General features: G+C 31.2%; 1 protein-coding gene across 1 annotated transcript; it reads left to right on the top strand.

Moving 5' to 3' along the window:
- Positions 1–13,207: 13,207 nt before the first annotated feature.
- LOC133322764 (Krueppel homolog 1) lies at positions 13,208–69,516 on the top strand. Its single transcript, XM_061531726.1, has 6 exons — positions 13,208–13,235; positions 63,755–64,201; positions 64,253–64,566; positions 64,644–66,070; positions 66,146–66,289; positions 69,235–69,516. The coding sequence occupies exons 2-6, from the start codon at positions 63,772–63,774 to the stop codon at positions 69,509–69,511; spliced, it is 2,592 nt and encodes an 863-aa protein (XP_061387710.1). The 5' UTR covers positions 13,208–13,235; positions 63,755–63,771; the 3' UTR covers positions 69,512–69,516.
- Positions 69,517–72,089: the final 2,573 nt, after the last annotated feature.

Genomic DNA, 72,089 nt, shown 5'->3' with positions numbered 1-72,089 from the left:
CAGAACAGTCAGTGGTGGCAGAAAGAACACAAAACGCATTCATACTCCCGATTCGAAGTGAATTGACCGGAGGAGGAGGAGGGGTTGGAGGGTGGCCATTGTGGCGGCAACAAGCCGGGTTGCAATTTCATTTTCCTTTCTTTGTGCCGGATTGTGTGCACACACAAATGCGGTTGATGGCTGCTGCTGCTTCGGGAGCACATTGCACGATTGTGGTGATGGGTAGGTAGGATGGGTTCTACATGCAACATGAATATGTCAATGTCAATGCTGCTCAGCCAGCCAGTCAGCCATCCATTGATAACACAATGACATTTGTAACAATAGTAAAATGTAACGGAAATAGGGAAAGGGTATGGGATGGGATGGAGGACCAACCCCATTGGATTCGTAGAAACAAATATGAGTATCAGGGGAAAGGATTTAGATTTAAATTTTTTTAAAGATAATTTAAAAAAAATGTTATATTTATAGGTCCTGTGATAGGCGTGGATTTTTATACCCTTCACCACACTGTGGCACAGGGTATTATGTCTTTGTGCATATGTTTGTAACAGGCAAAAATAATCGAGATAGACCCATGGTTCCTTTTGAGAATATGCATAGAATCACTTTCTAAGTCGATTTATGCATGTCCGTCCGCCTGTCCGTCTGTAGATATTAAATTGTAAACAAAGTACAGGTCGCATTTATGATCCAATTAGGATGAAATTTGGCACAAGTCACTTATTTGGCCTAAGGACGCACCCTATTGATATTGGTGAAAATCGGTTCAGATTTAGATATAGCCCCCATATATATTTTCGTCCGATATAGGCACCAAAGTCCCTATATATCTTTCGATTTGCACGAAATTTGGCATAGCGTACTGAATCAGGTGCATAATGATGTGTGCCAAGTTTCGTAAAAATCGGTTCAGATTTAGTTATAGCTCGCATATATAGTTTCGTCCGATTTAAGGTAAATGGTGCACCAAAGTCCCTATATATCTTTTGATTTGTACGAAATTTTGCATAGGGTACTGAATTAGGTCCAGAATGATGGGTGCTAAGTTTCGTGAAAATAGGTTCAGATTTTGATAGAGCTCCAATATATATATATATATATATATATTAGGGTCCCCCCATTTAGGGTCCCCAGAACAAAAAAATATTTTAAATAAATCCACGCCTATTTAGGGTCCCCAGAACAAAAAAATATTTTAAATAAATCCACGCCTATTTAGGGTCCCCAGAACAAAAAAATATTTTAAATAAATCCACGCCTATTTAGGGTCCCCAGAACAAAAAAATATTTTAAATAAATCCACGCCTATTTAGGGTCCCCAAAAAAATATTTTAAATAAATCCACGCCTATTTAGGGTCCCCAGAACAAAAAAATATTTTAAATAAATCCACGCCTATTTAGGGTCCCCAGAACAAAAAAATATTTTAAATAAATCCACGCCTATTTAAAAAAATAAATCCACGCCTATTTTAAATAAATCCACGCCTATTTAGGGTCCCCAAAAAATATTTTAAATAAATCCACGCCTATTTAGGGTCCCCAGAACAAAAAAATATTTTAAATAAATCCACGCCTATTTAGGGTCCCCAAAACAAAAAAAAATATTTTAAATAAATCCACGCCTATTTAGGGTCCCCAAAAAATATTTTAAATAAATCCACGCCTATTTAGGGTCCCCAAAAAAAATATTTTAAATAAATCCACGCCTATTTAGGGTCCCCAAAAAAATATTTTAAATAAATCCACGCCTATTTAGGGTCCCCAAAACATTTATTTAATTTAAACACCCCAACTAATTTTCACGATACCAAAAATATATTTTAAATAAATCCACGCCTATTTAGGGTCCCCAAAAAAAAAATATTTTAAATAAATCCACGCCTATTTAGGGTCCCCAAAAAATATTTTAAATAAATCCACGCCTATTTAGGGTCCCCAAAAAATATTTTAAATAAATCCACGCCTATTTAGGGTCCCCAAAAAAAAAATATTTTAAATATTTTAAATAAATCCACGCCTATTTAGGGTCCCCAAAAAAAAAATATTTTAAATAAATCCACGCCTATTTAGGGTCCCCAAAAAAAAAATATTTTAAATAAATCCACGCCTATTTAGGGTCCACGCCTATTTAGGGTCCCCAAAAAAAAATATTTTAAATAAATCCACGCCTATTTAGGGTCCCCAAAAAATATTTTAAATAAATCCACGCCTATTTAGGGTCCCCAAAAAATATTTTAAATAAATCCACGCCTAAAAAAAATATTTTAAATAAATCCACGCCTATTTAGGGTCCCCAAAAAATATTTTAAATAAATCCACGCCTATTTAGGGTCCCCAAAAAATATTTTAAATAAATCCACGCCTATTTAGGGTCCCCAAAAAATATTTTAAATAAATCCACGCCTATTTAGGGTCCCCAAAAAATATTTTAAATAAATCCACGCCTATTTAGGGTCCCCAAAAAATATTTTAAATAAATCCACGCCTATTTAGGGTCCCCAAAAAAAATTTTAAATAAATCCACGCCTATTTAGGGTCCCCAAAAAATATTTTAAATAAATCCACGCCTATTTAGGGTCCCCAAAAAATATTTTAAATAAATCCACGCCTATTTAGGGTCCCCAAAAAATATTTTAAATAAATCCACGCCTATTTAGGGTCCCCAAAAAATATTTTAAATAAATCCACGCCTATTTAGGGTCCCCAAAAAATATTTTAAATAAATCCACGCCTATTTAGGGTCCCCAGAACAAAAAAATATTTTAAATAAATCCACGCCTATTTAGGGTCCCCAAAAAATATTTTAAATAAATCCACGCCTATTTAGGGTCCCCAAAAAATATTTTAAATAAATCCACGCCTATTTAGGGTCCCCAAAAAATATTTTAAATAAATCCACGCCTATTTAGGGTCCCCAGAATAAAAAAATATTTTAAATAAATCCACGCCTATTTAGGGTCCCCAAAAAATATTTTAAATAAATCCACGCCTATTTAGGGTCCCCAAAAAATATTTTAAATAAATCCACGCCTATTTAGGGTCCCCAAAAAATATTTTAAATAAATCCACGCCTATTTAGGGTCCCCAAAAAATATTTTAAATAAATCCACGCCTATTTAGGGTCCCCAAAAAATATTTTAAATAAATCCACGGGTCCCCAAAAAATATTTTAAATAAATCCACGCCTATTTAGGGTCCCCAAAAAATATTTTAAATAAATCCACGCCTATTTAGGGTCCCCAAAAAATATTTTAAATAAATCCACGCCTATTTAGGGTCCCCAAAAAATATTTTAAATAAATCCACGCCTATTTAGGGTCCCCAAAAAATATTTTAAATAAATCCACGCCTATTTAGGGTCCCCAAAAATATTTTAAATAAATCCACGCCTATTTAGGGTCCCCAAAAAATATTTTAAATAAATCCACGCCTATTTAGGGTCCCCAAAAAATATTTTAAATAAATCCACGCCTATTTAGGGTCCCCAAACAAAAAAATATTTTAAATAAATCCACGCCTATTTAGGGTCCCCAAAAAATATTTTAAATAAATCCACGCCTATTTAGGGTCCCCAAAAAATATTTTAAATAAATCCACGCCTATTTAGGGTCCCCAAAAAAATATTTTAAATAAATCCACGCCTATTTAGGGTCCCCAGAACAAAAAAATATTTTAAATAAATCCACGCCTATTTAGGGTCCCCAGAAAAAAAAATATTTTAAATAAATCCACGCCTATTTAGGGTCCCCAGAATAAAAAAATATTTTAAATAAATCCACGCCTATTTAGGGTCCCCAGAATAAAAAAATATTTTAAATAAATCCACGCCTATTTAGGGTTCCCAGAACAAAAAAATATTTTAAATAAATCCACGCCTATTTAGGGTCCCCAGAAAAAAAAATATTTTAAATAAATCCACGCCTATTTAGGGTCCCCAAAAAATATTTTAAATAAATCCACGCCTATTTAGGGTCCCCAGAACAAAAAAATATTTTAAATAAATCTCTCTCTAGCCCTGCCTTCGTCTCCGTATCCTGTTTTCCCCAATTAAAGAAAATAACGCCTTCGTTTGCAAATTACGCGCACACACACTTTGTAAAATGCGTAAATGTGTCTGAGTTTGTGTTAGTGTATTGTATAAAATAAAAATTCTTATTTTTTCGACACACACACACACACATACATGTATATGTAAATAAATATCTGTATACTGCCGGTTAACCATATGTACCTTCCACAATGGAGATTTCCTCAAAAATAAGCGAAGAAAAAAATTTCATAAAAAAATTTCGGCATGTCTTGTTAAATGTTGTTCTTGTTGTTGTTGTTGCTGTGTCATTTCTTTGTTTTTCTTGTTGTTTTTGTTTACTTACCCAATAAAATTTTTATTATGATATCAACCGAATTTTTTGGTTAGCGTCGCATTTACTGCTACCGATACTTCTGACAGAGTTGTTGGTGTTTTTGTTGTTGTCGTTTTTTTTACCAACGCATTGTCATCTTCAATAGCAGCAGGCAGGCAGCAACAACATTCATTGTTGTTGTTGTTGCCATCCCCATCCGTTGTCAACAACGCATATACCGACAGACAGACCTCCATCCATACCTCCATGCCTTAATAAGCCGCCTGGAAATTTCTGACCTTTGTTATGGAGGTTTATATTTTGGGTGTTATGGTTTGTTGCGGATTGTTTAGCATTTAAAGAAAAAAACAACAACACCAAAAAGGTGTTGTCGTTGTCTGGCTAAAATGAAGATGGTGTTCTGAAGAGTAGAAAAGCAGGTGGCTTAATTTTGGTGGACTGAGGGAAAAATTTATTTAAAAAATCCACGCCTTTGGTAGTCTTGGAAAAAATTTATTTAAAAAATCCACGCCTTTGGTAGTCTTGGAAAAAATTTATTTAAAAACTCCACGCCTTTGGTAGTCTTGGAAAAAAATTATTTAAAAACCCCACGCCTTTGGTAGTCTTGGAAAAAAATTATTTAAAAACTCCACGCCTTTGGTAGTCTGGGAAAAAAATAATTTAAAAAAATCCACGCCTTATTTTTTTAGTGCAAACTTTTGCCCCTTACTATAAAAATGAAACCATTTTCTTCTTTCGAAAATAAAACGTATACGCATACAAATACCTTTGCAATTCGCATTACGCATACTTTTAAATAAATGTGGTTTTTGTTGTTTTCAAAAAAAATTATTCTAACTGCAAAACTTACACTCTCACACACACACACTCTTACATTCATCCATATTCGCAAAAAGGACCCAATGTTAACGGCAACGTCAACATTGACGTTGGCAGCAGCAGCAACAAACAACAGCAGCATCGCCATTGACTGGCAAGAACGTACAGGCAAGCAACAATAAAAAAACAAACTGTGTTGGCTCTCATCACATGAGCGTAAGAACACCGTAAGCACAGACACCAACACACACTCTCTCACACGTACAGAGCTTTATGTGTGACAAAAAATTCATTAGATGAGACATGGGGGAGAATTTGTTTGGGGAGACACCAACAACAAGAATGAAATGAATGATAAGTTGGGTGGGTGGTGAGGAGAGCACTGCACTGCCCCACTAATCTCACTCTCTCAGTTATCAAGAAAATAAAAACAAATTCTAAGTCAATAAGAATAATTTGTTGCTCATTCTCTAAATAAGTTGGAAGAAGAAAAAAAAAACAAATACACGGGCCTCAATAAAAATGATACTAACACTCACATACACACATTCACACGTATACACATAGCGGGTCCAACATACAAATTCATTCACAGAGTTGTTTCGTTCCTTCGCTCACTCGCTGGCTGACTCGTCAACGTTGTGATGACGATAAGAAGCCCTTCTCTTGCCGACAATCATCGATCCAAACACCGACACACACACGTACACACACTCACCAATATTCTATTGGTGTGAGATGTGTGGAGACGACTGTTTAAGAACCCAACCAAAGTAAATGTTGTTGACTGAGTCTGTCCACCAACAAAAACAAAATAAACAGCAAAACGGCCTGCCTCTGCTGGCGGCGAATTTGTTGTTCTCAGCAAAGCTTTCGCTTCTCGTTGTTATTCTGTCCGTTGGACGTTGGCGGTACTACACACTCACACAGAGCACGGATTGCCTGGCTATTCTTTTTCATAACGCTTTGCCGCAGTGTATTTCAAACTGAACTCGCAACGCGTTAACAACACAGAATGAAACAGAAAATAATTTAATAATAATAAATACAAAACCAAATAAATAAATAGCAACAAAACAAGAAAAATTTAATTAACGTAAAATTTTGCGTGTTTTTCAAAAGAAGAGAAAAAAAAATAATTAATATAATCGTTCTAACGCCCGAGACGTTCTAAAGAAAAATTATAAAATAAAAAAAAACATACAATAAATTAAAGGAAATTAAAAGTGAAACACAAAATTAATAAAAATAATTGATCTCATTTCCCCCCAAAAAAAATAAATAAACAACACAAAAAATTTGTTTAAGAAATGCCTTAAAGTTTTTTAGTTTTTATAAAGAGAAATAAAAATAAAATAAAAAATTTAAATTAATTTTTTAATTGAATTAAAAACAGCAAGTGGAATTTATTTGAAAAAAAAAATATTTTTGTTGCAAAAATAAACACAAAATAAAAAAACAAACAAGTGAAAATTAAAGGTGCAATTTTAAATTAAAAAAAAAAATAATAAAGGAAAAAATTATAAAGTCAAAATTATTAATTTAAAAATAAGGAATATAAACTACAATTTATTAAAATATATTGAAAATCGATAAAAACAAAATCCAAGTGTTCCAAAAAAAAAAAAAAATATATTGAATAATTGAAAAAAAAATATTCAAAACACAATTGCAAAAAAATATATTTTTTTATCATTCAAAAAATATGAAAAGATACTGAATAATTTAAAAAGAACAACAAAAAATAAAAAAATATTTCAACAACAATTAAAAAATAAATATTTTTTTAATTAAAAAAATAGTTATAAAATATTATAAATAATTTGAAAAATATAACCCCAAGACCAGAGGTAATAATTTAGTGTTGCAAAAAGAATTGAAAAAAATATAAATAATAAAAAATCAGTGTTCCAAAAAGTAGAAAAAGGAACAATGACAAACAACAAAAAAAAACGAAATAATTAAAATAAAAAAAATATTTCAGTGTTCAAAAAAATTCTTATTCAATAAATATTCCCAAAAGTGCGAACACAAAAATCAAAAGCAAATTAATATGCAAACAATGATTATTAAAAAATAAAATATAAAAAATATATAATTAAAACAAATTATAAATGAAATATATAAAATATTTCAAAAAAAATTATTAATATAAACCAATTTCAATATTTCGTGAAAAACCACTAAATAATTAAAATTTACAATATTGTGAATTGAAAAACAAAACAAGCAACAAATAATAATTCAAAAATAAATTATACATACATTGAAAAACATAAGATTTTCACTGCAATAAAAATTGAAAATTCACAGCAAATAATTATTTAAAAAATTATAAATTTGTGAATATAAAAAAATTAACCAAATCAACATTAAAATATTTTGGAGAAAAAATTCCATAATAAACAAATAAAGTTAAAAATAACCAAGACTGATTATCACTCCTGCATACTTCTCCCTTTCTCTCACTCTATATGGATACGATGATATGTACAGCCGAAAGCCGCCAGTCATCATAAAAGGAATATAGAAAGAAATAATATACACTCAAAATAAAACGTAAGTACAATATGGGAGTAACGGGCAATTTTTTTTTAAATTTCCTTCAAAACAATACAGTTTCAAAAAGCGCAAAAAGAAGAAAATCAAAAAAAAAAATTTGGGGAAAAATAAAAACTGTAGAATTTAGGATGGGTTGGACATGGACTTATATGTAATATCTATTGAGAAACGTAGGAAAAAATATCAAAATTTCGAAAATAATTTTTTCAGACTTCTGATTAAAATTTAGAATTCATTGTTAAAATGTTTTTGAGCCCAATATTAAATTTTATCCAAATTTTTGAAAAATTGTCACACCTCTGAGAATCCAAAATATGAAATTAGAGGTACTTCAGAATTAAAAACATTTTTTCATCCACTATTACTACATAAAATTATTATGTTAGTCAACTTTTTAAGGTAAACCAGATGTATGGGAACCTCCCAATATTCAGTATTTTGAGAGCTTTGAAATTGTTTAATTTCATTGGGTAGAAAATTTCTGTAATAAAAATTATTAATATGATTCTAATTTTTTTGGGGCAGGCACCATTTTTATGTATCTTCAAAAGTTCGGAAATGTTCATCAAAATTGGCTGTAATTTAGTAGTTTGGATTATCAATTGGTAGAAAATGCACAGAAAAGATCAATATTGGTCCACTGTTTATATTTTGGGGACATTTTCAACCGATTTGACTTTCTCAATGGGAGGGTTTAGCCACTTTATAGGGTTTAGCCACTTTATAGGCATTTTATGGGCCTAGAAGCATTTTCCACCAAAAGACACTATATTTCGACATTAAAAAGTGACTGTAATTTGGCAATTTGGTGCCATGGTCGGTAAACAAGTTCTTCAGAGAACATTTTGCAATATAACTCCATTTTTATATTTGTATACACCCCATACATATTTCTCGCCTCATTTTCGATATGGTCAAGCTGATCCTAACCCAATTTCCAAACTGAATGCCTATAGTTTGGTCTTTAATTTTTCTCCTAAAATTTACCATGGCATATTATGAAATTCCATTATTATTTGTATTAAAAAAAAACTGAAAGATTAAAAATATTGCGATTTTTGCTAAAAATGCTTGCAAAATGTTGTTGAAAAATATTTTAAAAAAATGTACCCAATTTTTACAAAACATTGCTAGAATGAGTCCTCCTCAATTTTGAGACTTTCAAGGCGTATACTTAATAATAACATTTACCCCATAGCGGTGCGTATACATGTTGTCAACACGTATTCGACCCCGTTGTAATAGTCGATAACTAATATTTTTTTTAAAAAATTCAATCCATGTAATTGGTAAAATGTAAAAATTAAAATCCCTTCCAGGAAAATATATTAAAAATATTTTTTTAAAAAACTACTTGAATGAATAATTATTTTAAATACCTACACTCTATTTCAAAAATTCTAAAATGAGTTTTCCATTATTCAAGACTTATCAAAAAGAAAACCTTTTCGTCAGCAGATATTCTGAGATCTTTAAGGCGAATGCTTATTATTATTATTTGCCAGTCATATGGGGTGCGTATACATATGGTCAACACAGATACGGCACTACACAGTAATAGTCGTTTTTAAAAAAATATTCACAATTGTAATTTCCAAACAATAATATTTAAAAAATCCAGTATTTTAATAATCGTTAATAAGACTATTAAATCTTTTAGTGAAAATACATTTTGAGATATTTACGACTTATTCTTAACAATATTTGCCAGTTAGAGGGGTGCGTATACATGTTATCAACACGTATACGAAACTTCACTGTAATAGACGAAAATCCTTCTTTGTTATTCGTGGGGAGAAATTTAAATAAAATGGCTACTGGATTGACAGAAGGATTAATTTGCAAATCCTTATAAATTAGAGCCTTAAAATAATTACTTAATAAATCCATGCCTTTTATAGAGCCCTGAAAAAATTATTAAACAAATCCAAGCCTTCTATAGAGCCATAAAAAATTATTTAATAAACCCACGCCTTTAATAGAGTCCTGAAAAACATTTCATAAATCCCCGCTGAAAAAATATTTAATAGAGTCTCTAAAACAATATTTAATAAATCCACGCCTTTTATAGAGCCCTCAAAAAATCTAAAATACGGAATAATATTTGGCAGTCATAGGGGAGCATATGCATGTTTTTCAGCACGTATACGTCTACCCTGTAATAGTGGAAGAAAAATATTTTTACAGAATTCGACTAAACAAAATTCGATAGTTTTTTTAAAAAAATAAACGCTGGAGATTGTCTTGGAAAAAAATTAATTTAAACATTCAAAAAAATTCTGGATGGATATAAGAGATGCGGAAAATTAAGTTTTATGAAATTCAGATTGTAATATTTATTGAAAATAATTTATAAAAAATCACCGTGCAAGCGGTTTGAGATCTTAAAAGCGTATACTTAATAACATTTGCCAGTAATAGGTGGGCGTATACATGTCGTAAACGGGTATGCGTCTACTCTATAATAATAAAGGGCAACTAATTTTTAAATATCCATTTTTTTAAATAGATGAAAAAAGAATTTAAAACAATTCAACGATTATATTGTCATTTAAAAATAACTTTTTAAAACCCCAGAATTTTAAAAGTAGTTGCAAATATATTTTAAAAGTTGTTAAGAAATAAAAAAATAAGACTTGTAATTTATAAAAAAATTCCCGCTTGAAAAATATTATTGAAAAATAATTTATTAATTTTAAGATGAAGATAATTTGGAGACCTTCAAGGCGAAAAATATTAATAAGTGTTAATATTTTTCAATCGTTGGGGAGCGTATACATTTTGTCATCACGTATACGGCATTACACTGTTATAGTAGAGGACAAATATTAATATAAAAAAATAATGAATCCAGTTTTAAACCAGTGAGCGGAGCAGTATAGTCGGACGGGGCCGACCATATGATACCCTACACAACTTCCACGAAAAACTAACTTTCTGTGGATCTATATTCTGAGCTTAGGCAATACATACTTACATTCAAATATAGCGAAATATATTTGAATATAAGTATGTAATGTTCAGTACAGCCCTTCTAATTACTTGTCTAGATTCCCTTCCCTTGTGTTGTGATCTTCTTAGTCCCATTGGAGCCTATAGATCGACTCGAAAAACACAAAAAATTAAGTTTTCGATCCACTTCATCACATCCTTGACCATAACCATCCTTGACCATAACTGGAATTTCATGGAACATTCCAAAGCGATCAGCGCTATATTTTCGCCCTCTAGTGTGGTAAAGGGTTATTAAATAATATCTGAATACATAAGCCCCTGTAAATATTTAAGTGTAACTCCCGCATCCGAGTACATACGACCATATAATTGGTATCAATTTAAAGGTCAACCACTCCTCTTGGATATACTATCAACTTCTCGGGTCTATATTTCAGAGGTAAATATATACGCCATAGAATACAAATTTTGTAATTTTTCACACAAAAGTCCGGATCCATTTGAACCGCTAAATATTGACCGATCTTTATCGAAACAAGCATGCTTATTCTTTGAACGGATCCCCTTGTCCCTGTTTGGACGACAATTTCGGCATCTATAGCGATCAGAAAATCAGACAAAAATAAAGTTTTTGGTCCATTTCATCCCTTAAATATTAACCGATCTTTCCCAAAAACAATAGGGGTCTTCATTGGCCAGAACCCATTCTACATGCAACATTTCGTAAAGATTGGTCCATAACTGTGGCCTGTATCGTGTTTACAAATTATAATGGCCAGACGGACGGACACACATGCCTAGATCGACTCAGCTAGTCGAGATATGACGATCGGTATACTTAAATGTGGGTCTACGACCAATATTTACAAACTCGTGGGGCTGCACAAAGCTATAATACCCTGACAACATAGTTGTGTAGGGTATAAAAATATGGGAGTTTTCTAGAAAGCCTACCTATAAATTTAAATATTCAATGCTGTAAATCCACATATTGTCATCATTAATAGGTTTTTGTAGTTTATTCCCTCTTCTTCCCCCCTCTTTCCCTTTCTTCTCCACTATTTCCTGTTGTGAAATTTAACTTTTTTTATTCCTAAAAATTCCCTAGAAAATAGAACCCCCAGTACACAACCACAACAACAGTCACCGCAAATAATAAAATTGTGTAAATTCATTTTGCAAAAACACAAAAAAAATAATATTAAAATTCTTAGAATTCGTCACAACAATAATAGCAACAACAACAGCAACAATCCGACAACAAAAAGTAATTAATTTTAATTTACAACAACAAAACCTAGGTCAATATTGTTTATAGTGACATAAGTTCTGACGGTGGCGGTGACGATGATGACGAAGACAGAGACGACGACGATGAGGAGGAGAATGCTCCGCCACCACAATACGGAAAAATAAAAATCAAAATGCCAAAAACGAATGAGTTAAACAAAAGAGAAATGCCAATAATAAGAAAGAACAGAAAAAAAAATAACAACAAAATATCAACAACAAATTCAACAAATAAATAAATGAATTGAAAAAAAGAAAAATATTGGAAACGTCACATGAATAAACGAGGAAGAGGAGAAGAAAAAGAATAATAACAATAACAACGTCAATGCGAGAGAGTGTGGGGAACTAATCAAAACGACAGATTGGCCTAGTGTTCGAGAAAAAAAAACAACAACTGACGGCCCCAACCCCACCCACAATTTATACGCCAACAGTACCCAATTAACAAAAAATAAAGCTTTTCGAAAAAATAAATTTAAATATTTTTGCAAAATCAAGAAAAAATCCAAACAAAAATAAACAAATACAAAATTATTCAGATTGAAATCTTCAAATCACGAGAGAGCGGAAACAAAATCACCTACAAAGTATAACATTGTATGGGTTAACCCCAACCTCTATCTACCTTCCCACACACACACACATACACTGACAATCACGTGTAGTATTTTTTTGTGGGCAGTGAGGGCCCCTTCCCCCATCTCGAGGCTCTCTCTTCCCCTCTTTTTATAATGGTGATTAGATATTGACGTCTCTCCCCCATTTCGACCCAACGGCAAGCCAAGAATTCTTCTCGTTTCTCTCCCGAAATCGATTCGATTCTATAAACATTGTATTGTATTTTTTGTAATTTTGTTGTTGTTGCTATTTTGTTTTTTTTTATTTATCATGAAATAGATAATTTGTTATTTTGTTGTTCATTTTTTCTTTTTTTTTGCATTTTCTGAATGTGAGAAAATTGAATTTTTTTCAAAACCCATTTACCAGTGACTATTAACAATTAAATGGCTAGAGACGACGCGATTTATTTTGAATTAAATAATTTATTTTCGAAATAATTAAGAAACGTTAATTTCAAATAAATATTAAAAAAATAATTATTTTAAAATTTTTGCAGACTCTATTAAAGAAAGTGTACGGAGAGACCCACATTGAATCCTGGGTACCAAAACTGAAAGGTGACAGGATTTTTTTGGATTAATTTGCGAATTATTTCAACTATTTCACAATATATGGTAAGTACTAAAATATCGTTAATTCATGTTTTAATATGATAAAATAAATTTACAAAGGCAAGTTTTGAACATTAAAAAATAGTCATTTTTTTAATTCAGAATTCTGGATAATCAATAATATTTTATATTCCTAAGGTAACGTATACGTATTGTCATCACGTATACGGCTCAAAAATCATACCACTAAATATTGAAACCAAGGCAGAATACTTTTCAAAATCCTCAAAAATCAAAGCAAGCTTCAGTTAGTCCTTGAAACTTTTTTTTTTAAATAACCCCTTCTGTAAGGCTTTGTAAATATTTTTTAAAAATGAAAGTTTGTAATAAGACATAGGAAAATATATAAAAAAATCAGTTAATCCTCAAAAAAAATTGTAACTCCACGTTTCGTCCAAAAATGTATTTTTATGCTCTTCAACACACTGAGGTACAGGGTATTATGTCTCTGTACATATGTTTGTAACAGGCAAAATGAAACGAGATTGACACATGGTTCCTTTTGAGAATATGCATAGAATTACTTTCTGAGTCGATTTATGCATGTCCGTCCGTCCGTCCGTCTGTCTGTCGATGTAAAATTGTAAACAAAGTACAGGTCGCATTTATAATCCGAATTGGATGAAATTTAGCATAGGTCACTTACTTGACCCAAGGACGAACCCTATTGAAATTGGGAAAAATCGGTTCAGATTTAGATATAGCTCCCATATATATATTTTCGACCGATTTAATGTAAATGGTGCACCAAAGACCCTAAATATCTTCCAATTTGCACGAAATTTGGCACAGCTTACTAAATTGAGTCTAAAATGATGTTGGCTAAGTTTCGTAAAAATGGGTTCAGATTTAGATATAGCTCCCTAAGAACCTATATATTCTTCGAACCTATAGATTTGGTATAGCGTACTGAATTAACTCCAGAATGATGTGTGCTAAGTTTCGTGAAAATCGATTCAGATGTAGATATAGCTCCCATATATAGTTTCGTGAGTGGGTGAGTGAGAGAGAGGAGAAATAACGCTGGGAATTCAAAGTCCAAGAGTCCAAACGGAAATTGATTGGAAGCATTGTTATGCAAGGTCATCGTATTTTATTTTGGTTTTTCCATTCTTTATTCTTTCTTTTTATGCTCTCAAACATTTGTTTTTGTTTGTTTGTGGTTTTTGGTTTTGGAAAAAAACCCCCGCCAATGGAATGAGTAATGATGGTGTTTCATATATACGAGTATCAACAATTATGTATGTACTCACAAAAAATAAAGAAATATATTTAGAAGTCATTGATGATAACATAGAATAGATGGGAGGGACAGGAGAGCCAAAACGCACACAGAAGGAGAATTTTGGAAACGTAATAATAATTATTGTTGTGTAGTGGCGTATACGTGTTGACAATACGTATACGGCCAAGTATTTTTGATTTTCAACTATATTTTTATGATATGGTAATTATTATTTTAAATTTTACTAAAATAATCATGCTTAAAGTTATAATCGATTTAATCGGTCTATTAAGAAAATTAACAAAGTAAATTAAAGTCTTCCAGAATTTTTAACATAACTTTGCTATGTTGCAAGTTATATTAATATTAGAATTTATATTTTATACCGAGAGTCGCCACTTTCCAAAACATGGTCATTCATGTAAATCCATTGAACGTAGCAAAAGTTATGGCTTCCACAAGAGGCTTACGAAAAAAAGATAAATTTTGATCACCATGAGTTCCTATATATTATGTGCCATATCAGTACTTTTTGATAAGTTAAATTAACACAAGGTATATTGATTTTTAAAATACGATATTCCTCTTGCATAATCTGAAGATTTCACCAAAATATTCCAGTTATTTTCAAAGTTATGATCGTTTTAATAACCTTACTCAGAAAATGGACAACTTTCAAAAAGTGCGACACTTCTACAATTTTACCATAACTCCGGGATATAGTTGGCTAAATTTATATTGTAATTTCAATTTTATCTTGAGAGTCTCCTCTTTCCAAATCATGTTCATTCATGTCAAAATATTGAGCGTAGCCAATGTTATGGCTTCTAGAAGAGACTTACCAAAAAAATCTATAAAATAGTAACAATTTGGGTACCTCTTTATTTTTAGCTATGTAACAAATTTTTTCTTCGGCTATATAATTGTGATGGGATTAAATATTACGATACAATATTCCTCCTAAAAAATCAAGAGATTTTACTAAGATAATTTGATTATTTGCAAAGTTATGGGCGATTTAATGACCTTACTAAAACAATTACCAAAGTACCAAAAATTAAAGTCTTATGTATATTTTAACGTAACTCCGGAATTTAGTTAGCTATATTTTTATTATAATTTATATTTTTTCTTGAGAGTCTCCTCTTTCCAAATCATGTTCATTCATGTCAAAATATTGAGCGTAGCCAATGTTATGGCTTCTAGAAGAGACTTACCAAAAAAATCTATAAAATAGTAACAATTTGGGTACCTCTTTATTTTTAGCTATGTAACAAATTTTTTCTTCGGCTATATAATTGTGATGGGATTAAATATTACGATACAATATTCCTCCTAAAAAATCAAGAGATTTTACTAAGATCATTTGATTATTTTCAAAGTTATGGGCGATTTAACGACCTTACTAAGAAAATTACCAAAGTACCAAAAATTGTAGTCTTCTATATTTTTTACCATAACTCCGGGATATAGTTGGCTAAATTTATATTATAATTTCTATTTAATACTGAGAGCATCCTGTTTCCAACTCACGTTCATTCATGTCAAACTATTGAGCGTAGCTAAAGTTATGGGTACCTCTTTATTGTTGGCTATATAATTATTTTTTTCTTCGGCTATATAATTGTAATGGGATTAAATGTTACGATACGATTTTTCTCTTCAAAAATCAAGAGATTTTACTAAGATCATTTGATTATTTTCAAAGTTATGGGCGATTTAATGACCTTACTAAGAAAATTACCCAAGTACCAAAAATTGTAGTCTTCTATATTTTTTACCATAACTCCGGAATTTAGTTAGCTATATTTTTATTATAATTTATATTTTTTACTGAGAGTCTACTGTTTCCAAATCATGTTCATTCATGTCAAACTAGTGAATCTAGCCGAAGTTATGGCTTCAAGAAGAAACTTACCGAAAAATCGATTAAATTTTAATAATTTGGGTACCTCTTTATTGTTGGCTATATAATTAATTTTTTCTTCGGCTATATAATTGTAATGGGATTAAATATTACCTTACGATATTTCTCTTCAAAAATCAAGAGACTTTACAAAGTTCATTCCATTTTTTTCAAAGTTATGGGTGATTAATATAACTTGATCTGAAAATGACCAAAGGAACAACAATTTTAGTCTTTTGTATTTTTTACCATAACTTCGGAATTTAGTTAGCTATATTTTTATTATAATTTATATTTTTTACTGAGAGTCTCCTCTTTCCAAATCATGCTCATTCATGTCAAACTAGTGAATCTAGCCGAAGTTATGGCTTCAAGAAGAAACTTACATAAAAATCGATAAAATGGTAATAATTTGGGTACCTCTTTATTTTTGGCAATTTTACAAAATTTTTTATTCGTTTATATCAATGTAGGCTATTTAGTTTTTAGCATCCGATATTTCTCTTCAAGAAACTATAAATTTGACCCAGATAGTTCGATTATTTTCAAAGTTATGGTCGATTTAATGATCTTGCTCAAAGCATACCCCAGGGAAAAAAAATTCCTACTCCTTTGCCATTTTTACTGTAACTCCGATATTTAGGCAGCTTAATTTATATAATAATTTATATTTTTTCCTGAGAGTCTTCCCTTTCCATAGCATGTTCATTCTTGTAAATCGATTAATAATTGCCAAAGTTATGCCTCGTGGAAAATGAATGCACAAAAAATATCTTCATATTTCGAAATTGCAATATGTGAATATTTTTTCATGATATCTCTGGTAATTAAAGAAATTTATGAAAATATAAAAATTTTTATTTTTCTGAAGTTCTTCTCTTGATATATATGTGAGTATTATCTTGAATATTTAATGACGTATACGTATTGGCAATACGTATACGCCTAGAAAAACCATTGCTAAAAGCCTTCTCTGTTATTATTTAATGGCGTATACGTATTGCCACTACGTATACGTTCGAATATTTCGGTTTTTAAATCTGAAATCCAAAATTAATAAAACTACGAGGAAAAAAATTAATTTTTCATTATTAAAACCCAAAAAACTAAAACCGAAAATATGCATCTTATCAGTAAACCCCCGAAACAAAAAAATTCCCATAATACTACCTCAACAAAATTTTTCGAAACGTAAGTTGGAAAAAAACTACAACAATGGAAATATTTTTTTGTGATTGACGAACATGAAGCCGCACGACAAAAAAATTCTTCAATGACTTGACGAAATTCTAATCTTCAAACCTCCCCAAAAAAATACTCATTGATATTTTCTGAACGAATTGCGGCGGTATAACTGCTTCAGACCAGTTAGTTAATTTACAATGTTCATATTTAGCCCGTACTATATATTTTTCGATAATAAAAGTACTAAATTTGTGTGGTGCCAAAAATACAAAAAACAATTAACATGTTATAATTTTACAACAACACCAAGTGTGTTCAAATAAAAATAATAATACGAAACGATTTAGAACCCCATAACCATCAACCATATTGGTATGTTATCGTAATCACGTAATATGATAAACAAAAATTTTGTGTAGCGGACGGAGCCATAACTAAAGGTCACAAATACGATCACACACACACACCTGGGTTATACATAACAGTAATGCATAGAAATTATAATTAGAATAGTAATAATAATAAAAAAAATATTTGTTGTTATTGTAGATAACTATTAATTGGCCGTACATTTTTTGGCTTTCAAACATATCGTAGAGCAGAGCCAGTCAGCCAACCAGAGACTCCCAAAAATTGAATATCTATGCTCAAACAATATTGACCTTGGTATGAAAAAAAAAATATAGTTGGTTTTTTACGGGCAGATAATTTATTTTTTCATTGTATGGGTTTTGAAAAAAATTGTACTTGTGGAGGTGGGGGAAAAACTCAGCATGATAAAACATAAAACTTCGTTCTTAAAAAATATTGAAGGGTTAATCTAGAATTAATATTTATTTGTCATAAAAAAATAATGTTAATTTTACTTAAAGAACCCTTCGCCGAATTTCTAAGTTCCATAGCTAAACATTTATTCCAATAAAAAGTACGTAAACCCGTACGTATACGTATTGTCAATATGTATACGCAACCTTGAATATTTTTTTGAATATTCAACTTTCTTTGTGTTTTTGGGCCAAATTTTTGATTTTTTGGTTGGTTATATAAACAAAATCAATACTGATATTTATGCTACGACCATTCTCTTCCCAAATCAAAAAAGGTCACCATGATATTCCAATTATTTTAAAAGTTATGGTCGATTTGATGACCATACTAAGAAAATGACGAAAGTAGAAAAAATCAAAGTCTTCTACAATTTTCACCATAACTCTGGTATTTGGTAAGGTATGTTAATATTATAATTTCTATTTTATTATGAAAGTCTCCTCTTTTCAAAACATGTTCATTCTTGTAAAACTATTTAGTAAAGAAAAACTTATGGCTTCTAGAGTAAACTTACCGAAAAAACGTTCAATTTGGAACAATTTGGGTTACTATATACTTCGTGGCATTTTCAATAATTTTTACTAAATTAATTTGACAAAAATGGGTTTGATTTTCAGAATACATTATTTCTCTTCCGAAATCAGAAGATTTCTCCATGATATTCCAATTATTTTCAAAATTACGCTGAATTTAATGACCTTACTAAGATAATGGCGAAAGTAGAAAAAATTTAAGTCTTCTACAATTTTCACCATAACTCAGGTATTTGATAAGTTATTTTAATATAATAATTTCTATTTTATACTGAGAGGCTCTCCTTTCGAAAACCTCTTTAATCTTGTAAAACTATTTAGCCTAAGCGAAGTTATGGCTTCTAAAAAAAACTTACGGAAAAAAAGATAGATTTGGAAAATTTTGGGCTCCCATATATTTTGTGCAATTTTAGTAATTTTTGGTAAGTTAAATTAACAAAAATTGTTTAGAATTTTAGGACAGGATATTCCTCTTTCCAAATCAGAAAATTTGACCAAGATATTCCTATTATTTTTAAAGTTATGCTAGATTTGATGATGTAACTAAGAAAATGTCGAAAGTAGAAAAAATCAAAGTCTTTTACAATATTCACCATAACTCCGATATTTGATATGATATATTATTTTTATAATTTCTATTTTATCATGAGGATCTCCTCTGTCCAAATCATGTTCATTCCTGTAAAACTATTTAGCCTAGCCGAAGTTATGGCTTATAGAAGAAACTTACCGAAAAAAATGATAGATTTGGAACAATTTTGGGCTCTTATATATTTTGTGCCATTTCAGTAATTTTTAGTAAATTAAATTAACAAAATTGGGTTTGATTTTTAGAATACGATATTTCTCTTCCGAAATCAGAAGATTTCCCAATTATATTCCTATTATTTTCAAAGCTATGGGCGATTTGATGGCATTACTATGAAAATGGCCCTAGTACAAAAATTTAAAGTCTCGTAAAAATTTTAACATAACTCTGGTACTTAGTAAGCTATATTGATATTTTAATTTCTATTTTATAATGTGCGTTTTCTCTTTTCAAATCATGTCCGTTCATGTAAATCTATTGAGCACAGCAAAAGTTATGGCTTCTAGAAGAGGCTTACCAAAAAAATATGAGAAATATGTAACATTTCGAGTTTAACTTGTTTTTGAGGTATATCGTGGGTGATTGTTGAGGTGTTTTTAAATATGTTATTTATATATTTAGCTATGATATTCCTCTTTCAAAATCATGCTCAATCTTGTAAAACAAATTAGTATTGCCAAAGTTATAGCTTCCAGAATGTGATTACCGAAAAATATTGGAAAATTGTAAATTTTTGAGTGTCAGCATATTTTTTACCATATATTGGGTATTTGGTCAGCTATATTAAAAATGTCTATATCAGTTCGAAGCTCGGAGAGTATAATTTATCCGTTCATGTTCATTTTTGCTAATCTGCTGATTCTAACTAATGTTATTGCCTCCAGAATGTGCTTACTCCAAAATATTGGAAATTTTAAAATAACTGGGGTTTGAATATTTTTCACTGTATCTCAGGTATTTTTTTTCGGGCTGTAGTAAAATATTTAGCTTCTATTTTAAGCTGAGATGTTCCTCTTTCAAAATCATGCACATTCTTGTAAAACAATTCAGTATATATAAAGTTATGACATCCATAACGAAATTACCGAAAAATTTGGGAAATCTTAAAATTTTGGGTATTTGTATATTTCTAATAATATCTTCGATATATGTTAGGCTATATTCAAATATATAACTTATATTTTTAGCCAAGACATACCGCTTTCCAAATCAGGTCCATTCATGGAACTCGATTTAGTATGTTCGGAGTTATGACCCGTAGAAAAAAATTTGGTTGTCTGAATAATTTTTACCATATCTCAGACATTTGAAGAGCTATACTCAAATATTGAATTTTAACTTATAGCTAAGATATTTCTCGGTCTATATTAAAATCCTTAATTTCGATTTAAGCTGAAATGTCCGTCTTTCAAAATCAAGTCCAATCTTGCAAAACAATTGAGTGTTATTAAAGTTATAGCTTCCAGAATGTTATAACCGAAAATTTTTTGATAATTTAAAATTGTTGGTATCTGAATACTTTTCACCATATCTCAAATATTTTTTGATTTATATTCAAATATTTACTTTTTATTTTTAGCTAATACATACTGCTTTTCAAATTAGGTCCTTTCTTGGAAATCGATTTAGTATGTTTGGAGTTATGGTCCGTAGAAAATGGTTGCAAAAAAATGAAATAGCATTTAAAATTTTGGGTTCCTAAGTATTTTTCAGTGCATCTCTGTTATTTATCGGGCTATATTCAAATACTTAATTTCTATTTTTAGCTGAGGCATACCGCTTTCCAAATTAGGTCCATTCTTGGAAATCGATTTAGTATGTTCGGAGTTATGGCCCGCAGAATATGATTGCGCAAAAATGGAATCAAATTTAAAATATTGGGTGTCTGAATAATTTTTACCATATCTCAGAAATTTGTAGACCTATATTCAAATATTTAATTTCTATTTTTAGGGAAGACATGCCGCTTTCCAGATCAGGTTCATTCTTGGAAATCGATTTAGTATGTTCGGAGTTATGACCCGTAGAAAATGCATGCGCAAAAATTTCATAAAATTTAAAAATTGAATTTTCTCAATATTTTTGCCATAACTCAAAGATTTATTTGGGTATGTAAACAAAATTGGTTTTGATTTTGAAGGTGAGATATTTTTCTCCGATAAAAAAGTTATTTCACTAAGATATCCCAAATACTTCAAGAGTTATGGCCTCCGGAATATCATTACACAAAAATATTCGAAAATCGTATGAATTTCGGTTTCTTTAGGAATGTTGCCATATCTCGGTTATTTGTTGGGCTATCAGGACAAATTAAATAGCTATTTAAATGTGAGGGTCTCCCCTTTATTCCTTCCTCTAAGTTCCAAATAATATTCCGCATTTTTGAGGCCCTTTTATGCCATTTTACTGGCAATATGGCGTCCAAAAATTAATTTCTTTGCTGTGTATTTCGGCACACGCATTAGAATGTATCTGAATTTTTTTCTATACAGGTGTATTTGTTGTTGTTTGTGTGTGTATGTATGTATTTCTGAGCATTTAATAAAAATCATTTTGCGTTAAAATTTCTGGACTACAGGGGGGAAGAAGATGGCCGGCCAGCACACCAAGTCAGTCAATAGGGAAGGAAGCTGATAAAGTTTGTGTGCGTGTGTGCATATCTGCCTGACTGTTTGCCTCGCTGTGTGTATGTATCTCGCAAGTTTTTCGGCAACTCATACCCAGAACATAAAAATGAGAAACATAAAATGTGTTTACCCAATCTCTACCCCGCCATTACCCGGCTTACTCTTCACCATATCGGGGCAAAACAAAGATTCTTATAAAAAAGAACATTTGTTGAAGGGAAGGGGGATTTTTTGTGAATGTGTGTAGATGTATGTGTCTTGATGTTTATGTGTGTTAGTTTGTGTGTATTTGGAATTTTGGGTACAACCAACAACTGTACACAAAAGCCGGCTTTTGTACGCACTCATACACATAGATATGCACAGACACTTGCATACATATATAGGTGTGTGGGTATATATATCACAGTAAATAAGCGTCAATGAATACTTAGAAATTGGTTTGGATTCTCGCTGCTTCTTTCTCTCGATTCTTCTCTCCCCTCTCTCAAATTCTATGGCTTCTAACCCCTACTCAAACTTTATTTTGATATTTTTGGTTCGGTTCGGGCTTTTTTGGGAATCTCAAAATTTGATGTCTATCACCAAACAACCGAACATAAATCGCCACAGCATATGGGCTCCGGCTTCGGCTGCTGCTGTCTAACATGAAAATTAATGTGGTAGGCTATGTTAGAGCGTATACAAAAAACATCAACAACAACAACAAAGGCAGATGCGATTTGAAACCCACAACAAACCTTTTTTGGGCAAGGTTAAGGGCAGGGTATAGAAAAAAAATTGAAATATAGCGATTTTTTGGAATTCAAAGCAGATGTTTCGTAGATCATAGAACCTCAAATTAAAAAACATAAAATTAAAAAAAATAAAAAATTTTCAAAATTTAAAAAAAAAATATTTTTTTAAATAAAAAACAAAAAAAAAATAATAAAAAAAATCAAATTTTGAAAAATTTATTTTTTTAAATGTTGAAAAAAAATATTTTAAATAAAAATTAAACTTTAAAAAAGTGTTTTGGTAAATTTTTGAAAAAAATATTAAAAAAAATAATTTTAATTTTTTCAATGTTTTTAATTTAAAAAAACAAATTTTGAAAAATTTATTTTTTTTTAAATGTTGAAGAAAAAAACTATTAAAAAAATCAAAATTAAAAAAAAAATAATTTTAATTTTTAAATTTTTTTAATTTTGAAAAAAACTCAAATTTTGAAAAAAAATTTTTTTTAATGTTGAAAAAATTAATTTGTAAAAAAATTATTTTTTTTAATTTTGAAAATAAATCAAATTTTGATTTTTTTTTTTAAATTTAAAAAAAATATTTTTTATTAACTTTGTTTAGTGGCCACAAATTTTTAAAAAAATATTTTTTTAAATAAAAAACAATAATTTTTTCAATTGAAAAATATTTTTTTTATTTAAAAATTAAAAAAAAATAAGAATATATTTTTTTTGGAAAATTTATTTTTTTTGAAAAATTTATTTTTTTATGTTAAAAAAAATATTTTAAGCAAAAATTAAACTTTATAAAATGTATTTTGGTAAATTATAAAAAAAATATTAAAAAAAATAATTTTATTTTTTTAAAATTTTTTAATTTAAAAAAAATCAAATTTTGAAAAATTTATTTTTTTTCTTTTTAATGTTGAAAAAATAATATTTATTAAACAAATCAATATTAAAAAAATATTTTTAATTTTTCAAATTTTTTTAAATTAAAAAAAAATTAAATTTTAAAAAAATTATTTTTTTAAATGTTGAAATAAAATTAAAAATCAATATTTTATTTTTTTCACTTTGAAAATAAATCAAATTTTGAATTTTGAAAAAAAATATTTTATTTTTTTAAAATTAAAAAAAATTTAATTTTGAAAAAATATTTTTTTAATGTTGAAAAAAAATTAAAAATCAAGATTTAAATTTTTTTTTTAATTTTGAAAATAAATCAAATTTTGATTTTTTTTTTTAATTTTGAAAAAAAATATCTTTATTCATTGGCCCACAAATATTCCTACAATTTTAATTTTATTAAAAGTGAATAAGTCCTCATATCCAGTCATAAGAATCAGATCTCAAAATTATTGACAACAGACATCACTCAAAAAAAAATTTTTTAGAACTCTACCAAATACAGTGGACCTCAAAAAATTAAAATAAAATATTTTTTCTAACAAAAAATTCCCTATTCCCAAAAAATGCACTCAGCGCCACCTGTATCTTATCTCCACACTACTGCCTTTCTTTTTCTGAGGCAAAGTGTGAAAGTATTTATTTTACTGCACTCTGCAACTCCTCCACACGCTTATGTTCTTATTATTGAAAAAAAATATTTCAACATATTTATCTTTATAATTTTGCCCCATATTCTTGGAAAGAAACTTTTAAACAAAGATTTGTCTTGCTTCAAGGATTTAAACGCTAAATTAGCTGATTACTCCATTGACCATAGCAATATACACGTGAGCAAGAAATTTTGGATGGACGCAACACAGAAGTTATTTATATTATTATAGTTTGAAATGAAAACCAGGTCTTATAGCACAAATATTGATAAAGCAAAGCGAAGTGAAACCCGATTTTATAAATACCTGAATTTAAATCTTGGTCCACTGTATTGCCATGAAGATGTTAACGAAGAACAAATCTCTCTTATAATGAAAGCAAGAGGTGATTTACTGTGGTTAAATGCTAATAAAAACAGAAATGCAGAGGCACAACGATGCTCCCTGTGTAATCTTGGAGAAGCAGAAACAATTGCTCACTTCATTGGACGATGTCCTATTTTAAGAAATCTGCGTTGCAAATACTTGAACAAAATTTTGTTACATGATGATGATATTATCAGTATTTTAAATGGGGGTGAAGATTTATGCTGGCTTCCATTAATTAAATTTATGAAGGAGGCTTTAAAATATAGAAAAATATTAATAGATGAGTACAATTATTAAAAAAAAATGTAACTCCAATAATATAATCTCAATAAACCAGCAGACGGTTTTAATTAAACCAAGCTGAAAATTCTTTATTAGTCATAAGATTTCAAAGTATGTAAATTTGATACTCATTATAATGTATATGAAAATAAAGAAACTTTGAATTGAATTGAATTGAATAATTTTGTTTTGCAATAGAACCGAACCGTACCGAAACCGAAAACAAACAAAATATTTGATTTTTTTTATTTTTAATTGCAAAACAATTCATCACTTCAATTTATTTTATTGTTTTTTACTGTCGCTAAAAATATCCACACGTGCCGAATATTTTTTTTTTTTTCAAATGTGCATACATACATTTATCATGTGAGTTCATCGATTTCAAATTGTATGAAACCGCAAAAAAAAAATATTGAAACCAAAAACAAACAATTTCTTGTGATAATGGACGTCTATCTATAACTAGACGCATAACCTTGCATTATTTTTCAATATAACAATCAACATAGGCAGAGATGTGGGGTGGGGGAAGAGGGATTGGAAAGGGGAAAGAGGACATTTGGACTTTCCATAAAGACAATTTTTACTGATATGACTCATCAAATACCCGAGATATTCGAACATTTGCAGAAGAATCTGAATTTGCCATTTTTGGAAATTTTTTGAGTAACCATTTTCCGAAGGGCATAACTTGTTTAAATAATGAATTTCATTAAACGCGAGAAATAAAGCTTTTGTAGCTGACCTTTTCAGCTTTCCAGGGATATACATTTTATTAACCTAGCGTACCAAATTGCAGATATATTCGACAATTTGTAGAAGACTCTGAAATAACCATTTTTCCGGAAATATTTGAGTAACCACCTTCTGGAGAGCATAACTTTCAAAATAATCGATTTCTTCCAAAGATACCGACAGAGCTTTTATAACAGAACTTCTCAGCTTTCCACAGATACACATTTCATCTACCTATCTTAACAAATTCCCTTAATATTCGATAATTTACAGAAGACTCTGAAATAGTCATTTTCCGGACATTTTTGAGTAATCATTTTTTGGGAATCATAACTATTAATTTAATTACTTTCCTCCTAAGATACCAACAGAGCTTTTGTAGTGTATCTTCTCAGCTTTCCATGGAGACAAATTTTATTAACCTAGCTTAACAAATACCCGAACTATTCGGAAATTTGCAGAAGACATAATGAATTTCTGAAAATGTAATTTTGTGAAATTTTTGAGTAACCATTTTCCGAAGAGCATAACTTTTTAAGTATGCTATTTTTTCCAAAGATACCAACAGAACTTTTGTAGTAAAGATTCTCAGCTTTTCATAGATACAAATTTTATTAACCTCTCTTAGCAAACTCCCGATATAGTCGATAATTTACAGAAGACTCTGACATTTTTGTTTTTCGGAAAATTATGAGTAACCATATTCCGGGAATCATAACTTTTAATATAGTTACTTTCTTCCAAAGATACCAACAGAGCTTTTGTAGTATAGTTTCTCAGCTTTCCATAGATATACATTTGATCAATCTATCTTAACAATTTCCCAAAATATTCGATAATTTACAGAAGACTCTGAAATTGTCATTTTTCGGAAACTTTTGAGTAACCATATTCCGGGAATCATAACTTTTAATATAGTTACTTTCTTCTAAAGATACCAACAGAGCTTTTGTAGTATAGCTTCTCAGCTTTCCATAGATACTAATTTTATTAACCTCTCTTAACAAATTCCTGAGATATTCGATTATTTACAGAATACTCTGAAATTGCCATGTTTCAGAAATTTTTGAGTAACCATGTTCAAAGGACCATAACTTTTAAAGTAAGTTGTTTCTTCCAAAGACACCTACAAAGCTTTTATTGCAGAACTTCTCAGCTTTCCACAGACATTCATTTTATTAACTTAGCTCACCAAATGCCAGAGATATTCCAAACATTTGCAGTAAAATCGCAATTTGCCAATTTTGGAAAATTCGTGAGTAACCATATTGAAGGAAGCATAACTTTTAAAATAATAGATTTCTAAAGGAAATATCAACAGGGATCTTGTAGAAGGACTTCTTAGCTTTCCATCGATACACATTTTATTAATATAGCTTAACAAAAACCCGAGATATTTGAACATTTACAGAAGACATAATATATTTAGGAAATTGTCACATTTTGATAAATTTTTGAGTAACCATTTTGCGGTGAGCCTAACTTTTAAAGTAAGCAATTTCTACCAAAGATACCTACAAATCGTTTATGGCAGAACTTTTCAGCTTTCCACTGATGCTCAATATTTTGATATAGCTCACCAAATGCCAGCGTTATAACAAAATTTTGCAGTAGACTCTGAAATTGTCATTTTTCAGAAATTGTTGATTAACCACTTTCAAGGGAGCATAACTTGTAAAGTAAGTATTTTCTTTCCAAGGTACCAACGCAGCTTTTATAGTAGAACTTCTCAGCTTTTCAATGGTACACATTATTTTGATAAAGCTCACCAAATACCAAAGATATGACCAAAAATTTCCAAATACAATTATTTCCATTTTATACGACATTTTTGAGTAACCATTTTTCGAAGAGCATCACTTTTAATATAATCTTTTTCTACCAAAGATACCAACAGAGCTTTTGTAGCAGGACTTCTTAGCTTTCCATTGGTATACAATAATTTGGTATAGCTCACCAAGTACAAGAGTTAAGACGAAAATTAGCAGTAGACTCTAAAATTGCAATTTTTCGGAAATTTTTGAGTAACCATTTTAAATGAGTATAACATTTAAATTAAGTACATTCTTCCAAAGGTACCAATACAGCTTTTATAGCAGAACTTCTTAGCTTCTTCCACTGGTACATATTATTTTGATATAGTTTACCAAATACCAAAGATACGACCAAAAATATCCAAGTACCTTTATTGATTAACCATTCTCCGGTGAGCATAACTTTTAATATAATTATTTTTATGAAAAGATACCAACAGAGCTTTTGTAACAGAACTTCTTAGCTTTCCAATGGTATCCATTATTTTCATATAGCTCACCAAATACCAAAGATATGATCAAAAATATCCAAATACCTTTATTTTCATTTTATACGACATTTTTGAGTAACCATTCTCCGGAGAGCATAACTTTTAATATAATTATTTTTATGAAAAGATTTCAACAGTGCTGTTATAGCAGAGCTTCTCAGCTTTCCAGTGGTACCCATTATTTTGATATAGCTCACCAAGATCCTGAGTTATGACGAAAAGTATCCATGTATATCGATTTTTCATTTTCTACGATATTTTTGAGTAACCATATTCAACAGTTCATAACATCTAAAGTAATCAGTTCATAGGGACAATGTACTCGGATTTTTTGTAGAATAAGGTCTCACCTTTACATTGATAAAAAAATATATTGAAATAGCTTCTCAAATACCGGAGATATAACTAAAAATATTTATGTACCAAAAAATTTCCGGTTCATGCTAAATGTTGGAGCAATTTTTCATTTTAATCGAAATTCTTGAGTCATAATTTTCAAACGGTAATTACTTTTAAAATATTCCGAATATTTTAATGAAATACCTGAATTCTAAAAGGATGTTCTGTGGGCTATTAGAAAATGTCTCTATGCTTGGGACTATAGAATAAAAACTGGAAATTTTATCCCCATTTGTATGAAATCCAAATTTTCGATTTTATTCGAAAATGTTGAGTCTTTATTCTCGAAGTGTCATAACTTCGGAAGTATTACGAATATTTTTATGAAATAAACTGGTTCTGAAAGGGCGTTTTGCGGACTATTAGAAAATGTTTTTTAGTTCGGGACTATAGAATAAAAATTGGGAATATTGTCCCCATTAGTACGTATTCTCAATTTTCGACATTATTCCTAATTTTTGGGGTAGTATTTTCGAAGGCTTATAACATTCGAAGTACTAGGAATATTTTTATGATCTAATCGAATTATGGAAGGCTGTTCTATGGGGAATTATAAAATGCCTTTAAATTTGGGACCATAGACGAAAAATTTGTGAATAGGATCCCTATTTTTATGTAGTACCAGTTTTTTAATTTTATTCAAAATTTGCAGGTAGTATTTTCGAAGACCCATAACTTCTGCAGTATTTGGAATATTTGTATAATCTAACCGGATTTTGGAAGGGTGTTCTGTAAGGAATTATAAAATACCTTAAACTTTGGGACCATAGACGAAAAATTTGTGAATATTACCCCTATTTTTATGTAATACCAATTTTTTAATTTTATTCGAAAATATGAAGCATTGTTTTCGAAGGTTCATAACTTCGGAAGTATTACGAATATGTTTATGAAACAACATGATTCTGAAAGGGTGTTGTGTGGACTACTAAAAAACGTCTTTAGATTTGGGACCCCAAGGAAAAAATTCTGAAATACCACGTATATCGTTAATAATCCAAGTTGTCCATCTAATTCAAAATTTTCAAGTAAGATTTTCGAAGGGATGTAACATCAAAAGTATTTGGAATATGTTCATGATATAGCATGATTTTGAAAGGGTGTTATGTGGACTATTAGAAAATGTATTTTAATTTGGAACTATAGAATAAAAATTGGGAATATTATACCCATTTATACATAATACCAACATTTTTATTTTATTCGAAATTTGGCGACATTATTTTTAATAGTTTGTAACTTCGAAAGTATTCGGAATATTTTTATGAAATAGCTTGAATCTGAAAGGGTGTTCTCTCATCTATTGGAAAATATTTTTATCTTTGATACCCTAGAGGAAAAATTGGGAGTATTATCCCCATTATTTAAATAATCTCAATTAAAGTTACCAAATGCTTCGAGGTTAGGGAGTTCAGTTCATGGGCGATTTTAAAGCTAAAGACAAGTGTTTCGAATATAATTTGAATGCAGTAATGTAGACTAGGAAAATGCCCAATTTTTCCGATGATCCGAAAAGTCCTAGTCCTTGCGAAAATTAATTTTTCAGGGATAAAAAATACGAATGTCTGGAAATTTGACTTTTTAAATGCTTCGAGGATAGGGAGTTCAGTTCATGAGCGATTTTAAAGCTAAAGACAAGTGTTTCGAATATAATTTGAATGCAGTAATGTAGACTAAGAAAATACCTAATTTTTCAGGTGGTCTGAAAGGTATCGGTCCTTGGGAAAATTTAATTTTCAGGGTTAAAAAATACGAAAGTCTGGAAATTTGACTTTTAAAATTTTATTTTGTTTTCCAAAAAAAAAAATTTTCAGAATCACAGGGTTCCTAGAGGAAATGTATGGGCTGGGTATAATATCCAATACTTGTTGGCAGATTTTGAAGGCGGAGAAGGGAACCCGTCCTAACTGGAAAAATTTCGGAGGACATCTTTTTAGTTGTTTCTTTGTTAGTCGTATTTTTTTTATCAAATATTGCTGCTTGTTTTTTTGGAAACCAATCCCAGTTGCAATACTTGAGCTCCCCCTCTATCCCTTCACTAAACCTCCTCCCCTCCCCGATCCCTTGTTAACTTTCGCTTTCAACCCTTATATACATTTGTTCCTCTTCTTCTTCTTCATCATCGTTATATAGTAAATATTTTTACATCCATTTCAACATAAGTTTCAATGTACCTCTTCGTAGTACATAATGTATCTCAAATGCCTGTGTATCTCTGTGTGTGTGTGTTTGTATGGCTGCATATATGTATCTCTATGTAGTACATACGAACGACCATTTCAAATATTGAGGGTATGACGACGACGCCGGCATAACTGGCTACAAGTTCAAGGATAACTGCAACGCTTTTGTTCGGCGTTTCTGCTGCTTCGGATTTTTTATTCGTTATACCTTCTCCCATCATTATTAGTAAGTGCATTTTGCGTTGGATTTTGTTGTGTGTGCGAGTGTGTGTGTGCATCATCATCGTTGTTCGTTGTATTATTTGCCTCATTCCTCTTCTTCTTCATCATCGTCGTCGTGTTTTCATTATTACAATTGAATGACCATGACTTTGACTCACATAAAACAAATGCAAAAAATAACAACAGCAACAACAACAAATCAAAATGACAATTGTTTGGTGGTTGTCAAGAAGGCAAGAAAGAAAAAAAATAAATTATAAATAACAACAAAAACAACTGCATATAAAAATTGTTGTTTTTTTACGAGATACCTCAGGGCTTTCCGTTTCAAATGAAACGTCAAGCACACACCGAGAAGGAGGAGAAGGAGAAGCCCGAAAATTATTAAAGGCGACAGTTGTACATCTGCCGAAAACTTAAATTCCACCTCAAACAAAAATATCCCGGATAGAAGGGGTCTATCAAAAAAAAAACATTTTTTCATTTCAAAATTTTTTATTTTCAAATTCAAAATTTCAATCAAAATTCACAAACAGCACACCACCCAGCAACTTGATTTACGTTAAGTTGGTCAGTAATTTGCCTTCTTTTTGTGTGCCGCCGGTCTTCTTTGTTTTGCCACTGCACACTTCCCCCCACTCCCTTCTTCTCATCATCTTCCCCACCCAATAATTTTGATGATAATATAATAAACTTGTTTATCTTGATTTTCGGTGTGTTTAAAAATTATCATAACAACAACAACAACAACAAAATTTCAATAATTTATTTGTTGTTGTTATTTTGGGTAGAGATGAAGAAGCTGCGGACAACAGCTTCAGCGGTTTGAGCAGAATCTTAAATTGACCCCATAACAAAGCCGATGATGGGAAGAAGAAGAAGAAAGAGAGAATAACAAAAAATAAACCGAAAATATTCTAATGACCAAATTTGAGATTAGGAATTTTTTGAAGTATTTTTTAGATTTGAAAAATAAAACAAAAAAAATAAAGGGAATTTTTTTTAAGTTTGAAAAATATTAAGAAAGCGATTTTTTTTCAATTTTATATAAAATATTATAAATGTAATGATATGTGTTTTTCAACTAAAATGGATAAAAATTCATTTAAATTATGTTTAAAATTAAAAAATATATATATATATGAAACAAAAATTTCATTTCAGATGAAATTTTTCTTTGATGTGAAATTTTTTATTTCCTATTAAAATCATTATTTTTTGAAACTGAAAAATTTAGTACCCGCAATTCAATATAAACATTTGTTTTTTATATAAAATCTAAAAATTTCACATGAAACAAAAATTTCCTTGCAAGTGAGAAAATTTTCAAATTCTCTTAAAAAAATATATTTTACATGAAATGATATGCATTTTTTCAACAAACATAAATAATATTTCATTTAAAACATATTTTTATAGAATTTTGGGAAAAAAAATTCATGTGAAACAAAAATTTCATTACAAGTGAAATTTTTATTTCACATGAAATTTTATTACTACATATCTCTAAAAGAACTAATATTTAATTTAAACTAATGTTTCGATTTTTTTACGAATTTTAAAAGAATTTCATATGAAACAATAAAATTCTTGTATGTGCAAGTTTTATTTCATGTGAAAATTTTAATTAAATTTTTATAAATAAAACACATATTATTCCATGTCAATAGCAGATTTCTATAAAAAAAATTTTAAAGTTTCATATGAAAGAAACATTTCATTGCAAGTGAAATTTTTCTTTCATGTCAAATTTTTTGTTTAACATGAAATTTTGGAATTTTCAACAACTAAAATGCATTTAATTACATTTAAAATATTTTTTATAGAATTTTGAAAAAAAATTTCGTGTCAAACTAAAATTTCATCACAAGTGAAATTTTTATTTCACATGAAATTTCATTATTTCATATCTCTAAAATAAATATTATTTCTATTATACTACAGTTTCACATTTTTTATGAATTTTAAAAGAATTTCATATGAAACAAACAAATTCTTGTTTGTGCAATTTTTATTTCATATGCAAATTTTAATTAAGTTTTTATAAATAAAACACATATTCAATAGCGGATTTTTATAAAAACAAATTTCATATGAACTTTTATAGAACTTTAAAGAAACTTTCATATGAAATAAAAATTTTTAATTTTTATTTCACTTATTTTTAATTTTTATTTCATTAAAAAAAATTTCTTGTGAGTGCAATTTTGATTTCATGTGAAATTCTATTATTTTTACAACTAAAATACTTATCATTTTTTAATTGAGATTTCTAAAAAAATTTAAAAATTTCATATGAATGAAACATTTCCTTGCGTATGAAATTTTTATTTCTTATGAAATTTTGTAATTTTTCTATAAATGAAACACAAATAATTCTGATTTTTGAAATCATTTATACATTTTATTTTAAAATAGTTTTTATAATAGAATTTGGAAAAATTTCATATGGAACTAAATTTTCCATCACAGTGAAATTTTTATTGCACATGAAATTACATCGACATTAGTATAACAATTCAAATAAATACCATTTAATTTAAAATATTTTTTTCGTTTTCTTTTTTTTTTTTTTTTTTTGAATTGTGGAAAATTTGTTATGAAACAAAAATTTCTTGTAAGTGCAATTTTTATTTCATGTGAAATTATATTATATTTTATACATAAAAAATATATTATTCCATTTCAATAGCAGATTTCTATAATTTTTTTTGAAAATTTCATATGAAAGAAAAATTTCATATAAGGAGAATTTTTTGTTTCACATAAATTTTGGCATTTTTAACAACTAAAATGAAATTTTAGTTTAGTTTAATTTTTAAATTACATTTAAAAATATTTTTCATAGAATTTTAAAAAAAAAAATTGCATATGAAACTAAGATTTAATTTCAGCTGAAATTTTTTATTTCACGTGAAATTTTATTCTTTTTTACAACTAAAATAAATACAATGTTATTTAAATTATATAATTTTATAAAAATTTCATATGAAACTAAAATTTCATTGCAAGTGAAATTTTAATTTCACATGAAATTTTGTTATTTATTTTAGTCAATGTAATATAAATCGTAAAAATTTCGCATGAAACTAAAATTTCGGTTCTGTTGAAATTATTTTTTCATATGTTAGCGTTGATGTACGCATAAATAGTTCTCTAGTTCCTCTTTTCGTCTGTCATTGTTGTTTTAAGTCGAAATCCTTAAAGCTCTGTGTAAAGCTTTTAAAATATTTTTTAATAAATTGTTTTTTTTTTTCAATATTGATCCTCAAAATTGTCTGCCAAAATTTCATACAATTCTCCGAAATCAATTGTTTTGTTTTTCTTCCCCTTTGCCTTGCCCCCCTCACCAGAAATTCGTCAATCCTCCCATCATAGGCCATTGTAATTTCTTCTTCGTCACTTCAACGTCTGAGCGAACTTTGGTGTTTGTAATTCTTCTTTGTTTGTAAACGAGTAAATGTGTATATGAGTATATGTTTGTGTTTAAATATATTTCTCCTCTTTCGCCTACAATAAAAGACATACTCAAATTTTTGTTTGTTTTTTTTTCATGAAACAAAAAAAAACAACAGCTACTATAACGCTTTGCCACAGGTCATTGACCCCCATTATTTTACATATAAGTATCGCTGCTCTGTTCCCGCTCTCCCTCTCCCTGCGGCATTGTGTTGTTGATGGTTTTTGTTTTTTTTTTTTTTTGGGTGTTATTCGATAATGGGATAGGTTACTGAAATTGTTTTGTTTCGTGTTTTGCTGAGTGTAGGCAATTTTTGAGTGTGGCCTGGCCCATAATTACATTTATACACTCGAAGAAAAATGTTGTTATAATTGAGAAAAAAATGTCTACAATCATGAGACAATTTTTAAACCCGAGAAAAATGTTTTTACACAGTAGAAAAAAAAAGTTACACCCGAGAAAAAATTTAATTAAAAATATTATACCCAAGAAAAAATGTTTTTATAATTGAAAAAATTGTCTTCAATCGATAGAACACTTTTAAAACCGAGAATAAAAACATTACACCGTATAAATCATAATATTACACCCGAGAAAAAATAATAACAAATATAACACTCGAGAAAAAATTTTGTTATAATTGAGAAAAAATGTCCACAATTGTTTACAGAAAAATGTTTACACCGTAGAAACTAAATTTTACACCCGAGAAAAAATATTTAAAAATATTACACTAGAGAAAAAATTTTGTTATAATTGAGAAAAAAAATGTCTACAATCGAGAGAACATTTTTAACCCCCATAAACTAAATTTACACCGTAGAAAACAAAATTTTACACCCGAGAAAAAATATTTAAAAAATATTACACTCGAGAAAAAATTTTGTTATAATTGAGAAAAAATGTCTACAATCAGGAGACAATTTTTAAATCCGAGAAAAATGTTTTTACACAGTAGAAAACAAAATTATACACCCGAGAAAAAATTTAATTAAAAATATTATACCCAAGAAAAAATGTTTTTATAATTGAAAAAATTGTCTTCAATCGATAGAACACTTTTAAAACCGAGAATAAAAACATTACACCGTATAAATCCCAATATTACACCCGAGAAAAAATAATAACAAATATAACACTCGAAAAAAAATGTTGTTATAATTGAGAAAAAATGTCCACAATTGTCAACAGAAAAATGTTTACACCGTAGAAACTAAATTTTACACCCGAGAAAAAATATTTAAAAATATTACACTCGAGAAAAATTTTTGTTATAATTGAGAAAAAAAAATTCTACAGTCGAGAGAACATTTTTAAAACTGAGAAAAAAAATAGAAAAAATAAATAATAGAAAAAATAATTGAAATATTACACTCGAGAAAAATGTTTTTTAAATTGATAAAAAAAAAATGTCTACAGTCGAGAGAACATTTTTAAACCCGACACAAAATGTTTACGCCGTAGAAAACAAAATTTTACACCCGAGAAAACAATAAATAAAAATATTACACTCGAGAAAAAATTTCTACAATCATTTTTAACCCCCCTGAAACTAAATTTACACCATAGAAAACAAAATTTTAAACCGGAGAAAAAATTTACACTGAAATCAACATTTTACACCCGAGAAAAAATATTTAAAATATTACACTCGAGAAAAATGTTTTTATAATTGATAAAAAAAATGTCTACAGTCGAGAGAACATTTTTAAACCCGAGACAAAATGTTTACACCGTAGAAAACAAAATTTTACACCCGAGAAAAAAAAATAATTATAAATATTACACTTGAGAAAAAATGTTGCTATAAATGAGAAAAATATATTTTCAATCGATAGAACATTTTTACCCCCAGAAACTAAATTTACAAAAATTTAAACCGGAGAAAAAATAACTAAAAATATTACACTCGAGAAAAAATGTTGAGAAAAAACATTTTACACTCGCGGAAAAATTATTACATTCATGAAAAAAATAATTACATTTAGGACAAATGTCTACATCCCAGAAAAAAATCACTACACCCGAGAAAAAAAACTAACTACAATGGGAAACAAATATAATAACACTCGAGAAAAAATTCTTAGATTTGAAGAAAAATAAATCACAACGGATTTTTTTCGGCACAATAGCAAGCCCTGTAATAAAAATTGGCATGCATATAATAAAATCTTATCAAAAAAAAAAAATTAAATAAATTCTCTAAAATTCCTTCTCAGTTTCAAAAATATTCCCAACATATTTTTAATCTTCGGAATTTTTTTCAAATTCATCTTCAGAATTTTTTTTATTCAAAGTACATTTTATAACGCCAAAAAAAATTCCAGTAAAAAATCCTCCACATGCCAATGAAATGCAAACCAAAGTTCGGACCCCCCACACCCTATTCCAATTTTATTATTATTGTGCTGCACTCATTAGTGTTTTTTTTTCTTAATCATAATAATTTTTTATTTTATTTTGATATGAAAGTCCAACAAACTTGACAAAAAAAAAACCCAAAACAAAATTTTTTTAACAAGAACCACAGCAACAACAACAAGAACACCAATAATCAAATACTCGTGTTGCTCGTGTAGAAATAAATTTGAAATTAAAAAAAATAAAAAAAATTTCAAAATGACAAAAAAATCTCATTATGAGGTGAATAAGCAAGTCGTACAACCCAGGGAAAGTAAATAATAAGACGGACGCCCCTGGTCCGTGGGGAGGGCGAGGATGGACATACATATTACGCTTCTGTTGATGACGATGACGCGCTATTTCAGTAGAACGTTATAAAGCTGAGTAAGAACCACAACGAACAGCATGACTGGCTTGAAGAGAATTTGTATTTTTTCGAAAGCAAAATAAAATCGATCGCAAACGAAGCAAAGTAGAATAAAAACTTTTGGATATGACAACAAGGCGAGAAAGTACAGTGGGTAGAAAAGAGAAATTATTTTAAAAATATATATAAAAAAATTTATAAAAATTAAAAAAAATATATTTATGAAATTTTATTATATCACAATATTTAAAAAAAAGTATAAAAATTTCAAAAAAGTAAAAATAAATGCTCATAGAAATCATAAACATATTTCAACAAATTCACGTTCGGTGGTTAAAAAATATTTATAATAATTCTAAAAATAATATTTATGAAAATTCATTACTTCCCAATATTCCAAAAAATTTATAAAAATATCAACAAAAAAAAACTTACAAATCAATGCTCAGAAAAGCCTAAAAATATTTCAACACTCCATGCTCAGAATTTTATACAAAAATATTTACAGAAATCAACTAAAAATTCCTCCCGATAAAACATTTTTTTAATCCACCCCCATCTTGCTTTAAATCGCATAAAAAATATTTCACAATTCTCCCTTTAAAACCTTTAATTTGCCTTTAAAATATACTTAAAGACCGCCTACAACATTCCATTTTTAATTTATTTAAATAATAAATAAACTCTCCAAAGATTCCTACCTAAAACACTGTGCCATCATTATAGTTTTTATTTTCTTTCTCTTTATCCATTTTTTCCATTTATCACAATTGTGAAGAAATAATTCCCGCAATAACAACACACTGTATTTTGAACCATCTCCTCTTTATCTCACTCTCTCACTGCCTTCCTATATGAAATGATGCTTTTTGTTCTCCAGGCAAGAGAACAAAACACAACACGAAACAAAATAACTGCAAAAGCTGCCCTGCCTGCCTGACTTTGCCCACCAGCATTTGTGTCTGTGACTTAATGCGGTTAACTATATGATACACACACACGAACACACTAGGAGAGAGCAAACGGGAGAGGTAGAGAGCAAAGAAAATAAACCAACAGCACACTCAGTCACACACAGAACAGAACGTTCTACTTACATATATAAATGGGCAGAGCACACACACACACAATGTGTACACACAACATTGTTAGCGCATGATAACAATGTTGTTGTTATTATTGTTGCTGTTATTGGCAAATGTCGTCGTTGCCGTGTAGTCATCGTGCTAGTCGTCGTCGTTGTGCTCGTTATTGTCGACAAAGACGACAGCTTTGAACTTGAACTACACGTGGAGGCAATGCAAGAGTTTTCGACACAGGAATCAACTCATGCATATGCTATTCTTGCTCGCTCTCTGCCTCTCTTTGTCTCACCTTCCCCTTTGTTGAATACTCTCAACCCATGATAACAGTAGTAGTGGCAAATGCATAGCACATTGGGTGGCTGAGTGAGAGAGAGAAAATGAGACTCTGTGTGTGAATTGTGTTGGTGGGGAAGCCACGAAATTAGAGAATGAGAACGAGTGACCGACCGTTGATTCTCGTCGTTGTTGTTCTTCGGTGTGCAATGTTGCAAAAAAAAGCCTTTTGCCGGATATTATTTGTGACGTTGTTAGTCGAAGGCGGCTAGTTTTGTTTTTTCTTGTTGTAAAGAAAATAAAATAAGAAAAAGAAGAAGAAAAAAGAGGGTTGGGTTGCTTGGTCTTGTCATTATGCATTAGATTTTCTTTCTTGTTGTGCTTTGCAATGCTCTGTCTTATGTTTGGGTGTGTGTGTATATATGGGAAAAACAAAAACCTGGTGGGGATTATTGATGCTGCTGTTGTTGTTGGCCTTTTTTATGTTATGTTGTTGTACACGCGCCACTATTAAATGTTGGGTGTATGTATGTATTTAAAAAAACAAGGCAAATACACTCAAATACATACTTGGATATCAAATGCCGTTTGCCAATATGTATGGATGTATGACTGGCTGGCTGGCTTCTGACTCCATTGCAGTAGCCCTTTTATTGCAAAGGTTATTTGGAGCAAGAAGGGGGAGAGAGGGAGAGTAACTCTCCTCCTAATGCCAATGTATGGTAGTGAAAGTGAAGGTTTTTTGCTTTTGTGGACAGGATTTCTTTGTTCTGTGGAAATGAAAGTGAAAATTTGAAAAACCGGGAAAAATAAAAGGATGTTAAAAAAGGGAATGGAGATTTTCACATGAATGTGCATGTGTGTGTGTATTTTTGTGTGCACAGAGAAATAAAGTTGTTGGACTGACAATTTTTTTTTATAATTTTATGGGGAAGTTGAAAAAGATGATCATGTTTTTGGTGAAATGGAAATTGTAGAAAAGGGTAATAGGGATTTTGCATGTTAATATGTATGTATGTGCGTGTGTGTGTGCATAGGGAAATTAAGTTGTTTTAGATAATCTGATTAGAATTATTTAAGGGGGATATTGAACAGTTGCATTCATCGCACAATTTTATTGTGGGTTTAAGAATTCTGACAAGAATTGAAATAAAATAAATAAAATTTAATTCATAAAAATTAGCATTATTTTATAGATAAAAATAAAAAATCATAAATATTTTTAATTAAATAAAATTTTTTTATAAATAATCAATAGGCATATTAAAAAATAAAAATTTCAAAGTTTGTATGTGCGTGTGTTTGCGTCTCTCCAAAACGACATCTTGATTATTTTTACTTAAAAAAAAAAATATAAAAATAATAAAAATATTTTTAGAAGCTGCTACAGCACCTACCCCGCCTCCCTCCTGTCTTCTCTGTCATTATTTTAATTTCATTCGGGGTTTGTGTGTGCGTGATATTATTTTCCGTTGTTGTTGTTGATTTTGCTATCGCATATTTCGTCTTGCCATTTGTCTGCGTGTGTAAATAATAAATTATTTATAAGTTGGTGTAGGTCAAAAAAATATACAAAAAATAAAATAAAAAACAAAAAACCGTTTCATTCAGTTTCGAATTTTGTTTTATACACATTTAATTTTTTATTTATCATAAAAAAATTTTTTTAATTCAACAACTTTATTTTTTTTTCAAACATATAAAAAATTAATATATTTTTTGATTTATAAATTGATTTTTTAATACTAATATATTTTTAAATTATTATTTAATTTTTATTTTTTTATTTCAAAAAATTAATTATATATTTTTATAAATAAAATATATTTTATTTTTTTAATTTATTAAAAAAATTATACATATAAAAAAAATATTCAAAATTTAAATTTATATGTTGACATATTTTTTTTCTAAATTCTCATCTTATAAAAACACATTTATTTTTTTTTGAATTTTTATTTTTTATTCACCACAAAAAATTTATCAATATTTTAAACATATAAAAAATTACATATTTTTAATTTTTTTTAATTATTAATTAATATATATATATATATAATTTCTTAGTAAAATATTACTTTGTATTAATTTTATAATTTTATTTATATTAAAATTTAGTTTTTAACATATTATATTTATTTTTTTTATTTAAATATATATTTTTTTATTTTTCATATATTTTATTTTTTTAATTTTTATATTTTATTATTTTTTTTTTTATAAATATGTTTTTTTATTTTTAATATTATTTATATGCTTTATTTATTTCCTTTTTATTTTTATTTTTATATTTTTTTTTTTATTTTTAACTTTATTTTTTATTTTTAATTTTTTTAAATATTTTTTATTGTTTATTTTCTTATTTATTTTATCTTTTTATAAATCTCGCCACCCATAAAATTCATTTAATTTTGTATACCTCCTCTGTTTAAAATTTATTATTCCACGGTATTTATTTCCGCCCTCGTTGTTTTATGGTCCTTCAAAAATATTCACCTTTAAAAAACCTATTTCCTCGAACTCTCAATGAATTAATTCAATCATTTTTAAGGCATTAAATGGCACACCAATATTATCATTCAATGCATAACAAATAAGCCATTGGCATGCATGTTTAATCGAGTGTGCTGCTCTATCAATGCCGTTAAAACGGATATGGTGCTTTATTTGTTATAACATAAAAACAACAACAACAGCAAACTCCCAAACAAAATCACGATCATAAGCATGCTCTCCTAATTCCACTAAAATAGTCACAACAATGTATTCTTCCATTTCAATCAAAGAAGCACAACGTAACAGACTCTCTGTTATTAATCAACATCACTCTCCTTTGAATAACAAACAGAGCCTACATTTCTCCCTATTTTCCCCACTCTCTCTCTCTAACAGACACACACTGGTCAATGGTCTCCAAAAAGTTTCATTCGCCCCTTACTACTCTTGCTTGCATTATTCCCGAAAAAACCGAAAACAAAACTTAGCAACGAACTAGTTTTGTTAGTTCTTCGTTTTGTCGTGTATTTTTTGGGGCCAAACAAACACACACACGTACTCTCTCCCTTGTATAAACACAACACACTTATCGCAACGAAGAACCTACCAACCAACCATCATGATGATATGTGTTGGGGTCAATGAACACAGTACAACATGCAAACAAACACACACACAGAGTGAGAGACGACAGACCGCCCTGCCCTACTCTACTACTAGTCATTTAATTGTCTTCGTCATCGTCGGCAAATATACAACATTTCGTAATTGTTCGTCAACAAGAAGAACTCCAAAAATCGTAAAGACACAAAACAACATAATAAAGCAAGAACTGTGTGAGCTGTGATGTTGTTGTTATTGTTTGTTAATTTTGTTGCTGTTTGTTAATTATGTTATTGTTGCTGTGTTGTTAGTAGTGTTGTTGTTGTTGTTGTTAATCGTTGATAAATATCACATGATGTGTAGGGACAGAGAGAGAGAGAGGTGTTATCTTCTTATTAGAAAAAATGTAATGATGACAGATTTGATACTGTTAGGGTGTTACAAAATGAAACATGCCTGGTGGATTGCATGCATGCATTTTTGGCAATGAGGGTGTGACAGAGAGAGCAAGAGAATGTTTAATGGCCTGTAGAAAGAAAATTAATAAAAGGATCATTGCAATTCATTGCAAATGAGTAAGAATTTGTTATTTTTTGACAAAATTTGTGAGTTAATATTAAATTAATTGAAATTAAATTAATTTAAAGAAAATAAATAGAAATTAAATTAATAATAATTGTAGAAAATAGAAAATGGGTATTTATTGTGAAAATAATTTCTCTAAAAATTAAAAAAAATATATATATTATCATTAAATAAATTAAAATAGTAAAATTAAATAAAATAAATAAAAATTAAAATAAAAAATGAGGAATACAACAATATGTTAAAATAGGTAAATATTGGGCTTACATTATTTTATTTTTTAAAAAATTATTTCCATATTTTTTCCAAAAATTCTTAAAAAACTCCATGACTCAATTTTCTAGTCTTTTTTTTGAAAAATCTACAAAAAATACAAAAAAAAACTAGTACAAAAGTTCATTAACATGCAAAGTGGAAACTATTTTTAAGATCAACAAAACATAAATTTATAAAAACAACAACAAATACTCGGCGAAAAAAAAAACAAACATCGACAAAAACCAAAATTTTGAAGGTAAATAAACCATAAAAAAACGTAACAACAACAAAAAAACTATGAAACCCACGAAATTTTGAAGAATAGATGTGGAGAAGTAGCCGAAGAACTATTGTTGACTGAATGACAGAGTCAGACTTGGCCGGCTGACTGATAGACTGAGAAAAAAGTTAATAAACTTTAAAAGGTTATTTGTTGTCGGGGGGTCTACATTGTTGTTGTTGTTGGACAGATGGTACCGAAACACATAACATATCTAGATATGTATGTACGTAACTAGACAGATATGTGTGTGTGTGTATGCGTGTGATTTTTGTCGGTCATTTTAATTTGACAGTTTGCTTTATCTTCATAGTTATATTGAGTGTGTGAGTGCGCTTCGAGGGGGTGGGGATGTGTTTTGTAGGAGATTTTTATTAAAGTTTTGCTTAGGTTCTTGACTTCTTCTTCTTCGCCTTGTCCTCCATTAAAAGAACAACGGTTAATTGTTAAGGTAGTTTTTTTCTTGATGTGGTTGAGATTGTTATTAAATGCCAGGTCATTAACCATTACCAAATTTGTTGGCTGGCAGTCCATCCATCCATTATTTCGAAAATCAAAAAAGAACCGTTAGAATGTTGGGATAGTACTGGTAGGGTGGTGGTGTTGTTGTAGTTAAGCAATTTTGGGCTTTTTATTTTATGGTAGCTCCACAATAAAAAATAACCGGTTTTTTTCTAATTGTGTGTGTGGTAACTTTAAAAAAGCTACCTTAACATGATTTTCGAAAAGTTGGGTTAGGTACAAGAATAGAGAGACCAAATTATTTTCAATAAAGGTGATTGACATTTTTTGTTTGATAGAAATTTTCAAAATTTTGAAAATAGAAATTTTAATTGAAATGAAAAATGTTTACAATTAGTTAATATAATTTTCAAATTAAAAAAAAAAAGATTTTTAAAATTAAAAATATAATTTAATTTTTTTAAAAAATATTTTTTTTTTTTAATTATAAAAAAAAAAAAAAGATGTTTTAAATTAAACATCGGACTGGGCCGACTATATGATACCATTCACCACTTTGGGTATATTCAACATTTGTACCTTAACTGACGTCGCCTTGTCGAAGGAACATTGACATGAAATTGAACGAACTTAAATATGCGATCTTTATCTATAAGTAAATCGACTAACATCAATCACAACACATGCCATTCTGTAACCTATTCTAAATTTTGTACAGAGATTAAAGATAATTTGGCACACGCTAATATCAAGCAGGCACCCATTGATTACTTGGTGTAAAATAAACATAAATAGGTCGAAATTATTGCAAATCGGAAGATATATAGGGGCTTTGGTGCTCCATTAACGTAAAATCAGACAAAAAATATATATGGGAGCTATATTTAAATCTGAACCTACTTTCACGAAACTTCACACATCATTCTCGACTCCAAATTTCATACAAATCGAAATATATACAGTGACTTTTGTGCACCATTTACATAGAATCGGACGGAACTATATATGGGAGTTATATCTAAATCATTTGAAAATTTTTAAAATAAGTTCATATCCTACATTTTGTTCTTACAGCCTGTTTTTGTAAAATTCCAAACGAACGAATTCGAGTGACTTACGACCAAACCTTTATTTATGTTTATAAAGGTTTTCTGATTCAAAACAAAAATAAATGACATATTTTTCAAAACCAAGGAGTTTGGTCCTAAGTCACTCGAATTCGTTCGTTTGGAATTTTACAAAAACAGGCTGTTAATGAAAAATTACAAAAACGACACATTTCTAAAAAGGCATATTGACATTATTTTAAAGCTTTGGAGTTCTTCTTTCAGAATCGACTTCAGCATTTTTGAAAATAATGACTGAATGCGATGTTAAGGCCTCCACAAAATGTTTCTTTTGAAAATTACCAAAAATGACACTATTTGTTTTTTTTTTCTATATCTCAGGAAGTGTTTTTGGTTAGCTGAATATGAGCTATATTAATTTGAAGCATAGATAGTTTTCTTTAAAAATCTGTCAAACTATTCTGAAATAATTGCTTATCCAAAATATTTATCTCAACGAAACTATTTGCGCAAAAACAAAAGAAAATGATAAATAGATTCTGTAAAGAATTTTGGTAATATCTAAACTATAACTTACACAACATGCAAATAAATCATATTAATATGAAGCTTAGATGTTTTTCTCCCCGAATCAATTCATATTTGTTTAAAATATTGGATTAAAACAAAGGTTATTGCTTCTTGAGAGAACTTGTTTTCAAAAATTACACTATTTGTTATATTTTGTCTACATCTCCGGTATTTGTTGGGCTAAATAACTATATTATATATGAATTTATGGCTTGAATTGTCTACTTTCAGAGTCTGTTAAAATGTTCTAATCGTATTGTTTATTGGAAAAAATTGTCTCAAAAAAAAAACGTATTGCACAAAAATCGACCAAAACGACACATATTTTGTAAGGGGTATTTGTTGCTATAATTCGTTTATTATTTGCGCTATGTGCAAATGATTGATATTATTTGGAAGCTTAGATATTCACCTATCAGATTCAATTCATATTTGTTTAAAATATCGCCATAATACATAAAATATCGCCATAATATGGCCTTTTGAAAGTACTATTTTCAAAAATGCAAAAAAATGACTCTATTTGTTTTATGTTGGATATAAGTCTGGAAGTTTTTGAGGTATATAAATATATTATATATGAATTTAAAGCTTGGATTATCTACTTTCAGAGTCTGCTAAAATTTTCTGAAATTAGTCGATATTCGAAAAAAATTGTCTCACAAAAACTTATTACACAGAAAAATTAGCAAAACGACACGTTTTTGGTAAGGTATATTTTTTGCTATACTTCGATTATAACTTGCGTTAAATATAAAAAATTGATATTATTTTGAAGCTTAGATAATCACCACTCAGAACCAATTCTTATTTGTTTAAAATATTGTGATAATACAGAAGTTATGGCCTCTTGAAAGTACTTGTTTTCAAAAGTATCCAAAAATGGCACTATTTGTTTTATTTTTGATATATCTCTGGTAGTTATTGGACTATATAAATATATTTGGTATTAATTTGAAGCTTAGAGGTCTACTTTTTGAAATCATGAAATATTTTTAAAAATAAATTCCATTTCGAAAAATTTGCCTCAATGAAACTAATTGCACAAAAATCGACCAAAACGACACATACTCAATTATGGGTATTTTTTACTATAATTCGATAATAAAACCCACTAAATGAAAAAATATATTAATTTGAAGTTTAGATGTTATGCTCTTAGAACCAAATCGCATTTGTTTAGAATATTAGGTTAATACAAAGGTTATGGCCTTTTGAAAGTACCTGTTTCCAAAAATACCCAAAAATGACACTATTTGTTTTATTTTGTATATTACCCTAGCAGTTTTTGGGGTATATAAAAATATTTTATATGGATTTAAAGCTTGGATTCTCTATTCTCAGATACTGTTAAAATTTTCTAAAATTAGTCCATATTCGAAAAAATTGTCTCACAAAAACTTATTGCGCAAAAATCGACCAAAATAACAGTTTAGTATTTTTGTGCATTTTTATTTATATTTCGCATATTTTAAGGATTTATTTATACATATTTTGTATTTATTTGAAGAATATAATTTTAAATTACAACTTGAGCGGAGTATTCACCCCCCTTTCCCTTAAATTGTTTACATATTTTTAACACCCTCGAAAGAAAACATGTGTTCATATATGTATTTCAATTATTATGCTAATGGCTTAATTAGTTACTAAAACCTGAAGTTATTTAAAATTATGGACTCAAATAATTAAAATACTAATACCTAATAATAATTTGTGTGACAAATATTGTTTTATCAAAAATAGACCACAGGCCACACATTTAAAATTTTTTGTAAGTTCCCCCCTCATAATAGCATGAGTCATTCGAGGGGTTTATTTTTATTTATTTCAAAAATTTTTTTGGTTGGTATTGTGATTAGGAAAAGTGCAATTTCTTATCAAAATACAGGCATACATACATATTTTCATAGGTATGTATGTATACACGTTTGTATGTATCTATTTTCCTTTTTCCAACAAAAAAAGCTTCTAAGGGAAACATATGCTCCACTCCGCTGGGTATTTTTTCTAAAGCCTTAAGTGATGACAGACAGAGATACACACTTACAGAAATATTTCCCCCATTCCCAATTTTATGTTGAACCCTCAAAATAATGCATTTTTTGTTGTTGTTGTTTTCATGTTTTGAAAAATACATTTGGGTTTTCTCAATATACTTTATTTGGGAAGTTTAATAGATTTTCCTGTGGCCTATACACATTTTTGAGTAAAGGTAGAACACTCTTTCTCTTCCTCTCTCAGACTTACTCTCTTCATCTATTTCCCTCAGAATTTTTTTGATTAGATTTTGAGCTGAAAATTTTATAAACACTGACAATTTTCTTTTAATTTAGAAAAAATCCCCCACTTAAGTGTTTTCTTTATTTTCCTTTTGTTTTTCCACTTCTGTCTTCTGTTTTTTTATTTGTTTACCGGAAATTCTTATTAAGTAGTCTCTCTCTCTCTCTTTGATTTTGTTTTTGTTTAAGTTGTCATATTTCCATTAGTAGTTCATAAAATTGGAAAAAAACAATAACAAAATGAAAAAGAAAAACTAAAGTTCTTTGAACTCTAATAAGAGGCAAGAGGTCAATTACCAGCCATACACACACTCCCTCTCTCTCTCTCTCACACACACACTCTCTTGATATTGAGTCAAACGGCCGTTAGACTCCACCGGTGGAGTAAATAATGAAATTTCTGCCTCATGTAAGGCATTGGGAGAGAGAGAGAGGGAGAGAGAGTATCTTATTAGAATTTGTATTTAATTAAAATATTCGATTTTTAAGATTAAAAAATGCAAAAAATAATTTAAAAAAATATATACCGGAGAAAATATAGGCGTGGTAGTTGAGGGATTTTGAAGGGTAAAAAGAAAAACCATTTTTTATTAAAAAAAAATAAGTTGATGATTTTTTTAAAAAATTGAGTTGATGATTTATGGGTTTTAGGGAGAAGAATTCTGTCCATTGATTGGTGACTGATTAAAAAATGGGCATATAATCACAATACTCATCACGGGCATTCCTAGCGGCCTTAAAATAAACTGTGCCAAAATTCAAAACTCCACTCCTACTTTATCTGGTGGATATGGGCATGGCTGCACCGGGTTGCAATTTTTAATCACCTCCAGGTCCCAGTTGAATATTGATATCCAGAGTTTTTAATTTAAGTCTCAAAAACAAATTTGATATACCCACAATATTGCCTTGAGGTGGAGGTTATAAACACGACTAGAGTTCTTTGAACTCTGTTGTTCTGAGAGCACAAAAATCTCTTCTATTATGCGCTCTCATTTCAGAGATTGAGTAATATGGGTGGAATATTTGTAAACAAAGAGAGGGGGGAATATTTGAGATAGAGAGGAAAGGGAAAATTGGAGTGATTTTTTTAACTCGAAGGAAATTTGTATTGAATTGGAGTTGGACATCTGTTTAATATTGTTCCAATTGATTAGAACAATGGGAAACTATGTTGAAGGCCAAAAAATACTGGGAACTTCTCGAAAAACAATATTTTACAAATCGCCAAACATCTGTTTTGTGTTAACAGCTGATTATAGTGCATACAAATTGTATGGGGATTTTTTTTTTTTTATAAATTTTTGTGGAGAGATTTGCTACCCAATAAGAACTCAAAGTACTAAATAACAGCAACCGGCGAAATCGGTTGAAAAACGCCCTCAAGAACCCCAAAATTGGGGGTACCCTTATAGGGGTGCTATCCGAAAAAATTTACCTATATTCATAATTTTTGGTGCAGAGATTTGGTACCTATTAAGAACTCAAAATACTAAATTACGGCTAATTCTGCGGAAAAATACGATAAAAAAACACCCAAAATACTGAAAATTAGGAGGTACCGTTATATGGGGGCCACCAGAAAAAGTGGACCGATATTTATAATTTTTAGTTTAGATATTTCGGACCAAATAAGAACACAATGTACCAAATTTCAGACAATTCGGTTGAAAAACGCCCTCAAGAACCCCAAAATACCGAAAATTGCGGGGTACCCATATAGGGGGGCTATCCAAAAAAATTGACCTATATTCATAATTTTTGGTGGAGAGATTTGGTATGTATATTGACTCAAAATACTAAATTACAGCTAATTCGGCGGTAAAATACGATCAAAACCCCTACAATACTGAAAATTAGGAGGTACCGTTATATGGGGGCTACCAGAAAAAGTGGACCTATATTTCTAATTTTTTGTGGAGACATTTGCATAAACGTGGACCGATAAAGCCCATCTTCGAATTTGACCTGCTTGCAGACAAAAGACGACTCTATACAAAATTTTGGTGAGCTATCTAAATTCGTTTAGACGATAGAGTCATTACATTGGTACACAATTTACCTTAAATCGGACGAAGCTATATATGGGAGCTATATCTAAATCTGAACCGATTTTCACGAAACTTGGCGGACATCATTCTATTACGCTGTGCCAAATTACGTGCAAATCGAAAGATATATAGGCACTTTGGTGTACTATTTACCTAAAATCGGACGAAAATATATATGGGAGCTATATCTAAATCTGAACCAATTTTCACGAAACTCAATACACATCATTCTCATTCATTACGCTGTGCCCAATTTCGTGCAAATCGAAGGATATATAAGGACTTTGGTGCACTATTTACCTAAAATCGGACGAAAATATATATATGGGAGCTATATCTAAATCTGAACCGATTTTCAAAAAAATTAGCACACATCATTCTAGACCTTATTCATTACGCTGTGCCAAATTTCGTGCAAATCGAGGGATATATAGGGACTTTGGTGCACCATTTACCTTAAATCGGGCGAAGTTATATATGTGAGCCATATCTAAATTTGAACCGATTTTCACGAAACTTGGCAGACATCACTCTAGACCTAAATAATTAGGCTGTACCAAATTTCGTGCAAATCGAAAGATATATAGGGACCGTTTACATTAAATCGGTTAAATATATATATGGGAGCTATATCTAAATCTGAACCGATTTTTCCCAATTTTAATAGTGTTTGTCTTTGGGCCAAATAAGTGACCTATGCCAAATTTCATCCAAATCGGATTATAAATGCTACCTGTACTTTGTTTACAATTTAACACCAACAGACGGACAGACGGACGGACGGACATGCATAAATCGACTTAAAAAGTGATTCTATGCACATTCCCAAAAGGAGTCATGTGTCTATCTCGTTTCCTTTTGCCTGTTACAAACATATGCACCAAGACATAATACCCTTTACCACAGTGTGGTGAAGGGTATAAAAATATTTTTTTTTAAGTCACGCCTATTATTGAAAAATATTTTTTAAAAAAATTCATCTGTTTGGAAATATGTTAGGAAAAATACTGGGAAAATTTTCTCTAACCTAAACCCATGTGTTTTTCATCAATCAGCTGATAAGAATACAGGGGTGCTTTTTTCTCACAAGAAATAGCACTTTCTCAAAAAAATCTCTCTCACATTTTCCCCACTCTCTGTCTCTCTTTCTCTCACACACATTCCCCTCCCTCATGTTTATTTGAGTGATAATGGCATACGATCCCATTACGTTATGTTATGTTTACTGAGAGCGCATAATTCTCGTTCCGATTGTCTTATTGTCGTTGTTGTTGTAAATTTTCCCACCCATCCCCGGCAATTGGGAAAATTTGGAAAAACAAAAAAAAATCCCACTCCACCATCATACCACTCAAATTTTTGGGAGGTTAGAGGAACATCCACAAAAAATAGCCGCCACAGTCGGTTAAACGTCAGCGAACATTGAACTTGTGATAAACGGGAAGCAAAGCGGGCAAAAGAAACACAAAAAAGTGATAAGAAAACCGAAAAATAAAACAACAACACAACGACAATGGAAAATTCGATATAAAGAAAGGGGGGAGGGAAAACACGCATACATACAGAATTTGAAAAAAAATAATAAAAATTGGAAATTTAATTTTGAAAAAAAAAATATATTAAAAAAAAATATTTAAAAAAAATTTTTAAATTTTTTAATAAAAAAATTGTCTCTCAAATTCATAAAAAATGCTGTGTAATGTACCGCACAACAGCAACCGTACCGCATGACGACAACAGCCGCAGTATCAATGATATGAATGAAGTTCTAGAATCGTTTAAAAAAATGCGTATGAATCGGAAAACGATATTAAAACCGAACACCTCTTCTTCGAAAATTCAAAATCAAACGGCCAGCAGTTCCGCCAGTTCCTCAGCCTCGACCTCGAACTCGACCTCCACCACAAATAATTATAAAAACTCCACGGCCGATATTGAATTGGATCAGCAGACCAAGGATTTGAAAAAAATATTGAAATTGTTTAAAAAACACGTTAAGAAGCAGATAATTTTTAAGAAAACCAAATTTGTCATCTAGATGAGAGAAAGAGAGATATAAAGAAAAAGAGAGAGAGAAAAAGTTACAAATAGAGAATCTCAAAGCCTCCCCCCAATAAGAAAAAAAATATTGAAAATTAAATTGAAACTCCCAAACCTTCCAAAAAGACTGATTTTTTTGCAATACTCAAGTGGACTGATTTTTTACGAAGAAAAAAATATTGAAAATAAATTTAAAAAAATATTTAAAAAAAAATTTAAAATTAAAAAAAAAAAAAAATAAAATTCAAATTTTGTGGACTGATTAAAAAAAAATTTTTCAATAAAAAATAAAATTAAAAAATATTTGAAATTTTGAAAAAAAAAAATTTGAAATAAAAAAAATTAAAAATATAATTGAAAAAATATTATAAAAACTCTGTGGACTAATTTATTATTAAAAAAAAAAACAAATATTAAAAAAAAAAATTTTTAAAAATTAAATTTAAATTTCAAAAATTATTTGAAAAAATTAAAAAAAAATATATTTTTGAAAAAAATAAATTAATAAAAACTCCGTGTCAAAAGGACTGATATTTTATTCAAGAACATAAAAAAAAATTGGAAAAAATTTGAAATTTTTTTGAAAAAAATTCAAATAAAATTAAAAAATATAAAATTTCATTTTTTTAAAAAATACAAAAAAATATTGAAAAAAATTCAAATAAAATTTAAAAAAAAAATTAAATTTCTTTTTTGAAAAAATTCAAAAAATTAAAACTTTCGAAAAAAAAGTTCGCCCCAAAAAATCCCCCCTTGTGTCAAAACATAAAATGTCCAATACGGCCACGGAAAACGGCCCGGTCACCACAACAAACAATTCTCAGCTCTGTATTAAAACGACTAACCCGAATAACGCCGCCGCCACGGCCGTCACCACCACCAAAGAACCATGGACCAATGAACAAAATTGGATTAAAGATGTCCTCTCAAAATCGGGAACTGAATTGGTTCAACTAACTTTAAATAAATCTTTGAAGATTACAAAGAAATCTTTGAAAGATGAAGAGGAAAAGAGGGGTAAGTGGGGGAGGGTGGACACGCAATTTTTTGGAGGGAGGGGAAAAATGGGAAATACAAATTTAGAATTTTTTTGGTAAAAAGCAAGCAATGAGGTTCGGGGGAAATATAAAAATTGTAAGCTTAAGAATTACAGCCAATTCGGTTGGAAATGTGTCCTAGCTCCCCAAAATATCGAAATTTGGAAGGTTCGGTTATATGGGGGCTACCCTGAAACATGGACCGATATTGATGATTTTTTGGTAGGATGAATTGCTACTCAATGAAAACCTGAAATGTCAAATTTCAGCCAATTCGGTTGATAAATGTGCCCAAGATCCCCAAAATACTGAAAATTTTGGGTACGGCTATATGGGAGCCATATCAAAACTTTAGCCGATATTGATGATTTTTGGTAGCATGATTTGCTAACCAATGATAACCCAAAATATTAAATTACAGCCAAATCGATTGATAAATGAACCCAAGCTCCCCAAAATATCGAAATTTGGGAGGTTCGGTTATATGGGGGCTACCCTGAAACATGAACCGATATTGATGATTTTTGGTAGGATGAATTGCTACCCAAAGAGAACCCAGTATACCAAATTATAGGCAATTCGGTTGAAAAATACGCTCAGGATCCCTAAAATACTGAAAATTCTGAGTACCGCTGAATGGGAGCTATATCAAAACTTTAACCGATATTGATAATTTTTGGTGAGAATATTTGCTACCCAATTAGAACCCAATATACCAAGTTACAGCCAATTCGATTTGAAAACGTATCGGAAATCCTAAAAATATTAAAATTTGGGAAGTTCGGTTATATGGGGACTATATCCAAAAATCTTCGGATACTTATAATTTTTGGTACGAAGATTTCCTATCCAATTATTACTCAAAATTTTAAATTACAGCAAATTTGTTTGAAAAATGTGCTCAAGATTTCAAAATATCGAAATTTGAGAGGTTCGGCTATATGGGGGCTACCCTAAAAAGCGAACCAATTTTTATAATTTTTGGTACCATGATTTGCTACACAATGAGCAACCAATATATAAAATTTCAAGCAAATCGGTTGGAAAATGTGCCCAAGATCCCCAAAATACTGAAAATTCTGGTTACCGCTGAATGGGAGCTATATCAAAACTTTAACCGATATTGATGGTTTTTGGTACGATGTTTTACTACCAAATGAGAACCCCATATACCAAATTATAAGCAATTCAGTTCAAGTGTGTGCCCAAGATCCCCAAAATACAGAAATTTTGGAGGTTAGGTATATGGAGGCTATCATAAAAAGTGGGCCAATTTTGATAATTTTTGGTAGGATGATTTTCTAACCAATGAAAGCCCAACATATAAAATTTCAAGCAATTTGGTTGGAAAATATACTCAAGCGCCTCAAAATAACGAAATTTGTGAGGTTCGGTTATATAGGGGCTTGGCTAAAAAGTGAACCAATATAAATGATTTTTGGTGGGAAGGTTAGCTACCCAATGAAAACCCAAAATACCAAATTACAGCCAATTCGGTTGAAAAACGTGCCCAAGATCCCCAAAATACCGAAATTGGGAGGTACCCTTATATGGAGGCTACCCTTAAAAGTTAACAAATATTTATAATTTTTGGTAAGAATATTTGCTACCCAATGATAACTCAAACTATCAAATTAAAGTCAATTCGGTTGAAAACTGTGCTCAAGATCCCCAAAATACCGGATATGGGAGGTTATTTTTATATGGGAGTTATAACGAAACTTGGGTCAATTTGAATAATTTTTGGTGAGAATATGTTCTACCCAATGAGACTCCAAAATAACATATTGCAGCCAATTCGATTGGAAAACATGCTCAAAATTCTCAAAGTATCGAAACTTGGGGGTACCGCTATATGGGATGTATATCAAAACTTAAACCGATATTGACAATTTTTGGTAGTAAGGCTTGACACTCCATGAGAATCCAAAATAACAAATTATAGCTAATTTGGTTGAAAAACATACCCAAGCTCCCCAAAATATCGAACATTGTAGGTTACGCTTGTATGGGAGCCACCCTAAAAAGTGAACCAATATTTTTAATTTTTTGTAGAAATATTTACAACCCTATGAGAACCCAAAATACCAAATTACAGCCAAATCGGTTGAAAAATGTATCCAAGCTCCCCAAAATACCGAATATTGCGAGTATCGTTATATGGGAGCTACCCTCAAAATTCAACCAATATTTATAATTTTTGGCAGGAATATTAACTACCCATTGATAACCCAAAATATCAAATTACAGCCAATTTGGTTGGAAAATGTATCCAAGCTCCCCAAAATATAGAAATTCGGAAGCAAGTCTTATACGGGGGCTACCCTAAGTAGTGGATCAATAATGATAAATTTTGGTAAGGAGATTTACTACCTAATGAGGAACCAAAATATCAAATTACAGGCAATTTGCTTGGAAAATGCGCTCAAGCTCCCCAACATACTGAAATTCGGAACATACTCTTATATGGGGGCTACCCTAAGTAGTGGATCAATAATGATAATTTTTGGTAAGGAGATTTACTACCCAATGAGGAACCAAAATACCAAATTACATCTCATTCGCTTGAAAAATGTACCCAAGCTCCCCCAAATACTGAAATTCTGCAGATTATTTTATATGGGGGCTACCCTAAAAAGTCGACCAATAATGATAATTTTTGGTAGGAACATTTTGTACATATTGAGATTCCAAAATACTTAATTTCAGGCGATTTGGTTGAAAAACGTGTTAAAATATCGAAATTTTGGAGGTACCGCTATATGAGGGCCACCCTAAAAAGTAGACCAATTTTGATCATTTTTTGGTTGGAATATTTGCTACGCAATGAAAACCCAAAATACCAAATTTCAGCCAATTTGCTTAAACAAAAATTTCCAATTTCTACACCACCCTAAAGGACCCCTTATCTCCCTTTCGCCTTTAAGGCAACTTTAACCCACTTTTCCCTTCAGTTTCTACGGAAGGGGGTTGCAAAGGGGTTGTGGCACACCACCACAACACCTAACCCTAATATGCAAGTGGTATTTCCATAAAAAACCGCCACTATTGCATTACACCACTGCAATGTACATTCATTTGCAAGGAAAATGCAGCAAGCGCCTAAAAGTATGCTTTAAATTATGCCATTTAAGTACACCATTAAGAATGCGCCTTTATCACCAGGCCAAGCAAACTAACAATCAACCACAAATGTTACCAAAAGGAGGAAAAGACACCCCTTCTTCCTCCATCAAACAGATGTAAAAAACGATCTGCACTAACTAGGCAGGCAGGGGGGTGGAAAAAGTGTGCGTATATGGGTGCAGGACTACGGCAAAGTTTGGTAATCAAAAACAGTCGTTGGACTCCCTGCCAACCCAATAAAAATTGACATTTATGCATATTTTATGTGATTTTTTTTCTGGATGCAATGGATTTGGAATACACCGTTGTTGGTGTTGTTGTTATTCTGTTTTCCGGCCTCTACACCGGATATTGAAACAGACAACAACAACAACAGAGGGTGTTACAAAGGGAGAAGGGGGTTATTATTATTTACAAACTTTGTTGTTGTGTTTTTTGTTTGGTTTGTTTGATTTCGTTTTTCGTCGTCATTAGATTTTTTTTTGGGTGCGTAGAATAGCAACAACAACAACAAACTGCCGGCAAGCTTTGCTAAGGGAAATCAAATAAACCCAACCAAAAACAACAACAAAATCAGGAAGAGGGAAATCTAACAACCAAAAATAAGGGATGAGTTAAGGATTTTGTGGTGCGGCTTTTGGAGGATTCTTTTTTTTTGCTTTGCTTTTTCATTTTCGGGGTGGTTACTTGTTGTTGTTGTCGTCATCGTATTCGAAAAGTTTTGAAAATTCTAAGCATTTTCAAATTGAAGAGGATTTTTCCTTTGAGTGAGTGATGTTTTTTCATTGGGAGAAAAACATAATGAGATATAGGGGTGAGAGGAAATAAGGGAAGGAGAGAGGATAAAGGATATTTTGTTGAAGTGGAAAATACAAAATTCATTGGAAAAAATCCAATAAGAAAATAATGGGAAATTCTGAATATGAATCCTTTTTGCACAATTCAAAGTGAAAAATAAAACATTTAAAGAAAAATTATTCTTTTTAAGGAGTATTTCTTTTAGATCTATCCCATGAGAACCCAAAATATCAAATTTCAGCAATTCGGTTTAAAAATTTAACCAAAATCCTCAAAATATCAAAATCTAGGAGTTTCGGTTGTAAGGCGACTACCCCGAAAAGTGAAACAATTTTGATAATTTTTGGTAGGCAGATTTGCAACCCAATGAGAACCCCATATACCAAATTACAGATATTTCGGCTGAAAATCTGCCCAGGATCTTCAAAATATCGACAATTGGGAGGTTCGGTTATATGGGGACTACCCTGTGAATCAATTTTAATAATTTTTGGTGGGAAAATTTGATACCCGACAAGAATCAAAAATCTCAAATTATAGAGAATTCCGTTAAAAAACGTTGCAAAGCACCCTAAAATATCGAAATTTGAGAGGTTCGGTTATATGGAGGCTACTTCGAAAACTTAACCAATATTAATAATTTTTGGTGGGAAGATTTGATACCCAATGAGAACCCAAAATACAAAATTACAGTCAAATCGGTTGAAAAACTTGTTCAAGATCCTCAAAATATCGAACATTGAGGGAGCTACCCCGAAAAATGAGACAATATGGATAATTTTTGGTAGAGCGATTTTCTACTTAACGAGATCCCAAAATACCAAATTACAGCCAATTCGGTTGAAAAACGTACCCAAAATCCTCAAAATACCGAAAATTGAGGGTACAATTATATCGGGGCTACCCCGAAAAGTGAACCAATTTTAATAATTTTTGGTTGGAAGATTCAATACCAAATAAGAACATTATATTAAATTACAGCCAATTTGGTTGAAAAACATAGCCAAGCACCCCAAAGTATCGAAAATTGAGGGTACCTTTATATGGGAGCTACCCTAAAAAGTCGACCAATGTTTATAATTTTTGGTGTGAAGATTTCCAACCTTATGAGATCCCAAAATACCAAATTACAGATATTTCGGCTGAAAATCTGCCCAAAATCACCTAAATATCGAAATTTAGGAGTTTCAGTTATATGAGGGCTACCCCGAAAAGTGAATCAATTTTGATAATTTTTGGTGGGAAGATTTCCAACCTAATGAGAACCCAAAGTATCAAATTATAACTAATTCGGTTGAAAAGCGTAGCCAAGCACCCCAATATACCGAAAATTGAGGTTACCTTTAAATGGGGGCTACCACGAAAAGTGAACCAATATTGATAACTTTTGGTAGAAAGATTTCCAACCTAATGAGAACCCAAAATACCAAATTATAGAGAAATCGGTTGAAAAAGGTAACCATGCCTCCCAAAATATCGAAAATTTAGGGTACGTGTATGTGGGAGGTACCCTGAATCATGGGACAATGTGGACAATTTTTGGTATGGTGATTTTGTACCCAATGAGAATCCGACACACCACATTACAGCTAATTTGGTTGAAAAACGTAGTCAAGGTCCTCAAAATACTGAAAATTGAGGTTACCTTTATATGGGGGTTACACCGAAAAGTGAATAAATTTTAATAATATTTGGTGGGAAGATTTGATACCTGATGAGAATCCAAAATACCAAATTATAGCCAATTCGGTTGAAAAACGTAGCCAAGCTCCCCAATATATCGAATAATTTAGGATACCCTTATATGGAGGCTACTCCGAAAAGTTAACCAATTTTAATAATATTTGGTGAGAAGTTTTCCCACCTAATGAGAACCTAAAATACCAAATTATTGTTAATTCGGTTGAAAAATGTAGTCAAGCTCCCCAAAATACCTCAAATTAAGGGTACCCTTATATGGGAGCTACCCTAAAAAGTCGACCAACATTGATAATTTTTGGTAGGGAGATTTGCCACCCAATGAGACCCTAAAATACTAAATTACAGCCAATTCGGTTGAATAACGTACCAAAGCTCCCCAAAATACCGAATTTTAGGAGTTACACCTATATGGGAGCTACCCTGTACAGTGGGACGATATTGATAATTTTTGCAGGGAAGATTTGCAACCCAAAAATAACCCAAAATACCAAATTAAAGCCCATTTGGTTTAAAAAGGTGTTCAAACTCACCATAATATCGAAATTCGGTAGGTACGATTATATGGGGACTACCCTTAAATGTAAACCAATATTCATTATTTTTGGCAGGGTGATTTGCAACCGAAACATAATCCAAAATACCAAATTACAGTCAATTCTATTGAAAATTCTACCCAAACTACACAAGATTCCGAAATTCGGGAGGTACCCTTATATGGTGGCTATCCTAAGAAGTCGACCAATATTAAACATTTTTGTTTGGACTATTTACAACGGAATGAGAACAATATTGTTGAATAAAGCACCACAAATACCAGTATTTGGAAGGTTCCGCCATATGAGGGCTATAACAAAATCTGAACCGATATGTCCCATTTGCAATACCAAGCATCCTAGTAATAGTATCAATGTATGTGCAATATTTTAATGCTCTATATTAAATTTTGTGAGCCCTATTGTAATTTCAACATACTGGCGGGCATAGTTCTGATTTAACCCCGCAGATTCTTGGGAGAATTTAATAACTTTAAATGCAAATACATCAAGATGTTTAAATGTCTTTACAGAAGCGTGAATATTTTTAGTCGTCTAACTGAAGCTTAGATTTTTTCAAGAATGATTTTTATGGACTAGAGGTTTTACAGACATTATCATATATTTATACCCTTCACCACACTGTGGTACAGGGTATTATGTCTTTGTGCATATGTTTGTAACAGGCAATAATAAGAAAAGAAAAACCCATGGTTCCTTTTGAGAATATGCATAGAATCACTTTCTGAATCGATTTATGCATGTCTGTCCGTCCGTCTGTCCATGTTAAATTGTAAACAAAGTACAGGTCGCATTTATGATCCGATTTGGATGAAATTTGGCACAGCTCATTTGTTTGGCCCAAGGACGAACCCTATTGAAATTGGGAAAAATCGGTTCAGATTTATATATAGCTCCCATATATATTTTTGCCCGATTTTCGGACTTTAGACCCTGAAAATCTTTCGATTTGCACGAAATTTGGCATAGCGTACTGAATTGAGCCACGAAAGATGTGTGCCAAGTTTCGTGAAAATCGGTTCAGATTTAGATATAGCTCCCATATATAGTTTCGGCCGATTTTTGGTAAATGGCGTACCAAAGTCCCTATATATCTTTCGATTTGCACGAAATTTGGCATAGCGCACTGAATTAAGTCTAGAATGATGTGTGCAAAGTTTCGTGAAAATCGGTTCAGATTTAGATATAGCTCCCGTATATATCTTCCTTCGATTTAAGGTAAATGGTGTACCAAAGTCCTTATATATCTTTCGATTTGCATGAAATTTGGCATAACGTACTGAATTGAGGCTAGAATGATGTCTGCCCAGTTTTCTGATTTAGATATAGCTCCCATATATAGCTTCGCCCGATTTTAGTTAAATAGTGCATCAAAGTCCCTATATATCTTTCGATTTGCAGGAAATTTGGCATAACGAACTGAATTGAGCCTAGAATGATGTCTGCCCAGTTTCGAGAAAATCGGCCCAGATTCAGATATAGTTTCGTCCGATTTCATGTAAATGGTGCACCAAAGTCCCTACATATCCTTCGATATATTTGGATAGAGCTTCCATATATATTTTCGCCCGATTTTAAGTAAATTGGACATCAAACTCTTCATGCTAGTCAGGTTGACATCAAATTTTGCACAACGTACAAAATTGAGCATAGAATTACGTAGTTGCGTTTTCTAGAAGTACAGACATAGCCCAACAGATAACCTATTTATATTTGATTGAAGTCGATTTATATAACTTATGGATATATAGGTAGATTCACATTTAGATAAATATCACATATTTTATTTCATCCAATTTCATGTTAATAGTCCTGTTTAATATATCCATAGTGGTGAAGGGTATCATATAGTCGGCCCCGTCCGACTTTACTACTTTCCTTACTGGTTTTTCAAGGTCATACGGAAGCGTAAATTTTTTAGTGGAAATTTTTTTGTAGTCTTTCCGAAGTTTGGACTTTTTAACGAGTATTTTTTGGAGGTCGAACAGAATTTGGACCCTCTACAGAATATTTCAATCTTCAGGAACATTTTCAAGCGTAGTTTTTAGAAATTGTGCGTAGTTGGGTGGGTGAGTGAGTGAGGGTGGGTTTTCACCCATTCCTTCCCCACACTTCCTTATTTTGTATTTGTTGTTTTTGTTTTTGTTTGTTTGGCACCGGTGTAAATATTTTGATAAATTTTCATTTCCTCTTTTAGCAGGGGGGATGATTTTTCCTGTTGTTGGTGTTTGGGGGAGACACTGTGTGTATGTATTCTATATTTTGCCAAGACATCTCAATTCGAATTTTTTGGGTACCGGCCGGCATATTTTCTGTATCTGTTTGGAAGTTCTCCTTTGGATATGAAAATATTTACAAAATGGCGTTTTGCAAAAAAAAAAAATAAATAGAAAGCAGCAAAAAGAAAGGAAATAATTTGTTGCTGGTGAACCTATTCAGAAGTTCGGATTTAAAAAAACCTGGCAGAATATTTTATGATCTTATAGAAGCATGTTTTTTATAGAACAGTTTGAAGGTCTTTTAAGAACTAACAGAAGAGTGGATTTTTTTAAAGAATGTTGTTAAGTCTAAAAAAGGCGCGTCGCTTTAAAAAAAAATAGGCCTAACAGAAGCGTAGATTTCGTAATGAATGTTATTTAAGGTCCAATAGAACCGATGATTTTTTTTTCATATAAAAGAAGACAGAATCTTGCGAAACGACAGGTTCTTCGAAGAATTCATTAACTTTAAATGCAAATACGTCAAAACAGTCCTGATGATGTTTTAAGGTCCGACGAAGCCTTGATTAAAACAAAAACATATTTTCTAAGGTCTAACAGAAGCGCGGATCTTTTAAATAATTTTTTGGGTCTTACATAGGCTTGACCTTAAATTTCCTTTAAAAACTATTCGTGACGCTTTGAAAGAATGGAGGGTGATTTTAAGAATATTTATTTAAGATCTAACTGTAGACTGGACTTTATAACAGATTTTTTTGGACCTTTCCAATATAACTTCGCAGGTTTTGAGCAGAATTTATTAACTTTAAATGCAAATACGCCAAAAAGATGCTACGCCAGAAGGTCTAACAGAAGAGAGGCCTTTTTTTAAGAATATCTTTTTAGGAACTAACAGAAGCTTAGATTTGCGAACCTCAGCAATCCATACTTCTGATATAACCTCACAGATTTTTACCAGATTTTTTAACTTTAAATGTAAATACGTCAAAAAGATGCATGGATTTTTTAGAAGGTTTAACAGTAGAAAGAAATTTTTTAAGAATATTTTTTATGGTTTGACAGAATCGTTGATTTTTAGGAGAATATTTTTAAGGGCTTCTGATATAACCTCACAGATTATCACCAGATTTTTAACTTTAAATGTTTTACAGATATTTTTTAGGGGTCAAAGAAAATTGCGGAGTCTTAAAAGAATATTTTTTATGGTTTGACAGAATCGTTGATTTTTAGGAGAATATTTTTAAGGGCTTACTGAAGCGTCGATTTTTTCAAATAATATTTTTTTTGGAGCCCAACAGTATTTTCAGTTCTCATTGGGTGGTAAACTGCCTGTAATTTTGTACTTTGGGTTCTCATTTGATAGTTAATCTCCTTACCAAAAATAATAAACATTGCTCCACTTCAACCGAACTTCCGATTTTGGATATTTTTGTGCTCTTGGTCAAGTTTTTCAATCGAATTGTCTGTAATTTGGTACTTTGGGTTCTCATTAGGTAGTAAATCTCCCCACAAAAAATTATCAATATTCCTTTACCTTTTAGGGTAGCCACCATATAAAGATACCTTCCGAATTTCGATATTTTGGGTAGTTTGGCTACGTCCAATTGCTTTTAATTTGGTATTTTTGGTTCTCTTTGAGTGTTATATCACCTTACCTAAAATTAGCAACATTGGTTCACTATTTAGGGTAGTTCTCATATGTCATTACATTCCGAACTTCGATATTTTGCGGAGTTTGGGCACATTTTTCAGTCGAATTGTCTATAATTGACCATTTTGGGTTCTCATTGGGTGGTAAATCTCCCTACCAAAAATTAGCAACATTGGTTCACTATTTAGGCTAGCACTCATATAACGAAACCTTCCGAATTTCGATATTTTGGGGATCTTGAACAGGTTTTTCAACCGAATTGCCTCTAGTATGGTATTTTGGGTTCTTAACGGATAGTAACCAAAAATTATCAAAATTGATTCAATTTTAGGTAGCGCCCATATAAGGGTAGCTACCGAATTTCGATATTCTGGGGAGATTGATGGGGTTTTTTTTTGAAACCGAATTGCATGTAATATGGTATTTTGGGTTCTCATTGGGTGGTAAATCTCCGTACCAAAAATGATCGATATTGCTTTACTTTTCAGGGTAGTCCCCATATAAGGGAATCTTCCGAAAATCAATCGGTATCATGGCTACGTTTTTCAATCGAATTGCCTGTAATTTGGTGTTTTGGGTTCTTGTTGCGTGGTAAACCTCCCTAGCAAAAATTAAGAACATTGGTTCACTATTTAGGGTAGTCCTTATAGATCGTTACCTTCCGAACCTTGATTTTTTGGGGAGTTTGAGCACATTTTTCAGTAGAATTTGCCATTTTGGGTTCTTGTTGTGTGGTAAACCTCTCTACTAAAAATTAGCAACATTGGTTCACTATTTTGGGGTAGCTCTCATATAATGTTACATGCCGAACTTCGATGTTGTGGGGAGTTTGGGAACATTTTTCAACGGAATTCGCTGTAATTTGGTATTTTGATTTTTCATTTATTAATCTTCCGATGAATTTTGATAACTTTAAATGCAAAAACGTCAAAATATTTGTTTAAGGGTACATCCCGATTTTTTTTTTATTTTGCGGATTTTGATCATGTTTTACATCCGAATTGGTTGTAATTTGGTATTTTGGGTTCTCATTGGGCAGTAAATCTTCCTGTCAAAAATTATCGATATTACTTAACTTTTTAGGGTAGTCCCCATATATCCGAACTCCTAAAATTTCGATATGTTTGGGGTTCTTGGGCTGGGTTTTCAACCGAATTGTCTGTAATTTGGAATTTTGGGTTCTCGTTGGATGGAAAATCTTCCTACTAAAAATTAGCAACATTGGTTCACTATTACGAGTAGTCCTCATATATCGATACATGCCGAACTTCGATATTTTGGGGAGTTTGGGCGCATTTTTCAACCGAATTCGCAGTAGTTTTGTATTTTGGTTTATCATATATTAATTTTCACAATTTTTCAATAACTTTAAATGCAAATATGTCAACATATTTTTTTTGGAAACCTCATTTCCGAACATTTTTTTTAAATTCAGTTTGTTTCCACTTTTTACTAATTTTCCCCGATTTTCTCTTCTCATTTCAGAATCACAAAATAACACAATGGTTTATTACCAGTCCACACCACTGATTATAAAATCGGAACAGCCTAGTCAGACGCAATTATGCGGACCATTGCGCAGCAACAACACAGATCATCTACAGCAGCATTCAATACAAATGCAACAATTATCACAACAACAACATCATCTACAACAACAACAAACCATTAATAGCTACAACATGCAGCAACAACAACAACAAATGTTGCATCAGAATGGCAATCCAAGTATTAACACACAACAACAACTTCTTCATCACCAACAGCAGCAACAACAACAACAATATTTAACAAATATCAAGTCGGAATTATTACCACCGGGTATTACCTTGTATCCCGCAACAAATAATCATCACCTGCAACAACAACAACCTGCTTCCCTTACAACTACTTCGTCAACATCATCACCTGCAATGAATCAAAATGTTAGCAGTTCTACGAATGGAGCTCAAGCCGTTCCTGTTACCTCAACCACACCGGGAGGTCGCAAATCAAATCCCAATAAACCCCAATTCAAATGCGAACAATGTGGCATGACCTTTGGCAGTAAATCCGCCCATACGTCGCACACAAAATCCCACATTAAAAATGGAGAGATGAGCAATCTGCTGAATGGTGGAGGTTCTACGGGATCAGCAGTACCCGCTGCTGGTGTCATGATGAATGGCTTTGAAATGAATGAAGCGGGTCTCCCGAAGACTCCACCCATTAAACCCAATGCCAATGCTGCCTCAAATGGTGGCGATCCATATCAGTGTAATGTCTGCCAGAAGACATTTGCTGTACCCGCAAGACTGGTAAGTAATCCTGAAGATCCTACACTTACTACAATTATCATTAATTTGAACCTCTCTTCCTCAACTACCCCTCGCAGATTCGTCATTATCGTACACATACTGGCGAAAGACCCTTCGAATGTGAATTCTGTCACAAACTGTTCAGCGTCAAGGAAAATCTTCAGGTCCATCGACGTATCCATACCAAAGAGCGGCCGTATAAATGTGATGTCTGCGGTCGGGCTTTCGAACATTCGGGAAAACTGCATCGTCACATGCGCATACACACCGGCGAGAGGCCTCACAAATGTTCGGTATGCGAAAAGACCTTCATACAGTCGGGGCAATTGGTTATACACATGCGTACCCATACCGGTGAGAAGCCTTACAAATGTCCCGTTGAAGGTTGCGGCAAGGGTTTCACCTGTTCCAAACAACTGAAGGTCCACTCACGTACCCACACCGGAGAGAAACCCTATCATTGCGATATTTGTTTCCGTGATTTTGGTTACAATCATGTTCTGAAACTGCACAAGGTTCAGCATTATGGGTCGAAGTGCTATAAATGCACCATTTGTGATGAGACCTTTAAGAGTAAGAAGGAAATGGAGGCCCACATTAAGGGTCATGCCAATGAAATGGTTGATGAGGATGAGGAGGGTGGAGCTGCCAACTCTAATCCAACAGAATCGGGTTCGATTTCGGCCAATAATTCACCCTCCTCAGCGGTTTCCACAACCTCGGGGGTTGAAACACTCTCCGGACCCAGTTCTCCACAATCTCCCAGCAGCAGCATAGGTACAAGTACCTCCTCGAAGCCAAGGAAGCCACGACAAGAAAAGGCGAGATCCATAAGCACCTCTGGACCTCTAAGCCCCGCATCTCCCGGCTCACCATCCTCCTCAATGTCTCCCTCATCTACCTACACTTCTGGGTCACGATTATCAGCCGGTTCACCAACATCCTCAGTGGCCTCACCCACCTTATCGCTCAGCATGGAAACCGATCATCACAGTCGTGATAGTGGTGTGGCCAGTGGTTCCATTCCCACATCACAATGTACCCGGCAATTGGCAGCGGCCACTCTTATGGACATGAGCCACCAAGGAGCGAATAATTTCAACCTGGCCGATGAAATGCCCACAGATTTAAGTGTGGGACAACAGCAGCATCATCAGCAAAACTCACCCTCACCTTCTCCGCATCACCTGGAACAGAATATGGGCTATCATTATTCCACGACACCATCACCACAGCCCCCACAACAGTATCATTATATGACAGCATCTCCAGATCATCATCATGCGCACCAGCAACAACAACATCATTCTTCAGGCCTCTACGAACAACACCAACAGCAGCAGCATCACCATCAACAACCCACCATTAATCCTGCCCTCTTAGAAGCTGCCACCTTGGTCAGCCGCAATGAAGATGATGTCCAGGCGGCCATACAAATAATGCAGCTCAGACGTTCCCAACAGAAAACGAATCACATGATCTATTCGGAACTTCAGACGACGCAGCATCATCAGCAGCAGCCGCAACACCACCAGCAACAACAGTTACACCAAGGACAGCCTCATCATTTGCCGCCCAGCATACATCAAAGTCTAATCGCACCGTTGATCGAACATTATAGTGATTCGAATCAGGATGCCGCCGATCTCATAGAACACTATAAGCGCAGCGAATTGACAAGGCAGGGTTTGGTGAAGGGCTATGCACCGGTGCCGAAATTTGAGTGAGTATTTTTATTATTTATATATTTACTTGAAGAGAAAAATGTTTCGTATGGTGGTTCGTAGGGGGAAAAATTGGATTTTCTATAGAACTTTTGGAAGGAACCAACATCACGAAGAGAAAATAACATTGAATGCAAATACGCCAAGTTTGATGGAAGTTCCCAATGAGAATTTTTAGAAACTGAAGATCTGAGTGGAAACGTGAAGATATATTTTTTTTTCAGGTGGAAGTTCTTAGGAAAAAAACGAGCTCCTAAAGGACTTAAAGTAGACACATTGACAGACTGAAAATCGTGCAGAAAAAATAACTTTAAATACAAATACGCCAAGAATAAGGGAAGCTTCCAGTGGAAATTTACGTTAAAATCGATTTAGGTACCCAGTGGGAAATATTGATTTTAAAGATCAGACTGTATAAAAAATCTGGTTACGCCTTGATTTCTAGAAGATAAATTGAAAGACACGAAATCACGCAGATAAAATAATTTATAACGTATTTGCATTTACGTCAATATTGTGTAAAGATCCCAGTGGGAATTTTTAGAATTTGATGATCAAGCTACAAGAGATGACTGTTTCGGTTGGAACATTGAAAAAATCAGTTACTGACAAAATCACATTGAAATGCAAATACGTCAAAACGGGCTACTGCGCCCAGCGGGACCTTTCGAAGTTAAAAATCATAAAGTTTTCTTTATATGATGATGATCCACCAAGCCATCGTCTCTGTTAAAGACCACTCGACTTCACATTTTTTAAATGCCGTAATTTTCTGAACAATGGAAAGACAGGTTGTCAAAGTTTCAGAGCATTTTCCTATCACCGCTTCAGAAAGCAACCCCATCTTCTCAGATCCTCGACTTTCTAATATACAAATTGTAGCCGGAACAAGTAGATTGCTGACAACGGTAAAGTCACTCTCGAACGCTGGAAGGAAGAACAAAAAGGCGGCTCTCACATTTAACACTATAAGTGTGGCAGATCCGAAGAAGTATGGGTTTTATTTTAACCGACAGAGAGTGCCACAGTCAAGAGTAGTGTGCTACATCGGACAAGATCTCTGTCAGCCGAGGAAGAACCACCATAATTTACGAAGGAATATGTTGCAGATGACCTCAGGGGCGCTGAGTTATCCAAAGTGTTGGACCTGAATTAAATTGCCATGGGAATGCTTAAGCATGATGGATTGAATATTGCGGCAATAGAGTACATAAACATTAAGGCCTAATGTACGGATAATCTGAAAGGCATTTTCCCTGACATCCCCATCCTCTAAAATTTTCGCTATATACCTGTCAACCATATGTGAAACTATCGAGGATATTGGCCAAAGACCAACCGCTGGCCGTGTAAGAAACTTTGGATAATCAACTAGGTGTTGGCAAGGTCTCTCTTTTTCGAGAAGCAGATGCCCTCAGGAGCGCTGAGTAATCCAAAGTGTTGAATCTGGACTGAATTTCCATGGGAATGCTTACGCATGATGAATGAACCCGGAATCGAGAACTTAAGATTAGCCCTTATGTTGTCCTAAGCCACCAGTAGCAAAGTTAATTGATAGTTGATCCTTCCATCGATGAGAATCACTCGACACTCGATTCCGTAATTTCCACACATATTTTATTGAAACCGTCAACCATGATGAACTGTTTGAGGACATAAAGAAGAACAATCTGCAGCCTTGTTTGCATAAACAACTGTATGTGTTGGGCGCCAGTCGTATGTGGAATTCAGAGACCCAAACTCGAAGACCAGTCGAGCTAAAGGGATAGTTCCCCAAAGTGGGTCGATTTTTTACGGAACTGTTTATACTCTACATTTCTGATATTTCACAACCACCGGACCGCATATAGATCGTAATGCATGCGGATGATTGCTCGATTATGGCGTCGGATCCTGAAGTCACTGAGTGATTTGCGAAGTGATACTCAGTGGAATAATATTAAGATCTGCCAGAACAGCGCCATGAGAATTACATCAGGTTGTCTGCTTATAACACCAGTGGATCATCTTCATGATCATATCGGTCAATCGATACAATTTCCTTGCATCGTTTTAATTTCGACTATAGAAACCCTTATTCGATGGTAAAATATTTTGATGTCGCAGTGTTACTTTAAATGCAAATATGTCAAAACGATATCAGGTTCTCAAGACGATCCATATAATAAATAAAGACCTCAGATTGTTTATGTACATTCTAGGATATCTCGTGATGGATATAATATTATACATAAGTCGATGCGAGTGTCTGACTTGGTGTCTTCCTTTTTGTTTCTTATTGATTACTCGGTAGTAAATTTACTTCTTACGTTTTGATTCTTAAATCCTAAAATGGGGTTAAAAATATCATCTTTATAACTTTAAATGCAAATACGTTACAGTGAGTTTACTGCTGTTTAGTTCAATTGAACGATTCACTGAAATGCACCTGTTAGCTAATTGCGTCGATATCAGCCATTGAATGTTTTGTTAAAGTTAAATTGGAGGCGAAGCAAAGAGTTTGCTCTCCCGTTCATTAAGAATATAAATTTATACACTTTCTTTGTCCTCTTCTTCCTCAGTCGATTATAATCATAATTTTTGATAATTGATATCCTAAAACCAAGAAATAATATATATTTTTTATAACTTTAAATGCAAATACGTCAAAATATGTTGAGAGTTGTTTAATTCAATTGAACGATTCTCTGAAATGAACGAACGATGATTATGAACGAGTTCAGTCTGGTATGTCAAGCATTGAATGTGCATTTAACATGTTGGTGGAAAGGAAGTTTTACCCTCTTTTCTCATTATTAGCTACATTTTCGTCTCTTTTAAAGCTTCCTTAGAAAATTCAGTTAAACCTCCTCCTATAAATTCAGTTTTATAACTTAATAAAAATTTATATTTTCTACATTACAATTTCATATTCAATTATTTTATTAATTTTCTTTCCTTACAGACCCTCTCTTCGTAACAATGAAATGCTCCTCCGTCAAGTTGAAGCCGCCATCGCTCCACTACATCCATCTGGCGAATCGCCAGAACGATCCTCATCACCCGAAAGTGATATGTTAATGGCGGAACGTGATCTACCGCTGAGAAAACGTAAACTCTATATGAATGATTGTGCCGGCGATGCTGGTGATTTAGAGGCGGCGGCCACAGCCAGTGCCAAGGAAATGGATCAAAAAGTAATGCGTCACAGTTCGGTAATACAATTTGCCAAGGCATCATAGGAAGAAATGCAGATGACAACAAGGAAAGTAAAAACGAAATGAAATTTGCTCTCCAAGGAAAAACCTGAAAACTGGGGAACAAAAGAAAACAAGAGAGTCTGATAAATATATTTTTTCCACACAAAAAAACTGTGCATATGAATTGTGACAATTACAAAAAAAAAAACAATAGAAGAGGAACGTCAGTTGAGCGTAAGAGGATATATAAAAATATTTTTATATACAATATATATAGAAAAAATAATATAAACTAGACAAACAAGACTGCTGCATAAATGATAAAAAAACCAATAACTTAAAATATTTTCATAAATTTTAAGCAAGAAAAAAATCCCAAAAAAAAAATAATTTTACCCCGAAGAGAAAAAAGGCAAGAAAATCCCATAACAAAAACATTTTTTTAAAGAAAAAAAAATTAAGAAGGTAGAAAAAATATATTATTTTTTTATATATGTAAAAGAATTAAGATTTAAAGAGATCAATGGAAAAACTTGAAAGCAAAGTGAAGAGGAAAATGAAAAGAAGTTAAAAAAATGTTTTTGATGTCATTATTATGGTTCAGTTAATAGATAAAACATAAAGCAAAGTAAATCCGCCACTTTTGATTTAAAACACCCCCATTCTGTCAAGATAGAAACGCCTTTTGACAGTACGGGTGATGTTCAGCTGATCTTCTTGTTGGAAAATGAAAGTAGATTTCAAAAAAGTAGAGTTTTTAAATGTTATTATGAAGGTCTATTTAAAAGATCGACCAGAAAGCAATCGAAATTTGCCACTTTTTATAAAAATCAGCTTCTTACTGTCAAAATAGAAAGGCCTTTTGACAGTACGGATGATGATCAGCTGATCTTCATGTTGGGAAATGAAACCAAAAATAGAGTTTTTAAATGTTATTAAGAATTCCATTCAACAGATCGATCAAAATATTTGAAATTGGCCACTTTTGATTAAGATCTGCCCTTTACTGTCACCATCGAACGGCCTTTTGACAGCGCGGCTGATCTTCATGTTGGAAAATCGAAATTGGCTTTTGATAAAATAAGCTAGTCAAAATAGAAAGGCCCTTTGACAGCTCGTCATTATAAAATTATAAAAAAATTTAATACAAATAATTAATATAATGAATGTTATTATGATGGTCCATTTAACAAATCGACCAGAAAGGAATCGATATTGGCCACCTTTGATTTATATCGGGCCTTTTGACAGCTCAGTGTGATGATAAGCTGATCTTCATGTTGGAAAATCGAAATTGGCTACTTTTGGTGAAAATCCGATTCTTACTGTCAATAAAGAAAGGCCTTTTGACAGCACGGTTGATGATCAGCTGATCTTTCTGTTCGACCTTATAAATAGGCCATGATCATTTTAAACAAATGTTGAATTTTTATTAAATAATAAATATAAATGAGCCATACATTATATTATTTTTCCAATAACCATTTTTATCTTGTAATTCTGCTCAATCATGCTTAATATGATTTGTAATTTATGTAAATATTCTTCATATTTATTATGATGCCCCATCTAGAAGTCTTGTGTGAACGCAGTGTTATTCTCTGTTTGGCTATTGACATTGTGAGAGTGTCATTTACCATGGAGGCGGGGATTTATAGATCGAATTGTGACTATTGGTGATTATCACTATTTACTTACTCTTTATCATTTGTGACACTGTGAGAGTGTCATTTGGTATGGAGAGTTAGGGTTTTATAGATCGAAATGTGATTATTAATGAATATCACTATGAATTGAATCTTTTAATGATTTTTCCTCAACATAACAAAATGAAAATATGAAATTGAGTTTTATGAAGCAAAAATAATAAAATATCAAGGTAGAATTATAATTATTTTCAATTTAAAATTTATAAATGAGAGGTAGGATTTTATAGATCGAATTGTGGCTATTGGTGAATATCGACAGGAATTAAATTTTTTAATGATTTTTTTCTTAGCAAAACGAAATGAAAATGTGGAATAGAGTTTTGTTAAGGAAAAATAATCAATATCAAGGTAGAATAACAATTATATTCTATATAAAATTTGTATATGACATAATGAACAATAATTTTTTGAAATTAATAGCCAAGATTTCTCTGCAATGGTAAATATCCTTGAAATCTATACCATTTATCCTCTTCACTTTGTCTTTTGACTTTATAAAGTAATATACTTTTTTAAGTTTGTAGTAATTTATTTTCAATTACTTTAATTTCTAACCCTTTAATTTTCTTCTGATTGCTTTAATGAAAACCCCTTTTTTGTAATTTATTATTATAATTTTTATTAATTTGTAATTTAAATTTACGTTACGTTCTAAACCACCACCACCACCTATGTTTTTTGGAAAAACTCTAAAGATATAATCAAAATCAATTTATGTTTAATAAAAAGTAATTCATTTTTGTTAAGTTGTAAACATTTAGTTGGTATTAAAAAACGATTAGTTATTATTTTTATTATTTCAAAAAAAATATATATAAATAATATCACTTTCATTGCTGTGTCATGTTATTGGTAACATTAACATTTAACTTAAAAAACAAATATTATTATTATTAAAAATTTTTTATTAA

Source organism: Musca vetustissima, unplaced genomic scaffold (assembly GCF_032173495.1).
Source record: "Musca vetustissima isolate MV318-11 ecotype Yass unplaced genomic scaffold, APGP_CSIRO_Mvet_v1 utg31919, whole genome shotgun sequence".
In the NCBI taxonomy this organism is placed as follows: Eukaryota; Metazoa; Arthropoda; class Insecta; order Diptera; family Muscidae; genus Musca; species Musca vetustissima.
Note: the sequence above shows the minus strand (reverse complement) of the source record. Positions and strands in the feature narration are given on the sequence as shown.

Bases quoted from the DNA above. Each gene is read 5' to 3' on its own strand.
- LOC133322764 (XM_061531726.1), top strand. From the start codon at position 63,772: ATGGTTTATTACCAGTCCACACCACTGATTATAAAATCGGAACAGCCT. The intron at 64,202-64,252 runs GTTCTACGAATG...CCACACCGGGAG, and splicing joins AATGAATCAAAATGTTAGCA to GTCGCAAATCAAATCCCAAT. The intron at 66,290-69,234 runs GTGAGTATTTTT...CTTTCCTTACAG, and splicing joins GCACCGGTGCCGAAATTTGA to ACCCTCTCTTCGTAACAATG.